We start from the raw sequence: 72,089 nt of genomic DNA on the forward strand, positions 1-72,089 counted from the left end.
GGACCTAGTTCGGCTCCCTTTTGATTTGGTTTGATCCAGGAGAGAGGAGAGATAAAAATATCACAATTGTTTGAGTTAAAAACTCCACCAAGTGTGTGAATTAGGTGCCTCCTTGAAGTCCCCCCCTTTTCCTTACCAAGGTGTCAAAAATGTATCATTATACCAAAATATCTCATTTTTTTTAGTAATATCTCCTAGTTTTTAACTAATAAACCTTGTACTCAGTCAACTCTTCATCTTATGTGGGCATTTACTCATTTTTGGGTATTTTCTTTTATTCATTGGATTTATCTCCTCCCCACACTTGGATTAATCCTATTGGCCCATAGGAACCTTAATTGGACCATAATCCAAAAAATTTTAAAAATCTAGACCCTTAGGCTAAGGTCCTTTATACATATTTTCAATTAATTCTAAATACACATTCGAAAGTTATTTTTGAATTTCTGTTTCAAGAGAAACAATTTTAGACACTAGGAGGATTTTTATATCCAAAAATATCTTAATTTTAGATTATCTCTCTCTAGATATTTTCTCTCTCTAGGCCAAAATAGGGTAAAACAGGATCTTTCTTCTATTTCAAAGAGGGGAATAATTACAAGATCAGAAGGGGAGGTTCTTACACCTTTACACCTCAAACACTAAAGGGAGGAATCTTACACTGGGACTACCTTGTTACACCTGCCAATGCCACCCCTCCCACTCTTGCTTCCGGTGGTGTGACTCAAGCACAAATTGATATTTGGCAGGCAAATGATCATCGTGTTTTCTCTTTTCTGATGAATTGTCAGGATTATGTTCTCTCTCATGTGCGTACAGTAGATGTTGCGCGTGAAGTTTGGAAGGCATTTGCAGATCTTTATGAAATTAAGTCTTCGGGACGGATTTTGGCTTTGGAAAAGTAGCTTATAAACTGGACAGTTTCTGCCTTTCCATCTTTATCTGCTTTCATCTCTAAGATGACAGATCTCCGATGTTTTGGTAAGGATATCTCTACTACAGAGGATATGGCTATTCGGCTTCTCTCCAAGCTTCCAGAGAGGTTTGATGCTTATTTTTAGTCTCTTGTTTCTTCTCCTCGTCCTGTTCCAGTTAATTGGGAGAAAGTTCTCCCCTCCATTATGCAGATTGAGTCTCGCTTTAAGGAGCAGATTGGCACCTCTGGTAATTCTAATGGAAGTCTGACTGCACGAGATAAAAGGAAGAATCAACAGAAGAAAGGGAAAGAGGGTTCTGACAAGAACTCCAAGGATAACGACAAGGATAAAGACAAAGACAAAAGCAGGTCTTCTAAAAACAAGGACATTGAGTGTTATTATTATTGTGGCAAGGGTCATGAATCACCCCAATGTCACAAGAAGAAGCGAGATGAAGAAGCAAAGAACTCTTTATGTACAGCGGTGTCTCAGACCAAGAAGGATGATAGTATTCTTTTATTAGCACGTACTCGTCATGTACTTACTCTTGTGACTTCTCACAGTAGTAGCAGTCGTGGATTGTGGATATCGGTGCTACTGCTCACATGGCGCCCCATCGAGATTGGTTCAAGGAATTCACTTCCAGGACAGGCGAGATCACTTTGGGTGATTCTTATTCCGTGCCAGTGCATGGACATGGCACCATCCCCATCTTTCGCTCCTCCGAGGACAAGAGGTAATTCTCTAATGTTCTGTACATTCCAGATTTGGCATTTAACCTTTTGTTAGTGAGTGCTCTTACAGCTCAAGGTGTGGAGGTGCACTCTTCTTGGATGGTCTGATTCAAATTGCGATGGAGATCTAGATACTCGATGTTCGACCACCGATTGTGTTTTTTCACTTGGGTCTGGAGCCATTTCATGGAGCAGTAAAAGCAGCCTACTTTGGTTCTTTCCTCTACGAAGGCAAAGTATCGTGCGGTTTGTTATGCTGCATGTGAGGCAATTTGGCTGCGGAGATTATTGGAAGAGCTTGGCTGTCCTCCTATCGGATCTGCTCTTCTATGGTGTGACAATCAGAGTTGCATTGCCATCGCCAAGAACCCTGTGTTTCATGCTCGTACAAAACACATTGAGATACAATATCACTATGTTCGTAAACGAGTTCTTGGTGGAGATTTGTGTTTGGAGTATTGTCCTTCAGTGGGGAGAATGCAGCAGATTTGTTCACCAAGCTGGTTTCTCAAGCTTCCTTGTCTCCTCATCTTCGGCTTCTCATAGTATGTTCAGCAACTGTTGTTGCTGAGAGGGGGTGTTAGCACATTCATCCCTCGTTTCTGCTCATATTTGGTGTCCCTTTTGGCCCCTTTTTCATGGCCCTTGATTGTGGGCTAGCCTCTCTATTTTTGCACATTTTTCTGGGATTTTTCCCATGTCGGGTGCCTTTTTTCCCAATTGGCCAGCATAATCATGTCTTGTCGAGCTAGGTTCTCTTGTCCAGTCAGGCCAGCCCCTCTTACCTATAAATAGGTGGGATGGCCTCTCACTTTTCTCATAGTCGAGTCTTTCCTTTTTCTCCCTTGCTTATGAGACTCTTCCTGTCTCTTGCTTGAGACTGTATTATTTTAGTATATTCAGCACAGTTTCTCCATATCTCTCTCTCTCTTTGACCCTCTGCTCAGCACACTCTAGCACTTGTTTGCTTTCGCTCTGTGCACTCATTCAATTCTCTCCTTATACATGCCATGACCAACCCCCCCCTTTCATCACCTTAGACCCGTCTTAGCAAGCTGCGTGGGATAGCAAGGGGATCCCACCCCCATCGCCACCTTAGAGGGGGGAGCTCTCTCATCCCCACCTTCCCCGTCACCCCATCTTCCTCTCGGCAACAAACCTCCTCCCCATCACCTCCCAATGGAGACGTCCTTCACAATACGACAACCACCTTCTCTTGAGGCACCCCCAGTTACCTCCTCCACTTGGCTGTTCTGAGGTGACCATAAGGAACCATCACCATGGTCCATCACCTCTCGAGACTACGCGCCTCAACTCCTTGTCATCTCAACCGTAGTCCTCTTAACCATCTTCATCAGCAGTAGCATATGGTGGGTCTCTCACCTTCCAAGCACCCTCCCCTCATTGGTGGCAGAAAGTGCACTCTTCTCCACTGGCTTACTTATGACCCACTCCCCTTTTCTCTTGCTCCTCACAAAAACCCTTGACCACCACAAATCAGAAGAGGACGTCACCTTGAGACCCCTCCCCTCCCCCACCTTTCACGTACAAGATAAGGGTCTTGTGTGGCAAGTTATGCATCTTGGGGCCACTCTTATCACCCTTTCCTCTCTCTCCCTTGGCTGCCATGAAGCACACACTCATACATACATATATGCATGTGCAGTTATATAAATGATTTATATGTTCATGAAGAAATCATCATGTTGGTGTTAGGAGTTTTTTTGAGTATGGTTTTCTGGCATATGTACATATAGATGCATACTTATGTGGCACTCGGATGCCCGATACTCCACCCACTGAAGTTGTAATGAAGCCTTTTTAGCATGTGATGATGTGTTTGATGCAGATATGTTGGTTGGAGATAGTGCAAGCATCAATGGTATGATGTTTGGAACACATTGTGGAACACCACCGGAGTTATGATCAAGGGTTGCGATCTCATGAGCATATGTGGAAGAGCAGGAATAGATCAAATCTTTGTAAAGGGCACGTATGCAATCGGAGATGTTCATCACCAATATTAAGCCAAGGGTGTGCATGGGTTGGAGTATTTTTTAAGGGTGGCGAAAATGGAAAAATAAAACCAAAGAAAACGCAGCGGAAGCATGGTGGGCACGTGATTTCCAAATGCAGAGTGCCGATCTGGGACTTGCCCAATTCCACAAAAGAATTCTTGAAGGTTCTAACAAAAAAAGAAAAAAAGGCACTGGCAATGACAGAACAAGGGTGGGCCTTGGTTTGCTTAGTCGCCGGCGGTGGTGGCTGACAGTGCAGGAGATGGTTACCTTCAGTTGAGGTGCAGCTGATTGAGAACGTGTGGGCGGCGACTGCAGGTAGAGAAGTAGAGAAGGAGGCTGGTGTCGACTGCAATGAAGCCAAGGGAGAGCACAGTGACGTTAGAGAAGAAGACGTCGACTGTAAGCAGCGGAGAGAGAAGGCGTCGAATGTGAAGTGGTCAGTTGCTGGTGACAACGTCAGAGAGAGTACTGTGTGGAGGTTGCCGCCTCTGGTATGCAGAGAGTTTTTCAGAGGTGTTGTGTGGGTTTGCTTTGACGCTAGCGGTGGCTGGTGGCTAAGGAGAGAGGGAGAAGTGCTGCAGGGCGCTGCTCTGAGTGGGTGGTGAATGCCAAGTGTGATGCGGCATCAAGGACCTGCTGCTGCTGGTGGTGAGACGAAGAGAGAGATGGGTTGTTTCGTTGGGTTGTTGCCCCTTGGTGTCTGAGATGAGGGATGTGTGTGTCTTGTTGGTTGCTTGCGGCTGGTGACTGAGGGCAGCTGGAGGGCTGAGGTGATGATGTTTTGAGAGGAGGTGAGAAAGCTTCTGTGTGTCAGAAGAAGTTGTATGGAAGCGTTGACTGGCAATTCAAAGATGAAAGATACTGGTGATGTATTTGGCTATGGTTGTGTGTTGGTATCCTGTGTGTGTTGATTTGCAGGAGAAGGCGTGATTGACGTGTTTGGTGGTGTAGTCCACGGGTTTACACTCTCACAGTGCACTTTGTGCCAGCCTTCGATTACCTCCTCATGCACACGGTGGAAGTGTATGTGTTTGCTGGGTGTTTACTTTGACTATGGTGCCCCCGTTTTGTGCTAGTGAGTCCAAGGATTGGGGGAGTGGGAAGCTATAGAGGCGTGTTCCCGTGTTCTTGTTTCCACTCCACATCTTTTTGGTGCCCCCATTGAGGAGAGCTCAGTATTTTTCTTCGCCTAGAAGGGTGTATGTCCCATAGGAAAGGAGTAGGAAAGAGACTCGTACTGCTTCTTTTGGCAGGGATTGTTGCAGATTTTCATGATGTGGTCTTATCCAGAATTTCATGGGCAGGAAGGGTGAAGATGTGTTTGGCTTCTTGGAGCAAATGGAGTTGGCATGCATTAGCAATCATGTTACAAATGAAGAGCAGGTTTTGAGGCTAGTAAAGATTTTCTTGAAGGAAGATGCCCAAAAAGCTGGCGTAAAGATTTTGAAGCACAGGATGCGGCATATGAGCTACATGGTATTTTGACCTTAGACAGGTTGAAAGAAGGCCTTTTGGAGCATTTTCAACAAGCAGAGGAGCCTAGTGTGCTTTGGCAGGAGTTGAGCATCTTGAAGCAGGTCCATGGGCAATCACTGGATGATTTTGTGAAGGTATTTACATGTTTATAGGGTAAGTGGTGTATGATATTGAAGCAGGAAGTTCCTCCTATGTTTTTGAAAAAGAGCTTGTTTATTGATGGTTTGCTACCCCATTTGAAGGTCAGGGTTGAGTTGAAGAATCCCAAGTCATTTGATGATGCAGTTAGGGTTGCTAGGGAAAAGGAAGGCAAGATTTTGAAGCAGATGGAGATGGATATTTATCCTTATGAAGGTGTTGTGTCTGCAAGGGATATGCATGTAAATTTGGTTGAAGTGGATAAGAGTCCTATGCAAAGTTTGATTAGACAGGAGCCTCAAAGGCCTATGCAGGTGCAAAAGGGGATGTTCTATATGGCTTCTGATTTTTTTCCAAAGTCTTTAAAGCATGTGAAGGTGGATGAAAAGCAGGTGAAGGAGCAAAGTGAAGATATGTGTTTAATGCATGATGTGGATGTAGCTAAGGCTTTCCCTATTGATGTGGATGTAGCTAAGGCTTTCCCTATTGATGTTATGATTAAAACTAAGGATGTGCATGTTGAAAAGCAGGATGAGGAATCTAGGTCAAGGTTTGAGACTTTTGCAAATGAAGAGTTGCCAGTGGATTCTTCTTTGGATTGGGACGTCATGGCTGTGCATGACAGTGATTTGGAATGCTCTATTGAAGATCATTTGCATTCGGATCTGGATGATATGCATGCACATGGAAGCAAAGAGGATGATGCCTTGGGATTGGTTGATGATAAGAAGGAAGAGGAGTTGGATACAGAATGCTTTGAGGATGATTCTTTGCCAGATTCTACAAGGGAGGAGGATGGGGTAGAGACTTGTGATGAAGTGAAGACGGTTTGCAATGCGGATGTGGAGAGCATGGAGAAAGATCCTATTGTGATGGATTTTCTTGGACAGCTTGATGGTGGTACGGTACCTGCGATGAATGATGTGGATGTTTTTCCATTTGATGCATTATGTGCTGGGGAGTCTTTGGACGATGATACTAGGGGGGTTGGCAACACTCAAGAAGATATGCATGTAGATTGGGCTAATGAAGAGCGTTGTGATGTGAGTATTGTGCTTGAGGATGATATGTGGGCAGTTGCTAGCCTTGATGAACAGGAGCCAGAGATAGACATGGATGCAAATATGGTTGAGAATGTAACTAAGGCTTCTTTACATATTGCTGAAATGTTAAAGACAAAGTCCATGGATGACAAGGATTCTGAACCAGTGGAGTTGTATGGTTGTGAAGAGATGCCTATTTTACAAGAGTTGGAAGTGCTTATGGACACTGGTGTTGGAAAGGATCTGGATTTTTGTGTGTATAAAGGTCAAAATGTTGGAACTAGGCCTTCACTGGTATTGATGAATTGGATGCTAAATGTTGCAATGCCACAAGTTTTGAAGACAAGGAGGTTTGTTATGGGTGAAGTGTTCTCTCATGGTTTATTTGAAAAGCGAATGCTTGAGGGTGATGCTGCATGGTTAGAGTCTGTGAATGCTTATCAAATAATGGATGAAAATGATTTTTTGGAACATATGGTTGACGTTTGGTATGTAGTGATGCAGCCATTGTTTTTCACAGATGTTGGGAAATGGGATGGTGAGTTACAGCAGTTTCTTTTTGATCCTCGTGGATAGCGGCGTTGGCGATGAGACAGAACAAGGGGGGGCCTTGGTTTGCTTAGTCGCCGGCGGTGGCTGGCAGCGCAGGCGATGGTTACCTTCAGTTGAGGTGTAGCTGATTGAGAACGTGTGGGTGGCGACTGCAGGCACAGAAGTAGAGAAGGAGGCTGGTGTCGACTGCAATGAAGCCAAGGGAGAGCACAGCGACGTCAGAGAAGAAGACGTCGACTGTAAGCACTGGAGAGAGAAGGCGTCGAATGTGAAGTGAAGGTCGGCTGCTGCTGGTGACGACGTCAGAGAGAGTACTGTGTGGAGGTTGCCGCCTCTGGTATGCAGAGAGTTTTTCAGAGGTGTTGTTTAGGTTTGCTTTGACGCTGGCGGTGGCTGGTGGCTAAGGAGAGAGGGAGAAGTGCTGCAGGGCGCTGCTCTGAGAGCGGGTGGTGGATGCCAAGTGTGATGCGGCATCAAGGACCTGCTGCTGCTGCTGGTGGACAGAGAGAGAGATGGGTTGTTTCATTGGGTTATTGCCCCTTGGTGTCTGAGACGAGGGATGTGTGTGTCTTGTTGGTTGCTTGCGGGTGACTGGTGACTAAGGGCAGCTGGAGGGCTGAGGTGATGATGTTTTGAGAGGAGGTGAGAAAGGGATCAGTTGTAATGTTGGGGTACAGCTCGTAGTAGCGAGCAGAGATGTGTTTTTTGGAAGGTGTCGTGTATGTAAGATCGTGTATGTGTTTTTTGGAAGGTGTCGTGTATGTAAGATGGTGTGAAGCAAAAGCTTTTGTGTGTCGGAAGAAGTTGTATGGAAGCGTTGACTGGGAATTCAAAGATGAAAGATACTGGTGATGTATCTGGCTATGGTTGTGTGTTGGTATCTTGTGTGTGTTGATTTGCAGGAGAAGGCGTGATTGACGTGTTTGGTGGTGTAGTCCACGGGTTTACACTCTCACAGTGCACTTTGTGCCAGCCTTTGATTACCTCGTCATGCACACGGTGGAAGTGTATGTGTTTGCTGGGTGTTTACTTTGACTATGGTGCCCCCGTTTTGTGCTAGTGAGTCCAAGGATTGGGGGAGTGGGAAGCTATAGAGGCCTGTTCCCGTGTTCTTTTTTCCACTCCACAGTTGGCAAATAAGATCTTTGTATGCATAGGCTTGAAATCACCATCATATGAAGGTATGAAGGCTTACCAAGAATTGGAGAAGTGAATACAGGACTTTGGAACCTCCAAAACCCCATGGAAAGCAACAAAAACACGACAGTTGGCTGGCATCCTCAACGAGCAAAAAATGCCATGAATAGAGTGTTAAAAGGCTTACTATTTAACCCATACATCATATTAAACAAGATACAAGGCATTTCTAAGCTTGTATTTTAGACATTAAGCTCCAAACCATGAGGATGAAATGTGCGCAACATTGGCTAGAAAACACACAAAAAATCACCAAAATTAGGGTGTTGAAAGGCTCATACCCCATACTTCAAACTAAGCATTTCCAAGCTTGTAGCTTAGATATTAAGCTTAAAATGCCATGAAAATGCACAAAAATCAACAGTTTGGAAGTAGAAAAAATGCATAAAATCACCATAAAAATCAAGCATATATTGAAGCTAATGTCCTCCTCGTACTAATCCCTAAGTGTTGGCAAGCTCCCAGCCCATAATTTGCTCACCATGGCTCACAGAAATCAAGTAAAGAAGAAGAGGGAAGGAAAAATATTTTTGATTAGCAGCTAATCTTAATTAGTGAAATCTTCCCCAATTTTGCTCGAGTTTTCAAATTTTGGTGCGGCTCCCCCAAAATTTGGTCCATAGTAAACCCATGGACCCAAAAGATTAGGAGTTAAACAAGGAAAAGGAAATTTACCCACTCCAAGTCACCATAACCATCTTCTTGATTTAAAAAAATAAGAAAATCAAGAACACTCAAAAGATTTTCAAGAAAATTCAAGAGAGTGGATCAAAAGCAAGGCTCTGATACCAATTGAAATGAACAACCACCGTAAGCTAAGATTTGGGATGAATCATCATGTGGATTAGCAGGAAATTAGCAAGAAAAACACATAATGCCTAAGTGGTTTAGCCTTTCACCAAAGGATGGAAATAACCTTCCATAGGCCAATATATGGTAGCTTAAGGCTCCAATGTATGTTTAAAAGTCATATGACCAAAAGATACAAATGAGGGTCCATGAGTCCCTTTTATACTTAAGCCCTATGACCATAAACCTAAGCTATATAACCATAAACCTAAGCTAACTATTAAAGTTGCTATCTTTGAGTTTCTCACATCTGGAACGTTCGATTCGTAACTGTTCTCCAAGCTCATGTAGCTTCCGCTAGCATGCAATTAGCAAGAATCACACATAATGCCTAAGTGATTTACCTTTCACCAAAGGATATAAATAACCTTCCATAGGCCAATGTATGGTAGCTCAAGGCTCCAATATATGTTCAAAAGTTATATGATCAAAAGATACAAATGCGAGTCTATGAACCCCTTTTATACTTGAGCCCTATGACCATAAACCTATGCTAATTATTAGAGTTTCTACTCCATTACATACATGCACTCAAAGGAGATGCTACCACTATAGAGAGATTTAACCAATATTAAATCCATCTAGGTGGTAGATGAGACACTACAACAAACCAAAGCTACAACTAAAAGATTAAGCAAGCAACCCCGGCCAAAGCCATCCGTCCTTAGGCAACGGAGAATGTGAGTACCCTAGCTCTTCAAGGTCATTGTCTCAATTTTTTAACCTCTCAATTTCAACATTAACCCTCTCTTTTCTACAACATAACACTAAGTGCACTAGGCCACTACCACCACACATCACTTTATATATATTGTAGCGCACACAATACAATACACGTATCCCTTGGTGGCCATGGCCTTTTCAATGACACCATCAATTTAGAGGCCCCATAAAACATCTTCATGTTACCACTCCATCTAATAGTACCTAACTTTAGTTGTTGCCACCATTTTTCCAGATAAAACCCTTGAGCTTTCAAGCTTGGTAAAGTATTCGAATTGATCTTTTATCAAAACATTATTTCAATTTTCACCCTTATTAAAAAAAGGTGTTCTTACTTAGGCATGAAAGAATGCAAAACTATGACTTCCCTACATAGAGACTTTCTAAAAAGGTATGCTTGGGCTATGGTCACAAATTTAACAAATGATTGTGCAACCATGGAGCAAAGGTAAATAATGTTGGTCATACATAATAATTTGAAACTATATATATCCACTTTTCACATTAAAAGGGGAGGTGTTATCAAATAATTTTATCCTCTTTGGTAATATGTGATAGACCCACCTAACCCTACACATTTATGTTTGGGTATATGAATGCCAAATTGATTTATGTTTTCTCTCAAGACCTGCTCATTGGTGAAAAGGTCCCTAGAGGCCACCAACTTATAGATGAAGCAAGGTGTTGGAAGACACTTGGTGTTTTCAACAACAAGATGGAGATTTTCTTCATTGGTTTGTGTTTCTTGCAACTAAGAGAATCAACTAAGAGAATAGTAGAATTATGTATTTACAAATAAACATCCATTTTTTTATTCCATTAGCTCTAATCAATTTCATCATGACAAGGCCTATGTAAGCGACGTACTTTAAGTTAGAATTTGTAGAGAGGATGTAGTGGAAGAGGAGGTAAGAGCATAAGAAGGCCATTCAGTTCATCATTTCTAAAGAGATCAAGGGACCCTTCTGCTCGCAATTAAAGGGTCCCAATGCCTCTTACTACAAGACATTATCTCACATGTAATGGTGCTTGGAACTATGCTTGGTGGAGATCATGGAGTTGTGTTAGATCACGTGCCTTTTTATTAATGTGAGAATTGCTTTTATGGCTATATTGATATTCAGGCTTAAAGCTACCAACACCCTTTCATTGGTGAAAGGGTGCTCACTTATTCTTTTCTATAGTGGTATGAAATAATGATTTTCTAAGTGTTGAAAATACAACTGAATAGGGTGTGTGCGGGAACAAGCCCTTGGTTAGAGGCTGTAAAAGAGAATGAGTAAATGTGAAAGAACCTGTGAAAAGGTGAGAAGAATCTACTGGGAGAGAATAAAGGGTAGCATGAGAAGATTTAGGAAGTGTGGAGATATTCTGGGAAAAGTGAAGAGGTGGAGAGAATCAGGGAAAAGAGGTGGAGTGAATCATGGAGAAATCAGTGGGATTTGATGCTTGATGTAAACTCTATAAATTGAGGCATTGCCCTAATGAGAATTTGCTGGTTTTTGAGTATCCATGCCTACATTAATCTATTTGCTAATTACCCACTAATTACGTCTTAATTATGCTAATCACTTTGTTAATGATGTTGATTCTAGTGTTTGATCCACCATAGCTCATCACAATGCTCAAATTTCAACATGGTATCAGAGCCATGCCTAGAATCCATTAGGTTTATGAGTCCATTATTTAATTAATCAAGATTAGTAGATAATTAGGAATTAATCAAAATTTTAGTTATTTTTCACTTCACCCCCAGCCAGTGGAGGATCTCATTCACCTTGCACACTCACATTTAGCTTAAACCCTTCTAGCATATTGTAGCCAACTCACTTGCCTTCAAGCCCATCAAAACGGCGTAGCAAACCACCAAGCAACGAAGGAGAAATCGACGGTTTTGCTGGCGCTTTTTTTTCTGAGTGAAATTGACATTACTACTTGCACAGATCAAAGGTCTCTAATTCCTCCGAGCCCAAGGTGTTTTCAAGCATGCTCTACAAGTTGGTGAAGACAGAATTCAATTTCATCAAGTCTATAGTGAGATCCAAGCTCTTCATCAAATCTACAGGTGACTTTGGTAAAACAGAGATTAAGCTTTCAATATTTGGTCAAATCTTGTGTTTATTGGCTTAATCCTCTACTAGACTCATTGCTATTGATGCCTTTGAAAGCATTTGAGCTCATTTGAAGTCTAAGGCACCAGATCTGGACTCCCCGCATACTCTGTTTTCTGCACACAAAATAGTGGATTAATTTGCTAATCAGTGATTAATCAATGCTAATCACTATATTTTGGTACAATTGAGGGTTCAAATTAACCATTAGGTATCTGATACAGATCCCTATAACTTCAGATTGCAATTCGGAGTTGGTTTGATACTCCAACCATCCCGTACAAAAATTGGTTACCCTTGATTTAATGTAATTTCTGGTAAAATTATGTTGATAAAATTGTGATAATCATCATTTTGCATTCAACCCTTGGTTAATGCCTGTAAATCTCAATCAAAATCAAGATTATTCACAGCCAGAGTTGCATTTGGGAATGTGCATGAGAATGAATGCTATACGCATTATGTATTAGGCACATTGCATCAGTGTAAATATGGGATCAGACATTGCCCTTGTCCAGAATAAGGCAAGAGGTAAGACCTCCCGCATAAATTTGGGTTTGCATTGCATAATGACACAAGATGAACATCAAAAGCCCAAAGGAACTGTCAGCAAAACATTGAAACATGTTGCTCACATGGAGCAAGAAGACCTGACGGACAAGCTCATGGCCCCAGCCATGAAAGAAGAAGAACATCTCCTTCCAAGAAGAAGATCCACACCAAGAAGATCTAAAGGAAGACATGGACATGAGAAGAGAAGCTGCCCCAAGAAGACTGAAAGAAGAGACGGACGCGTGGGGAGAAGCTGCCACGACAAGAAGACTGAAGACAAGAGAAGAGGTGAGGCTCCAAAGAGTGAGGAGCCATGTGAAAATCTCTGAGAGAGAGAGAGAGAGACCCCACAACCCAATGTAACCTGCCCCAACAAAGTAAAACCACCTCTGAGCCACCGATGATGTAGGCCACGTGGTAGAGAGATGTATGTGTGAGCACTTTAGTCAAGGTCGCGGGCAACTATAGTAAGCCTTGGACACATAGAGAGAGAGTGTGTCAAGGACTATGAGTTTAGGGACTCGAGGCACTGGTCGCAGGCTATCAAGTAAGAGAGAAACTTGATATAGGGTCCAGGTGTGCTGAGATAACTTGAGGGGAGGTGTAGGCACTAGTCGCGGGCTATCAAGTAAGGGGAGGCAAACTTGGTATAGGGTCTAGGTGTACTAGAGAGTATTCACTTGAGGGGAGGTGTTGAAAATACAAGTGAATAGGGTGTGTGCGAGAACAAGCCCTTGGTTAGAGGCTGTAAAAGAGAATGAGTAAATGTGAAAGAACCTGTGAAAAGGTGAGAAGAATCTACTAGGAGAGAATAAAGGGTAACATGAGAAGATTTAGGAAGTGTGGAGATATTCTGGGAGATATTTTGGGAAAAGTGAAGAGGTGGAGAGAATCAGAGAAAAGAGGTGGAGTGAATCATGGAGAAATCAGTGGGATTTGATGCTTGATGTAAACTCTATAAATTGAGGCATTGCCCTAATGAGAATTTGCTGGTTTTTGAGTATCCTTGCCTACATTAATCTATTTGCTAATTACTCACTAATTACATCTTAATTATTTGCTAATCACTTTGTTAATGATGTTGATTCTAGTGTTTGATCCACATAGCTCATCACAATGCTCAAATTTCAACACTAAGTTGAATTTTTTAATAGCTCTCAACTCTCTCATTGGCAAAAAGGTGTGAGGGTGCTCATTAGGGGAAATTTGGACCCCAATTGGGTCCTTTAAGGATTTGCACACATTCTCTCTCTACAAAAATAGGCTCATGGTGAAATTTTGGCAAATCAACTCAGAAGTGAGCGGAGTTTGGACATTTGGAATATACTCTTTGAGGCCTTTTCAATGATATATAGCATGATGGGCAATTTCGCATATTCAAAAAGTTCCCAAATTTGGTGATGTGGCACGTAATTTGGGACTTTTTGAATATGAAAAATTGCCCATCATGCTATATATTATTGGAAAGGTCTCAAAGAGTAGATTCCAAACGTCTAAACTCCTCTAACTTCTGAGTTGATTTGCCAATCACTATGAGCCCATTTTTATAGAGAGAGACTGTGTACAAATCCTTAAAGGGTTCAATTTAAGTCCAAATTTCCCCTAATGCTTTTGGATGTATAGAATATTCTTGCATATATCTGGCCAAGAGCAAGAGCATGCTTAGATTGCCCACATTTAATCTAAATGTTGATTAGAGAATCATAAGCATTTATTTCTATTTTGTTCTTCTATCATACAATTGATATAAGCATTTATTTTTATTTTGTGCCTCTACATTCCATGCTCTTTTGAATAAAGAAATGCATCATACTATGGAGAAAGCTATAGAGCATGCATAACTATCATGATTGAGTAATAGACGATGGATCTAAAAATGTAGTTTTTTTTAAATGGTATTTTTTTGTTTCATGTTATACAATATGAAAAGAGCTTATCATGATTGTCACACAAATCAACACTAACAAGCTATGTAATTTGTCATCTTTGGAGCAACACTCAAAATTGAAGCATCAAAAGAAAGTCCAAATCAAGTTGTATGTTTTTTTCTCTATAACTGTGTTCATAAAAAATAATATATTTCTACTTTGCAATTATAGCATCAAACACTCACTCCTTTGACAACAACTCGTGATGGTGGCTTGATGCTTTAAAAAATTATTCAACATATTCAAATGGGTTCTCATCTTGTCAGCATCTTCATTGTGAGCATACCTTCTGTTTCCTTCATGTCCTCTTCCTTCTCAAGGCCACGTCTTCTTTAGCTTTATGTATCTCTTTCTTTACTCGTCAGCCTCTTATTAAGTCTTCATCTACTATAGTAAACTAATTTTCTAACTCTCTTGATATGCTATATATATGTTGTTCTCTGAGATTTTCTTCATATATGACTTTGCTTGTTTTTTATTATCGACAGCCACCACTACCTTCTCAAGATCCTTTTGCATTGCTTCTTTGGTAATTATCTTGTGTCTTATTGGCATGACATCTATAGCATCCAACATTTCTTTTTTATAGGAGGAGTAAATCCATATCTATAGAGCCTGATACTTACTTTTCAAATGCTTCTTGAGGCATGTATGTTTCATTCATTTTTCTAACATATGCATAAGCAATCTTCATGAGTTCAAAGGTTATGGTCCTTATAGTCCTATATTCTTCCTATTCTTGTGCACCAAGTTGGGTAGATTAAATGTATTAGAAGTTAGTTGTTGTGGTGGGTGAAGAGGTTGCTGTTGTGAGTGAAGAGGTTGCTGTTGTGAGTGAAGTTGGTTGTTGTTGTGAGTGAAGAGGTTATTATTATAATAGTTATTGCTTATGTTATTTCAAGGGATGAACTTTTAAGATATCTAAAGTTGATTATTTGTGAGTGAAGGGGTTGTTGTAATGATTGCTCTTGTTGTTATTGGGGATGACCTTTTAAGATATCTAAAGTTGATTATTTGTAAGTGAAGAGGTTGTTTGTGAGTGAAGAGGTTGTTGTAGTGATTTCTCTTGTTGTTATTGGGGATGAACTTTTAAGACATCTAGAGTATCATGAATCTCCTCATAAGTTGTGTTAACTACTTGAGTCTCTAATTGTGTTTCTATTGTTGCTTACACTTTTTTTTTTGTTTTTTGATCCTAGGTCATGGGTGACCAGAGTCGTCCCTAAACTCGAACAAAGAAACACTTTTGTCATTAATAATAAAGTAATATGCCTTGATGGACTTGTGTAAGGTGGCTCGATACTTTCAAAAACAATTAAGCATCTTTAAATAGGTTCTCATATCCACCATCATCCGAATAAGCAAGATGTGAGGAATTAAAAGAATAAGTATTTCTTGTAAAATCAGCCTGGAGTTGCTCAGATATTGTATGATAGAGTAAGATTATCCCCCTTGGATTATAGACTACATTGTTATAGTTGACTAGATATTGTCGTGTGTCTTGTCTCCAACCTTCATTTTAGAAGCATTCTAGACTTTCTTAGAGGAGGAGGAGATATTTGGATGTGTGAGATCATTCATTGCCATCAAGCTTTAACATTTACACTTCTTCATCATCTAACACTATGGCAACTTGGCACCACAAACTTAAGTGAATACGTAAATTCTCTAGGCTAAAATTGATGAGCTTGTTTTTTAAAGCATCCTTAGTTAATTATTACGCTTTCCAAGAACAAACAACCCAATACACGCATTAATTTCTTATAGCATTATACTAGATTTTGGTGAAAGGGATTGATAGATAGTTCTTGTTCAAAATTATATCATCATATTTAAAGGATACCTTAAAGGACACAATGAAAGGGATTGATAGATAGTTCTTGTTCAAATTATATCATCATATTTAAAGGATACCTTAGAGGACACTATGAAAGGGATTGATAGATAGTTCTTGTTCAAATTATATCCTCATATTTAAAGCATACCTTACCTACCTCTTAAAGGATACCTTAGAGGATGCCCTCACTTCTCTAGAAGAAGAGATGCTACACCAGCCTTCCACATTGATATACTTTTCACACATTGCAAGTGTGAAAAAGTGAGAAATCTAACATTCCTACACTCTTAGCTGGTATGCCCACATGCATAACAAAAATGGGCTAGAAGCTCATACATCACCTTAGTCTTCATCTTGGTGGAAGCTAGAAGGATTTATAATGCTCCAAACTTTTTTGTCGACTCCTTGGCCCTCTAAGGTCATGTGGCTAGCTTGCTCCTTTCTTTGTCATCATTTCTTATTGATTAGGGTGACTGTGGCTATGAATCAACAGTTTTTTTCTAGTCCATCATTGTTGCAACCATTTCCATGGATTGTTTTGTCGTATTGTTTATGTTTTTCTCATAGGCTTTCTCCTTGGGACATGTCTCTTTGTCCTTGGTTTTTTTGGGGGGGGTGGGGGGGCTTCTCTCCCTGCCTCCCCCCCCTCCCCCCTTCTCCCCTCTCTCTCTCTCTCTTTGAAAAAACATTTAACTTTGCATAACAAATGAAAATACCATATCGCACCTATCTCAACAACACCAAAAAAGTGACTATGTTATAAACTAAAGTTAATCCTTGAATGGTTGAAATTTTATCATGGCTTATGATTTTATCATCTAAATGATGTGTTTGATCTTTCTTCTCTTATTTGTTGCATCCTTACATAGTCAAAATTTCATGTTTGGATTGCCCCCTAAGGCCTTAAGATGGATTCGCAACTACCTATGGACAAAAAGAATCTTCACTCAAGATGTTTTAGAGAACTACTATTACAATTGTAGGTGGCAATTATTTTGTTCACATGGAGTAGGCAAACATACAAGTTAATAAAATATACCTTTCCACCTATAGTCAAGTCCACCTTGCGGTTGGAATTGATGAAAGTTCGAAACCTTCTTTACATTAGGCAACATAGGGAGCCACGGGCTTAATTCATCATACGAGAACTAATACACATGTCGTTTGAAGAAATTTCTTATCGTGATTTGGGAAAAAAATACATTTTCAATAATGAAATACCTAAGGGTGTTTGCATTACATGGCACTTGATTTGGAAAATTCGTGTCATGGTTGTTGTTTCTTTTTTTTGGGTCTCAAGCCCAAGGGTCATCGATGTAGGGTAGCCTGGCTCTCCCAATTATATGCTCTTCCAAAGTGACGATGCTTCAGTACCTTTAGCTAGCTCTCGATTATGCTCTTCGAAAATGACAATGCTTCAAAGATGCATTTGTCAAAAAAAGAAAAAGCTCATATTCTATCTTACATATCAATTTGCGTGCTTGCAAAGGTTCACACCATTACACGAGGTTCACTTTTTTGAGTGTGAAATCAGTTTTTGCAAGTGTGAATGCTACGAAATGCGTTTGTGATCTGGTGAGTCCCGAGTCGTCAACAATCGCTTATAACTAACTCGACATAATCGGAAGCAGCAGTTCTAGAGCCACGTTTCTGTAGAGGTGAAGAGTGCTGCTGCTGCGGTGAGCGTTTTCTGTTCTTCTTCCATCGAAAGGCTATAGTTTCAGAATATGAGGTTCACATAATCATCGGCTGTGTAGGACCTTAATTGATCCCACGATTCGACAGGTCTTTACTAGGGTTAGGGTTTGGCCTAACGTTTCCTATTGTGTTCTGACCCGAGGTGAAACTCTTTCTGCGTGCAGGGTCGAGACGATGATGAAGAGCTCGTCTCGCCAGGTTATCTTTGCCGTTTTTTAGAAAGAGGTATGTCAGCAGTTGTCTCATTCATTCCCGTCCCGGTGTTTATGTGCAACACCACCATTAACTGAACTGAGAGCATAATGATTTGTCCTGCAAACCATAAGTGTCATTGCATTGCCAGCATTTGCCTATTCTTACTCAGACTTCCTTATTGATGCCATTACTCTTTTATGTATCACCATGTATCCCCAAGCCTCTCATGCATCATGACCTATGTCTCTTTCATTCTTTCCACTTCATACATACATGCCTCAAAATTTTCCTATGCAGTTTTGCTAGCATCTTGGCTCAATTCAAGCACTCATAGGGTTAGTTATCCCCTTCTTTAGCCTTTCATCATCTTGGCTTTGCTTTGTGTGTCATTGATGCTAGATGTCTGCACGATTCTTCTCTCTTAATGCCCTACTTTCAAGTGTGTATCTCAAGACATGTGAACCATTGATCCACTAATGCATTCATCGATCTATTTCAATATATGTTGCCATATTAATAGATTATGCAACCTTGATCTACTCGATGAAATTAATGTTTTCGCCTTCTACATATTCATAGTCCGATCGGAAACATTCTTTTTGCATTCATTCTTATTGGCATGATTTGCTTCTTGTTATTTTTGGTATGTGATGACATCATTAAAAGGGTTTCTAATTTTAGAAAGGGGTTTTTATTTTTGAGAATGAAGAATTTTGTAAGTTTAGTCCAAGAAGGGGCGGTTCCTATCCCCTGATATATATGTAATATTAGGAAACTAAAATGGGCCACCAATTTGGGTTGTTCAAAGCAGGAATAGCTATCTCACCAGTTTCAATCCTTATAGTTCGGAATTCTTGGTTGATTTCCATGCCAAACAGCATCATGAAGAAAATTGTAGATCTTGCTCCCCCAAGAAGAGAAAAAATAGACTCACCAACCTGTCGCCAGCTGGATCTAAACCCAAGCACCTATGCAAAACTTACGCATAATGGAGTTGATAGTTATATAGTCTTGTGGGTTGACTACCATGAGTATATAACAAGCACGTTCCTAAAAGGTGAATTTGGACATGTTCCTGGATTCATCTAGGTATATAATTCAGCCGTATTAGCGGACATGCAGATTCCACATGGTGAAGTTTTCGTCCGAGTTGCGGCCAGTTGATATTGTGCTTATTCTTTCTATCTTTAGCGGTGCATTTGCCCTATCAACTACTTATTTGCTGTACTAATTCTTTCTATTTGCTACTTCCCTTAGTGCTAGGCTTCATTATGGCGCTGAGTCTACCCTGCATCTCCGGAGGTTTGACAAAAACTCAGTACGAAGGGCTTTGTATCAATATATGCTCTTATGTGTGTGTGTGTGTGTGTGTGTGTGTGGAGTGCGTGTGTGAGAGCATATCTTGATATAGTGATCTACACCCACTATTGGGCATTGATGATGTTAGTGGGGATGTCGTAGTATCTAGTCCATACTTGCATAATGAAGTTGATAGTTATATAGTCTTGTGGGTTGACTACCATGAGTATATAACAAGCACGTTCCTAAAAGGTGAATTTGGGCATGTTCTTGGATTCATCTAGGTATATACATAGTTGCAAACATTCGCGAATGCAAGGCTTTGCAAACGTTTGCAAACCTTTGCAGTTTGCATCCCTTTGCAAACTTTGCCTGCAATTTTTTTAACACTTACATTTTTTTAAAACTTTGATGATGAGAGACTTGTTTCTTCACAAGAGGCTCGTGAGTCTATGGAGGATGAGGAAGAAGAGGACATGCATGCAGTTGGTACTGAGCAGGCTGAAGCTGATATTGTTGAGACAGATGAGGATGCTACTTCATCTTCTTCCTCTGAAGAGGAAGATGATGAATGATCACGATTCACCATGTACATGACCTCTCACACACGGGCACTTTTTACCTTGGCTGGACAAGGGTTTTTTCCCCGTGTGAGCACACTTCACTTTTAGTGTGTTGGGCTCTTTGCCTTGGGACTACAGTCTAGTACTCTGACTTATGTACTTCACTCTTTATGTGATAATATGAGTATTGAGTACATTTCCAACACTCTTGAGTCTTGAGTCTTAAGTTCTAAATTCTAACATCTTTTAAGTTTCAAGCTTTCAAGTTTTTCATTGTGTTTTCAAGCATTGACTTTGAACATTCTATTTATGCCCAAAAAAATAATTTTTTTACCCGCCACGAATGCGAATGCATCCACCCTCGATGCATTCTTTTGCAAACTCGGCATTCTCGAATGCGAATGCACGAATGCAAAGAATGCTTGCAACTATGGGTATATATATATGCAACTTGCTGCACAAAGCCCTTAGCGACCTGCAAGATGGAAAAATGCAAATCCTACACAACTCCCTAGGCAAACCTAGCATGTAACATCCATTGCAGAAGCATGCTTGACTATGCTAATTCAAAGGCTGATTAACTCTAAGCATTGAAAGTTGCAAATACACAAGAGATGAGAAAAGATGACCCGATTGACTAATGATATCAAGCTAGATGCTCTGGATGGACTCTCCTGGCGGGGTGAGGGTGCCTTAAATTGCTTTGCTGCATCAAGCTCTCTAGATATGCCACACAGCAACACTACTGCAAATCTCCCATCTCTGGCTAGAACCTAGAGTCCAGTGACTTGTAGGTATGTTAGAAGTTGTTTCATTCATTCCCATTCTAGTCTTTAGTTATCCCCATCTTTAGCCTTTCATCATCTTGGCTTTGCTTTGTGTGTCCTCTCTCTCTTAATGCCCTACTTTGAACCATTGATCCACTAATGCATGTATGAGACATGTGAACCATTGATCCACTCATGCATTCATTGATCTATTTCAATATATATTGCAATATGTATATTGCTGTATTGCAATATACATAGTACGATCAAAAATATTCTTTTTGCATTCATTCTTATTGGCGTGATTTTGGTAAGTGATGGCATCATTAAAAGGGTTTCTAAGAATGAAGAATTTTTATTTTTGAGAATGAAGAATTTTGTAAGTTTAGTCCAAAATTACAAAAGGGATGCTTTCAAAAAGCCAAAATTCATAGGTAAGGGCTCTCTCCCCTCCCCCAAGGGAGACTGCATCCAATTATTAGGAAGAGCTACCTCACTAGTCTCAATCGTTATGGCTCAGAGTTCCATGTACTTGTTACTAATAGTTTCTTCCAATTGTACATTCGATTCCCATTCAATTGCCGAAGAGTCGTCAAAACAATTAGAAGCTAAAGTTTCCAGTCCTCTCTATGCTCTTGAAGTAGAAAACATCCTAATTCTTCAAACTCATTTCTCATAACCTTATTATAGAATCTAATTATGAGACTTTTGTGCTCTGCTTCCAAGCTACCTATTAAGGTCCAAAATTCCATGCTAGACAGAGCAGAATTCACCCCAGCCAATAGCAATACTAGGAGAGAAATGCCAATGAGGTGATAGCTCAAGTGGTGAAGGTGTTTGCCTAGGACCAAGAGGTCCTGGGTTGAAAACCCCTTGGTGCTTCCTCGGCGGCATTGCCTACGGGTGGATAAATAAGCGCCTACGGGTGGCTGTCTACAATCGGTGAAATTTGGTAACTATGGGAGGATCTTGGGCCAAAGGCCAGTTCAAAAAAAAAAAAAAACTAGGAGAGAAACGGTGCTTGGTACTCTATAAACAAGTAGGAGACAGAGCATTGTGTGCTAAACAAGTAGGAGCCGGATATCAAGGACTTTAAAGTCGGCTTTTGCATGATTGCTATATAGGCCCTAGGGAGAGAGGAGATGATGCTTATTGGACATTGAAGAGAAGGGACATGAGTTTGTGTGATGGGCCTGCTTCTGCATTCTGTTTGCTTACCTATTGGTGTTAAGAATTGGGGAGGTGGCACTACACCATGGTTGAGGGAAACCATGCTCAGAACTTTAATTGACCAAGCGTCAGTATGGTAGGCAATCAAGCACTAACCCCAAAGTGTGATAGCACACACAGATCCTTTATACTGGAGAGTTAGGTGCTTGGACTGAGTCAGTGGTTAGTTCGGTGTTGCAGCTAAGAGAGAGAGAGAGAGAGAGAGAGAGAGAGAGAGAGAGAGAGAGAGAACCATTACGAAAAAAAAAGGGAAAAAAAAAGAGAAGGATTTTGGTTGTGTGCAATAGATTGTGTGCTTGTAGAGCTCAGGAGCTACAGATGGTCTTGGTGAGACAACTGTTGATGGGAAACTATAATCGTATGAAATGGTGGTGATTAGCTTGGTAGGAATTTTGAATGCTACCATGAATGGAGGGAAGTTGTCGTGCTTTTCATGAGCTGGGAAGGGAGGTTGACTCCTCGGTCCCATCTACACTCCATTCTTTGGGAAACTACCCTCTGAGCCACTTCCAGTCCTGGAAGCTCTGTGGCATCCTCTAAAAGCTCCCTTCTTCTCAGTTTCAACCTCTGGTGAACTCTCCTCTTTCACTCCTTTGTCCACGGGCTCTGCAGTTGTCAATATGCACCTCGTGATCGGATCTCTCTCTGAATCTCCACCAAATGGATCTGTGATATGCAGCGGAAGTCTTTGTATTGGAAGATCCTGTCACACAAATGCTCACACCGTCTTCTGTATCCTGAGTTTCGTGAGTTTAGCAATCCACTTTAATACTTTAAACTTTTAAAGAGATGAGAGAGAGAGAGATGAGAACTGTACACCAGATTGGGTCCCGAATTACCCACTGAAGGGCCCCCTATCCCGATAACGAGATAGTATTTGCTTTATTTCTTTAGAGAGAATGACTGTGGACTGTAGATAAGCCAAACGCAAGATCTCAGAGGACCAGAGAGTGGCTGATCTGTACACTGCTGTAGAAACACCTCGATGACTTGATCTCGAGCCTATGCACTCTTCCCAAGGGCATGAGGAAGGGCTGCACACCTGAGGCTGAGAGAAGAAGAAGGTGGACTGTTCTACACTATGTTAGAATGCTGAAAACACTTATGAATGTTGTGTTACCTTCACCAGATGACTGCTGCATGTATGGATGATGCACAGAAGGCTGGAAACTGTTGTAGACTGTTGATTCAGGGCTGGAAACTGCTGTGGACAGAAACGCAGACCTGTAGGGAAGCTCCTGAACTGAAAACGCAGGTGTTCTGAGGCTGCTGGACAGAAACGCAGAGGATCTGATGCTGCTGGACAGAAACGCAGGTGATCTGATGCTGGACAGATGCAGAAAACACTGGCTGAAACCTGGCGTTGAACTGGGGCTGATCTATATGCTGAATCAAGGCCTGAAGTGATGCTGAATGCAGGCTGATTGGATGCTGATAGCAGGCGCCTAGGGCTGACTGAAGCAAGGGGTTCTCAAGGGCTGGAGAAGCAAGCTTATGAGCTCCAAGGGCTGGATTAGTCTAGGGCTGAAGGCAAGGATACTCCTAGGGCTGAGGAGAAGAGTTCTTAGCACAATGAAGACTGAATGAAAAACTAAGCTCTATGCAAGCCTATTTATACTAACTGGAGGTTGGTCATTTAATAAAGTTTATATTTATAAATGCCCAATAATGCAAATAATGCTAAATAAATACTATTAAATATGGAAAAAATACCAGATAAATCCCAGTAAATTCCCTAAGGCTTCGGGGATGTTCTAAATGATGCACAGGCATATGAATGCATATTATGCAGGATGCAGAGTGCTTTCTGATGCAAACCCTAAGGCTTCTACTGACTCTACATGCATGAATGATTCTCTCCAAGTGGGTTAAGGGACTTGACTGACTGACTGACCCGCTAAGGCTGAGGAATGACCTACGTAGCTCGTGCCTGACTTATCGTGGACTGAGGATGTACAATGGGGTCACGGCGTACGACAATTATCATCCTATTGGGTTCTAAAACTGTACAATTGTTGCACTTCTGATGATGAGCCATCTTGTCACCATGCACTGAGTGCAGAGTGCATGTGACATTCCCTCTTGATTAGCTTGGCGGCAGGTTCATGGCTTCCAAGTAGTCCGCCAATAACTGGGGGTACTCCTGGAAGAACTCCTCGTCGAGCCATACGGCTTCGTGGGTGCCTCGATCTCGGAATTTCGTATAGAACTGACAAATACGTCGACCGGAACCATGCTTCCATCGATGAAGAAGGATCTGCTCAGGCTCAATAACTTTTGCCTCGTCTACCACGTCTGGCTGCTGTTCATCTGAAACATCAAACACTTCTGGACCAACATATGGTTTTAGCCAAGAAACATGGAAAACATTATGCATTGTCCAACTGGCAGGCAACTTTAATTTCATGGAGACATCACTTAACTTCTTAACTATTGGAAAAGGGCCAAAACTACGGAATGAAAGCTTGGGACGATGTTTGCCCACTTGTTTCAATCTTTGTTTCATGATGCACTGAGAGACCCAATCCCCTTCCTTGAAGTGGATATCTCGTCTAAACTTACATGCCTGTCTCTGAACTGAATGATGGCCAGGCGCAAAATGGAGGGCCAAACTGGGTTGAGTACCAAACTCTGCGGAATCGACATACTGATCTTCTAAGTCTTTTCCAGAGATGTTGAGAATGGTAGACTCCTGACTGGTCGGGATGCTGGTCTTTCTACTAAGAACATCTGCTACTGGGTTATGCTGACCAGGGATGTACTTGATCATTCCTCCAACCTGGTGGAAGAGCTGACCCTGTCTAGTGTGCTGAGCACTCCACTGGGCACTTGGCATCGTCGGGAGCCACTTAAGTGCTTGGTGGTCTGTGGTGACTGTGAAAATGTGTCCATAAGGAACATGTTTCAAATGTTTGAGAACTGACTACTGTTCTAGCTTGCCCTTGAAAGTCTTGGAAAGACAAGAGGGAAACTTGCTAGGAGGTTCTGCTAATAACTGTGGGATACTGGGTAGGAGATCATCCTTAAAAATGTCTGAATGAGAAAGGAGATCTGCCAACTGAAGGACTTTAGAAGATGAGACAGCGGTTATCGATGAGATAGAAGCTGTCTGAGCATAAATCAATGCTCCTTCTACTACTCCCTTGCACATAGCTCGTAGGGCCTGGAGATGAGAAATCATAGGAACGCCAAGAATGCTCCTATCCCCCCGAATCATGACAGGCTCAGGAAAACCTTTAGAGATAATAAAGAAGTCCTGCCCCCAATTGGGAATAGGTTCATACTGACGAAACCACTGGATTCCTAAGATCATGTCACATCCCAAAAGAGGAGAGACAATGAAATCTCGCTGGAATGAGGCCTTTTGAACTTGAAAAGAAAACTGTTGTGCCTTCTGAGAGATGTGGGTGCGGAGACCAGGTGTAAACCCGTCTACCTCCAAATGATAGGGCACTAAGGTACAGCTCATGTTGGTAGCTAACTGGGGAGAGATGGCGTCCTCAGAACTGCCCATGTCAAAAAGGATTATGAACTGTCGGCCCTTGGCAGAGCCATAAGCTCGGATCAGGCTTTTCTGTGTGGTTGTTGCCTCACCCTCCTGCTTAGCATCAAGTACCGCGGATGGCATGGAATTCATAGAAGGTAAGATCTGAACCGCATTGGTGGTAGCAGGCAGGTCTGGAGGAGCGGGGGATACTACGGCAACTGTGGCAGAAGGCTCTTTGGAGGCTTGCTCCGCTTGTGTTTTTGGATAATCCTTCTTACCATGCCCAATGGTATGATAGAAAAAACATCTATTTTCTGACTGATACTGTCTTTGCTCCTCTGGAGGAAGATAGCCTCCAGTGATGCCTGCTTGAGCCTTTTCCTCAGGGGTCTTCTTAGGCTTGGATTCCTTATCCCCTGAACTAGAGCTCGGACTGTTGTCTCTCTTAGTGTCTTTAGAAGACGAATTACCCTTCCCCTGTTGGGGTTTGGTACTGGATTGAGATGACTGCTTGGGCTTGCCTCCGTTCATCTTCATTTCTTCATTCTGAGCGAGAGTCAGAGCCCGGTCATATGTACTTGGTTCAAAGTTACGAACTGTGAACCGAATGTTGGAGTCCAATCCACGAATGAATTGCTCCATCTTGGCCTGCTCAGATAACCCTAACTGATGTGCTAAAGTAATAACCTTACCGGAAAACTGAAGCACTGGGGATCCGTTCTGTCTGAGTCCATAGAACTCGTCTTTCAGACCGGTCATGTACTGGGGCGGGAGAAATCTGGTCTTCAAGTCATGGACAAAGATGTCCCAGTCAAAGGCTGTGACACCTGTGGCCTGGTCTGTATGAATACTAGACCAATGTTGCCACCAAGTGACTGCCTGACCAGTGAGATGGGGAGCCGCTAAGTGGACTTTGTCTTGTGGGTCTGTGATCCTAGCGAAAGGAAAATGAGCATTAAACTGATGAATAAATTGATTAACTGATGAATGATCACACTTACCATCATACTTACTGAAATTTGGTTGACTGCGAATGATGGTGGTTGATGCTGCTGCGGGCTGCTGGCTGGTGACACCTATGACTGGGGAGACTGAGGAGAGCTGCTGATACCTCAAGTGTATGGCCTCCTTTTCCCGTTGGTGTTCGAGTAACATACGTTCTCGATCAAGCTCACGTTGGTGTTCCCGAGCGGCGAGGTCAGCCTGACGCCGGTCTTCGTCGATCCTGCGTTGGGCTTCCTCATAGTCCCGTCTTTCTTCTTTTTCTCTTCTCCTTCGGGCCTCGTCCTCTCTCCTTTGTTGTTCCATCTGAAAGAAGAGGGAGATGTAGTCGGGTGCTGCTGGAGGTGTAGAAGGACGTGCTGTTGTTGCTGCCTCCAAGAGTTGGAGATGCTCCATGAGCAGCTGGTTCTGAGCTCTAAGAAGAGCTATGGTGTCTGCTGTAGGCGGAAGAACAAGGTCTCCTTCGGGGGAGACGTCTTCCGGCTGATGAGTACTCTCTCCTGTAGACATGATGCTGAAGTCGGTGGTCGTGCCGGAACGCAATCTAACCATCCAAGGATGCCCCCACGCTAGGATACGGTGTGTGTGGACAATCTGAATCTGATACCAATGTGATATGCAGCGGAAGTCTTTGTATTGGAAGATCCTGTCACACAAATGCTCACACCGTCTTCTGTATCCTGAGTTTCGTGAGTTTAGCAATCCACTTTAATACTTCAAACTTTTAAAGAGATGAGAGAGAGATAGATGAGAACTGTACACCAGATTGGGTCCCGAATTACCCACTGAAGGGCCCCCTATCCCGATAACGAGATAGTATTTGCTTTATTTCTTTAGAGAGAATGACTGTGGACTGTAGATAAGCCAAACGCAAGATCTCGAAGGACCGGAGAGTGGCTGATCTGTACATTGCTGTAGAAACACCTCGATGATTTGATCTCGAGCCTATGCACTCTTCCCAAGGGCATGAGGAAGGGCTGCACACCTAAGGCTGAGAGAAGAAGAAGGTGGACTGTTCTACACTATGTTAGAATGCTGAAAACACTTATGAATGTTGTGTTACCTTCACCAGATGACTGCTGCATGTATGGATGATGCACAGAAGGCTGGAAACTGCTGTAGACTGTTGATTCAGGGCTGGAAACTGCTGTGGACAGAAACGCAGACCTGTAGGGAAGCTCCTGAACTGAAAACGCAGGTGTTCTGAGGCTGCTGGACAGAAACGCAGAGGATCTGATGCTGCTGGACAGAAACGCAGGTGATCTGATGCTGGACAGATGCAGAAAACACTGGCTGAAACCTGGCGTTGAACTGGGGCTGATCTATATGCTGAATCAAGGCCTGAAGTGATGCTGAATGCAGGCTGATTGGATGCTGATAGCAGGCGCCTAGGGCTGACTGAAGCAAGGGGTTCTCAAGGGCTGGAGAAGCAAGCTTATGAGCTCCAAGGGCTGGATTAGTCTAGGGCTGAAGGCAAGGATACTCCTAGGGCTGAGGAGAAGAGCTCTTAGCACAATGAAGACTGAATGAAAAACTAAGCTCTATGCAAGCCTATTTATACTAACTGGAGGTTGGTCATTTAATAAAGTTTATATTTATAAATGCCCAATAATGCAAATAATGCTAAATAAATACTATTAAATATGGGAAAAATACCAGATAAATCCCAGTAAATTCCCTAAGGCTTTGGGGATGTTCTAAATGATGCACAGGCATATGAATGCATATTATGCAGGATGCAGAGTGCTTTCTGATGCAAACCCTAAGGCTTCTACTGACTCTACATGCATGAATGATTCTCTCCAAGTGGGTTAAGGGACTTGACTGACTGACTGACCCGCTAAGGCTGAGGAATGACCTACGTAGCTCGTGCCTGACTTATCGTGGACTGAGGATGTACAATGGGGTCACGGCGTACGACAATTATCATCCTATTGGGTTCTAAAACTGTACAATTGTTGCACTTCTGATGATGAGCCATTTTGTCACCATGCACTGAGTGCAGAGTGCATGTGACAGGATCCCTACTGCATTTAGGATGCTGATCTGATTCATGAAGATCTGTTTCCAAAGTCCAAGAAACTCGAGGCTGTCCTTGAAAGAAAAAACACAGCCTTTCTTTTCCTGCATGGCTGAAGCAAAAATAGCTGCTCTGTGGAGCACAAAACGGCTGAGATAGAGGACCTGGGTGCATTTGGCTGTAGAAGCCAACTGAGTCTTCTCTCCCTTCTGCTAATGCCCTTCTACTGCTCAATTCTTGGCTGATTTCTATGCCAAACAGCACCATGAAGAAATTTGTAGATCTTGCTCCCCCGAGAAGAGAAAAGATAGACTCACCAACCTGCTGCCAACTAGACCTAGATGCAAACCCTAGAACCTATGCAAAACTTATGCACAACTTGCTGCGCAAAGCCCTTAGTGACCTGCAAGATGGAAAAATGCAAATCCTACGCAACTCCCTAGGCAAACCTAGTGCTCTGGTACGAATATAATATCCACTGCAGAAGCGTGCTTGATTACACTGATTCAAAGGCTCGTTAACACTAATCACTGAAAGCTGCAAATACACAAGAGACAAGAAAAGATGACCTGATTGACTCTATATATTGCAAAAGATGAATATGCACATTGCGCTAATGCAACAACTTGCTTGGACAACAGACCTTGGATACTTCATCTGGGGATGGTCTTGTTTGACCACTCAGCCTCCTATTTATTGTTTCCTTTAGGGATGGTCACGGCTGTTGCAGGGTTGGTTGGCTGACTGCTGAATGTGCTAACTATGCCAAATGGCCAACTGGCGCCACACTTGGGTGCCTGGTTTAGAGATGTCGTGATAGCTCCTAGGCCTTATGAAGGGTGCCTATCTGGCCTCTAATCTTGCCTCTAAGTCGGGACTCTGTTGACCATGTCCATGTGACACGTTATCCCCCCCCATGTGTGAGCATTTGTCATAAAAGCGAAACGTTTGCCTACAAAACTAGGAGCCCCAGGGGGAAGCCTGCTCGGTACATCCCTTCAAAGAAGAGAGGGTGCTCCCTGTTTGGCTGCCGCTTTCACAGGGAGACTACATTAGGGGAGGGGGAGGAGAAAGCCACACTTGCGGCTGTAATACCAAGACAGTCCATCGCCCTCTCTAGTGAGGAAGGTGCCCCAACTCCATGGGAGGCCCAACATTGTTGCATCTGCACTAAGTCGCATGTGAGGCGCTCGCAGCATCCTCGTAGAGTGTGCACTGTGGATGATGCCAAATGGAGCAGATCACCTCCACTGTGCCATCAATGTCCTTTCCACATCTTTTTTGCCAGATATGCCAAGTGTTGATACTGCTGATGATCTCCTATCACGAAAACTTGAGTCCTCGGTGTGGGACTAAATTGTTTGAGGCTTGGATGGTCAAAATCCGTAAGTGGGAGAGCGGAAGGGCTAAGCCAGAGCCGTCCTCCTCATAAAGAAGGGTTGTGATCAATATCAGGGGGTGCTCGGCTTGGATGTGAGTAGCCTAAAAGTCCACCACCAAACTTGTGGAGCCTTTTGGCAGTCCCAAAGGCAATGTCGCGCTCTCTCCTGAGAGGAGCACTCCATCAGCTGTACAAGGCTGGTCGTGTTGGAATTTATGTGACCTTGGATCCTAGAATTATTTGATGGGTTGAGCATAAACCTTAGAAGTGTGTGTATTTGTCGAGGGAGGTCCATTTGGTTGGTTGTATCTTCCAAGGTTATGTGCACAATGTTAAAGTGCATGGTAAAGTCAAAAGGGCTGATGGCCACATGGAAAGTGCTAGGGGCACATGTCTAGTGTGGGAGTCACATGGTTTGTGCCAGGCGCATGCTTTATTCCTGGTGACACATTTACGGCACACATGCCTTGCACTATGGTGCATGTATCTTGTGGGACGAGGGCACCTTGAGAGCTATAAAATCATGTAATTGGGTTCTCTCATTAGAGAAAAATTTGCAATGAGAGTGTTGATTTTGTGATTAGTTTCTTCATTTGGCGTTAAGTCTTGCTTATCTCTTAATCCTTGATTAATAATCTTAATTATGACATTAATTATTTACTATAGTTTAGTAAATTTTTTCCCAGCAGCAAGTCTCAGAGGAAAATAAGGCGGCAATTTTAGGAGCAGAGAGAGGCGACTTGCAGCAGCAAAAGGTGTCTTCATCTCCAGAGAAATCTGCGGGCCATGGAGGGCCTCTCCTCTGCTCGTGAAGCTTTCAAAAACGTTTGGAGGGGGAGTAGTGGTTATTCTCGTGTGGTCGCAAGCACTCCAGGTGGATGTGGATACATCCTGCCAAAATGTCTCACTCTGCTAAGGCCCTGTCCCCAGCTTGCTGGGGTGGAGATCCTCATTGTGGAGGTACATGTGTGGAGGTACATGAAACTCCCCTTACTCTGTCGCAAAGCTGGTGTGGAGATGAAGATGTGGACCTCCTTGGATCTCCTGGGGTCCTCCTTGGAAGAAGATGAAGATGTGGACCTCCTCGGATCTCCTGGGGTCCCAGCTCAAAGGTGCCGTGGACCAGAGCTGGTTGATGGTATCTGTGATTTTGAGGTCATGCATAAGGTGCGAGAAGCCTATCATCTGGTCTCGTGAAGTGTGCTCCACTGTGGAGCCATCCACTCCATCTCAGGGGCTACACGTAGAGGAAAAGAAAAAACTGCCACTCCGACATCTATGGGGTTGGTGGGACAGGAGGGGTGAAGAACCACACAGACCGGAAGCGGGGCCACCACCTCCTTGAGTAAACTGACGTCAAAGGAGAGGCGCATAATCCACCGGGTGACGTATAATACGTGCATGGGTGCCCTCGGAGTCAGAGGGAAGAGACGGGCCAGGGCGCAAATGAGGGTCTCCATTGGGTACGAGAACTGTTGCTAGGCGTGGTACCAGGTGTGTGGAAGATCTGAGCTGTAGGATGGTGCACTGCACTCTCCTGGGAGGGGCAAAGAAAGCAGGAGGGGGCAGATGAAGGTGGTGAGGTTGAGGAGAAGTTGGGTTAATTTGAAAAAGATTAACGGGGGGGGGGGAGGGGGACAACGAAGTTACCAAGGGCTCGCCTGGAGAGGGACCCGAAGAATCCTCTGTCGAACCTGGCTCAGGATTTGGGGTTAAATGCTCATAAAGGTTCACTGACTGGGTGGAAGTCTCATGGGTAGGGGCCTTGTGTGTAGGGCGCACACCTCCAACCTGCTTCGGCAAAGGAGGGAATCACCAATGCTCACTAGGCTCTTGCTGTTGCTCGCCGCGGAGGGGGGGGGGGAGGGGGGGGACCCTTCCAAAGCTGTGTCTAGTGGAGCGGTAGTTGGGGGAGGGAGAGGGAGAGGGAAAAGGGGCTGGTGACTCTGGTCTTGAAACCGATCCCGACAAGTGGGAAGACTCCGTTGGACACCCACACGCTTAATAGCACAACTTTAAAACCACAAATTTGAAATGGACAACTTAATACAACTTTGAAATTGAAATGAAATGAAATGGAAAGATGGACACCAGCACTGGGGCCGAGCAAGCCTGTATGACACTTCATTGATCTTGTGAATCACCTTGAAGGGTCCATAATAGCGAGGAGAAAGCTTAGGATATGATCCTTCTCGTCCTGGCCTCTTCCGAAGCCTAGCCTTCTCAAATTTCAGCAAAACCCAATCACCTTCTTTTTTCTGCATGTACATTAGCCTTGGTTTGGTTGTCCTCGTGCTTTGGTTTGCGATCTGGGCATTGTCGAAACATGTGGTCTTTGCTACCGCAAGAAAAGCATTTTCCATCCTTGGCATATTGCTCTCTTTGCTCCGGGGTTAAGCCGAATTTGTTCTTCCTTGGGCCCTGATCTTTAGATGTGTTATTTTCAGCTTTCCCACCCTTGTAGGGCTCCCGGAAGTTCTTTTTAGGTGGCTGTCCACCCTTTTGCAGATTTGGGACAGCCTTGTCTTTCCCCTTTGAACCTCCTTGATCCTGCTTAATCTTGAGCACCAATTGCTCCGTAGCAAGAGCAGAAGCTGTGAGTTGTTGCAAAGTATGTTTCGGGTGCAATTCTATGCCCGAACGATATGCTGGTTGCAGTCCAGAACGAAACTTCCTCTTTCTTTCATCCTCAGTGATTTGCATAAAGGGAGTCACTTCCAGCAACACTTTCTAGAACTTGTTAACATACTGTTGCACGCTTTCATTGTCTCCTTGTTCCAGCCTATCCCACTTTTGAGTGAGAGTTTTCTCCGCATTTGGTGGCAAAAACTGAGCATAGAATCTGTCTTTAAATTCCTTCCAAGTGGAAATGGGATCCTTGGTGATCTTTTCAGTGATCCACCGATGAGCAGCAGTCCCTTTGAAAAACATGCTAGCATGGCGTACCTTTGACTTTTCAGTAAAGTCCTCATCGCTAAAAGCAATGTCGAACTGTGCCACAAATGCTAACACTTTAGAAGCATCATGTTCACCATGAAAGACATCAAACTTGACAGATTTTTCACCTGCTTTGAATTCATTGAGCTTTCTAGCACGAGGCTCATGGTCTTCTCTTTTTCTTTTCCCCTTATCCAACGGGGCAACCCTATCTGCATGGGTTCCATGGGCCGTCATAGAAATTTCATGAGGCACGGTGGCATGTGCTCCACGAACTTGAAACTCAGATGCATGTGACTTACCTGCATAAGGCAATGTCTCTCCATGAGACAACTCAGAAGGCAAAATTTTTGTAGCAGCAGACCTGTCACCCTTACCAAGAGATACATGTCTTGAGTGCATTGGACTTTCATGCCCTCCATGAGCACTGGCATACATATATCTGTCAGGCTTAGTGCCTTGTGGAGAAGACGCATGTCGAGAGGTGACTGTCACCTCTTCCTTTTGTATTAAAGATTTCAGCCTTTGAGATGCGGGATCTCCATGCTTCAAACGAGGTGGATTTCTGAATTTCAGCTCTCCGTCATCCCCCTCTTTAATATCACCTTTGCGGAGAAGGTAGGCAAGTGCCAACTCCCTTGGTTTCTTGCCCACTTCCCGTGCCATTGATTCAAAAGTTACATCTACCATTGCATCAGCCTTTCTAGCTTATGCACACATGTTTTGCATGTTTGAAACTGTTTTCGCATGACATGTATTTTTGTGTTTGCTTGCTTGACGTGTTACTTACTGAGCGGGGACGCCTGCCAGTGAGTCGTGAAGTCTGCTCTGTATTCTGACAAGTTTTGGTGCATGTGAACAGGTGGTGAGTATATAGCACATGTTGTTTTAATGTTTCATATTCTAACCCTTTGTTTTATAAGGTTTAATGTTCACACACTTAAAAGTGGGCACCCCCTTTGGGCACCCACTTAGGGGCCAAGGTGGGGAGCCCCACTTAAGTGTGTGTGGGGGTGGGTGCATGGGCACCTACCCAACCCACATTAGAACTGGCCACCCACATGGGCCAGCCAAATCAAAGTGTTAAACTCCCTCTCCAAACCTTAATAAAAGAAAACAACGACCACCTTGGAGATACAGGAGTTTTTGTGCGCCTCCATCACCCTGCGCTCCATCGCTTGCTAACGGCGAAGCAAAAATCCAAAGGCGGCTGTGCTCTGCCGGCGCATGCTCTTGATTGGCGCTTCCTTCTCCTTCGTTGCTGGGAACCCCACAGGTTATAGGTGGCTGCGCAGGCTGCTGTGTACCCTCTTTCAACGGGCTGTGATCTCTGCTCCTACAGGCGGCAGCAAACTTGCAAAACCTCAACGTACTGCCTCTGGCGGCTGCTCCTACAGGCGGCAGCAAACCTGCAAGAACCTCAGCGTGCTGCTCCTACAGGCGGCAGCTCCTATAGGCGGCAGCATTCCTACAGGCGGCTGCCCTTTCCTCTGCAGGCGTCCATTACAAGTGGGTTCTGCACGCTTCCTCCTCCTCCTCCTCTGCACAGCAGCCACCATCAACAGAAGGATACCGCCGGCTGCTCCTCCACGCCATCTTCTCTCCATGCTGCAGCCAGGCCTCTCCTCCCTTGCAAGTGGGTACTCCTTCTATCACAGCAGGCGGCTGTGGTCTTTGCGGTGGTACTTGTCCTGGTGGCTACACTAAGTTTATCTACAAGGCGGCTGTGCCATCTCAACAAGGTTGCACATCTTCTCCACTACAAGAGGACTTCACATCTCCTGGGTGGCTGCTTCTTCTACACAATTACCACGGGTACTGGTCTTCTATCTGCCAACCACAAGTAAGTGAATTTTCAGATTTAAATAAAGTACTTTGTGTTAAATCTGATAAGGGATTCATCCTGCTCGGTAACACCCGTTCGGTGCCGGGTAGTCCAAGCTCTATTGGCGAACCTCGGTCCAAAGGTGCTGAGATTGGGAGAGCCAGGCGTTAGTACGAGAGCGCTTGCTTGTGCGTGGTCTCGGAACACCAGTGAGGCGCTCTCCGCGGAGTCCAGTGAAAGCACAGGACCGTAGAGACTGGACCACACTAGTGGTCGTTCTGCTTCGAGTGTCTACTCCGAACGTCGACTTCGAGCATATTTGTTTGGTACTGTTTTCATATGTACATGGACATCATCTGGTTCTTGGAACCCATGGAGCATTGTATTTGTTAAATACTCCCAATAAATATATCATATATTGAGGGGGGGTCGGCCCGTTCCGGCCCCAGTGCTGGTGTCCATCTTTCCATTTCATTTTCATTTCAATTTCAAGTTGTATTGAGTTGTCCAATTCAAATTGTGGTTTTAAAGTTGTGCTATTAAGCGTGTGGGTGTCCAACGGAGTCTTCCCACTTGACGGGATCGGTTTCATTGGTATCAGAGCACGGTTGTTTCCCTCTTCCTAGTGGGGAAACGAACCTGTGTACTGGACATCCCGCTTTTAGCACACTTTAAACACAATGGACAGCCAAGGCAACCCTTTGGAAGTGCCTAATTCGAGGGGTCCATCTAGTGCCTCTCGTGGGTCTGATGCCCTGCAAGGAAGACACAAGCCCCTTGAAAGGGTTAATGATAGTGAATCAAAGGGTCAACTGTCTCCAGGAAAGACAGTTATGCTTGAACAAGAGCCTGATGCTATGAGGGCTGAAATGGAACATATGAGAAAACTTTTGCAGGCTCAAGAGCAAGAGTTACAGTTTTTGCATGAAGATCTCCATGTGCAAAGTGCTATTGAAGCCAGGAAGGTTGATGCAATGGTAGATGTAACTTTCGAGTCCATGGCACGGGAAGTGGGCAAGAAACCAAGGGAGTTGGCACTTGCCTACCTTCTCCGCAAAGGTGACAACAAAGAGGGGGATGACGGAGAGCTGAAATTCAGAAATCCACCTCGTTTGAAGCATGCAGATCCCGCATCTCAAAGGCTGAAATCTTTTATGCAAAAGGAAGAGGTGACAGTCACCTCTCGTCATGCATCTTCTCCACAAGGCACTAAGCCTGACAGATATATGTATGCCAGTGCTCATGGAGGGCGTGAAAGTCACATGCATGCAAGACATGTATCTCATGGTAAGGGTGACAGGTCTGCTTCCAGAAGAATTTTGCCTTCTGAGTTGTCTCATGGAGAGACATTGCCATATGCAGGTAAGTCACATGCATCTGAGTTTCAAGTTCGTGGAGCACATGCCATCGTGCCTCATGAAATTTCTATGACGGCCCATGGAGCCCATGCAGATAGGGCTGCCCCATTGGATAAGGGGAAAAGAAAAAGAGAAGACCATGAGCCTCATGCCAGAAAGCTCAAGGAATTCAAAGCAGGTGACAAATCTGTTAAATTTGATGTCTTTCATGGTGAACATGATGCTTCTAAAGTGTTAGCATTTGTGGCACAGTTCGACATGCTTTTAGTGATGAGGACTTTACTGAAAAGTCAAAAGTACGCCATGCTAGCATGTTTTTAAAAGGGACTGCTGCCCATTGGTGGATCACTGAAAAGATCACCAAGGATCCCATCTCCACTTGGAAGGAATTTAAAGAAAGATTCTATGCTCAGTTTTTGCCACCGAATGCGGAGCAAACTCTCACTCAAAAGTGGGACAGGCTGGAACAAAGAGATAATGAAAGCGTGCAACAGTATGTTAACAAGTTCTAGAAAGTGTTGCCGGAAGTGACTCCCTTTATGCAAATCACTGAGGATGAAAGAAAGAGGAAGTTTCGTTCTGGACTGCAACCAGCATATCGATCGGGCATTGAATTGCACCCGAAACATACATTGCAACAGCTCACAGCTTCTGCTCTTGCTACGGAGCAATTGGTGCTCAAGATTAAGCAGGATCAAGGAGGTTCAAAGGGGAAAGACAAGGCTGTCCCAAATCTGCAAAAGGGTGGACAGCCACCTAAAAAGAACTTCCGGGAGTCCTACAAGGGTGCTAAAGCTGAAAATAACACATCTAAAGATCAGGGCCCAAGGAAGAACAAATTCGGCTTAACCCCGGAGCAAAGAGAGCAATATGCCAAGGATGGAAAATGCTTTTCTTGTGGTAGCAAAGACCACATGTTTCGACAATGCCCATATCGCAAACCAAAGCACGAGGACAAGCAGACCAAGGCTAATGTACATGCAGTTCCTGATGTCCAAGGAAATACAGGTCATGATGCAAAAGAGCGAATGGTTTGCAAGGCTTGGGGGCAAATCAAGGATCAGCCCGCCTTATTCATGTTTGATGATTGTGCAACTGACAACTTCATCTCTATGCAAATGGCAGCTGCATTGGGTATTGAGGTTGAGAACATGGGACCTCATATTGAAGCCGAAGCTGCATTTATTGGTAAAGAGGTGCAGGTTACCCCTTTGATAGGGAAGTTGCGCATCCATATCCAGGGCTACCTTGATAATGAGCACTTCCTAGTTGCTCCACTGAATGGATGTGATGTATTGTTGGGCAAGCCGTGGCACCATAGGCTTGAGCCCCGCAAAGACTACAAGTCTAATATGATTTCTTTTATGCATAAAGGCCGCATGCATTTTATTGATGCTGGCAAAGAAGGGGATTCCATCCCACTTGTATCACACATCCAAATTAATAAAGCAATGAAAAAGAGTCTTTCAGCGTACTTGGTTTTTGTTCGTGATAGTCTTGTACCAAATCATCAAAATGTGGATGCTATGTCTAATGATAGGCTGAATTTTCTTCATGCATTCAACGACTGTTTTGCTGATTCATTGCCAGGTGAATTACCTCCTCAAAGGCCCGAAGATCATCGCATAGATCTTGTGCCAGGTAGTTCTCCACCTAACAAACCCGCATACCGAGTGAGTGCTGCACAACAAGAAGAAATCATGAAGCATGTAAACGAGCTTTTAGAGAAAGGTTTGGTTCAACCCAGTTCCTCACCTTATTGCTCTCCTGTGCTTCTTGTTCAAAAGAAGGACGGATCATTCCGTATGTGTGTGGACTATAGAGCATTAAACAAGCTTACCATCAAGAACAGATTTCCAATTCCGCGTATTGATGATATCTTGGATAAGCTTGATGGTTCGGCTTGCTTTAGCAGACTTGATTTGAAGAGTGGTTATCACCAGATACGCGTGGTGCCACAAGATGTCCATAAGACTGCATTCAGGACAGCCTTCCGACTATATGAATTTTTGGTAATGCCTTTTGGTCTTACCAATGCTCCTGCTACTTTTAATCGTATGATGGATAGGATATTCCGACCCCATCGCAAGTTCACAGGAGTCTTCTTTGATGATATCTTGGTTTTCTCCAAGAATGAGCAGGAACACAGAACTCATTTGGTCACAGTGTTCGAAGAGTTGCAGAAGCATAAACTTTTCGTTAATGCCAAGAAAAGTGAGTTCTTCCTTTCAGAAATTCATTATTTGGGTCATATTGTATCCAAAGGAGGACTTACAATGGATCCTGCAGAGATAGAGACCATTCGAAATTGGCCCGAATTGCAAAACGTACATCAAGTACGTAGTTTTTTGGGATTATGTTCGTATTACAGGCGTTTCATAATGCATTTCGCCATGATTGCCACTCCTCTACATGATCTCACAAATAAGAAAACTGCTTTCAAATGGACTTCAAAGGAACAGGATGCTTTCTTGCAGCTCAAGCATGCTATTATATGTGGTCCAGTATTGATTGTTCCTGACTTGCACAAGTCATTCGTGGTTGAATGTGATGCTTGTGGTGATTGCATAGGAGCTGTCCTAAATCAAGAAGGGCATGCAGTTGCATACGAGAGCCGTCGTTTGCATGATGTTGAGCTTCATATGGATATCTATGAGAAAGAGCTCTTGGCTGTAATTCACGCCTTAAAGATATGGAAACATTATCTTCTTGGGGTTGAATTTGTAGTCAAGACAGATCATCAAAGCTTGAGATACTTTCTATCTCAAACAAAGCTTTCAGAGAAGCAGATGAGAATGGCAAACTTTCTTTCCATGTTTCATTTTCAGATTGTGCATACTCCAGGAAAGAAAAATGTGGTGGCCGATGCATTATCCAAGAGGCCTTATGTAGCTGCAGTCTCAGTGGCCTCTCATGGAGACTTATCTGCTATGCGAGATTTGTATCATTTGGATGCTGATTTTTGCCATATATGGACTGATTTGATGGCTGGTCATTCACATGTCTCTTATGTTATCAACGAGGGTTATCTTATGAAGGATAATTGCCTATGTGTGGTGAAGGATTTGCGTCCAAAGGTTATGGACGAATGTCACGCTCCACCATATGCTGGTCATAGAGGTATTATGCCTACTACTCGCATGATTCAGAGGTATTTCTTTTGGCCGAGCATGCGTAAAGACATTGAGGCTTATGTGCGTACATGTATTACTTGCCAAAAGGTGAAATTTGACGGGCAAAAACCCCAGGTCTGCTTCAGCCATTGCCTATGCCCTCGCAACCTTGGAAAAGCATTACTATGGATTTTATTATGGACTTGCCTAGATCCCAGCATGGGAATGATGCTATTTGGACCATTGTGGACAGGTTTAGCAAGCAAGCTCATTTCTTGCCCGTGAAGAAAACCATCAAAGCTGATCATATGGTAAAGCTTTTTCTTGCTAATATTTTCAAGCATCATGGTATGCCTAAATCCATTGTTGGGGATAGAGATCCCAGGACTACAAGCCTCTTTTGGAGGGCTTTATTTGATAATATGGGTACTAAGCTTGAGTATTCATCAGCTTATCATCCCCAAACGGATGGCCAAAGTGAAGCTGCAAATTCAGCCGTGTTGGATTTGTTGAAATGCTATGTGGCAGATCAAAAGACTGCATGGGAGAAGTATCTTCCACTTGTTGAGTTTGCCTACAACAATACGCTCCATGCTTCCACGGGCAAGGCTCTGTTTGCGATTATCTATGGCAGAGTGGTATTGCCACCCATCCTTCGAACAAAGGATGAGATTTTTGCAGCTGATGAATATGTTCGTGACTTGGATGTTGCCTTTGGTCAGGTGCGGACAGCCATAGCAAGATCTCAGGATAAGCATAAAATGGCTGCTGACAAGCATAGAAGGGACATGGAAGTCAAAGAAGGTGATTGGATATTGCTGAAATTTGAGAAGGCTAGGCTTCGGAAGAGGCCAGGACGAGAAGGATCATATCCTAAGCTTTCTCCTCGCTATTATGGACCCTTCAAGGTGATTCACAAGATCAATGAAGTGTCCTACAGGCTTGCTTTACCTAATCGTTGGAAGATTCACAATGCTTTTCATGTGAGTCTATTTCGGAAATATGTGGGGCCAGATCCTGATGAGCCTGTCACAGAAGATCCACCAGAGATTGAAGAGCTTGAGGAGATCCTCCAGCCTGAACAGATTGTTTTTCAGAAGGAGCGAAAGCTACCTGCCGGAAAGCTTTCCAGGAGATACCTTGTGAAGTTTAAGAATTATCTGTCTATTGATGCCAAGTGGGTAAATGAGGATTATTTTGTTGATTACCCGCAGTTGTTGCAGGCATATCTTGAGGCTTTTCAATTGAGGTCAACTCTTTAGAAGCCCGGGGGGATGTCACCAATTGGCCGACCATTTGGTCCATCTCCAGTTTTTGCGTCTCGTTCACTTGAGGCCAGGCCGGTGTCTCATGTGAAGAGGCCAGTATTTTGTTGACATGGACGAGAGCCAGACTGGTGCCACCCGTGTGTTAGCAAGATGATGTCGTATGGACGGGAGCCAGACTGGTGCCACCCGTGTATGACCTGGACTGTGTTCGACCCATGGGATTGTCACGCCATGGAAGAGCCAGTATTCGTGCCGTGTTTTGCCTATGGGACTGTCACACCCTAGGGAGACTCGTGCCTGGAACTGTCTTACCTATGGGACTGTCACTCCATAGGAAGACCAGGTTTTTATGTTTTACATCGTGCCAGTTTTGTGCCGACAGATATTTTGTACTTGTTCCATGAACGGGAGATATGTCCATGTTACTATTTGCACATGCACACATGTTTTGCATGTTTGAAACTGTTTTGGCATGACATGTATTTTTGTGTTTGCCTGCTTGACGTGTTACTTATTGAGCGGGGACGCCTGCCAGTGAGTCGTGAAGTCTGCTCTGTATTCTGACAAGTTTTGGTGCATGTGAACAGGTGGTGAGTATATAGCACATGTTGTTTTAATGTTTCATATTCTAACCCTTTGTTTTATAAGGTTTAATGTTTTCACACTTAAAAGTGGGCACCCCCTTTGGGCACCCACTTAGGGGCCAAGGTGGGGAGCCCCACTTAAGTGTGTGTGGGGGTGGGTGCATGGGCACCTACCCAACCCACTTTAGAACTGGCCACCCACATGCAAATCGTGGGGGCCAGCCAAATCAAAGTGTTAAACTCCCTCTCCAAACCTTAATAAAAGAAAATGGCGACCACCTTGGAGATACAGGAGTTTTTGTGCGCCTCCATCACCCTGCGCTCCATCGCTTGCTAATGGCGAAGCAAAAATCCAAAGGCGGCTGTGCTCTGCCGGCGCATGCTCTTGATTGGCGCTTCCATCTCCTTCGTTGCTGGCAACCCCACAGGTTATAGGTGGCTGCGCAGGCTGCTGTGTACCCTCTTTCAACGGGCTGTGATCTCTGCTCCTACAGGCGGCAGCAAACTTGCAAAACCTCAACGTACTGCCTCTGGCGGCTGCTCCTACAGGCTGCAGCAAACCTGCAAGAACCTCAGCGTGCTGCTCGTACAGGCGGCAGCTCCTATAGGCGGCAGCATTCCTACAGGCGGCTGCCCTTTCCTCTGCAGGCGTCCATTACAAGTGGGTTCTGCACGCTTCCTCCTTCTCCTCCTCTGCACAGCAGCCACCATCAACAGAAGGATACCGCCGGCTGCTCCTCCACGTCATCTTCTCTCCACGCTGCAGCCAGGCCTCTCCTCCCTTGCAAGTGGGTACTCCTTCTATCACAGCAGGCGGCTGTGGTCTTTGCGGTGGTACTTGTCCTGGTGGCTACACTAAGTTTATCTACAAGGCGGCTGTGCCATCTCAACAAGGTTGCACATCTTCTCCACTACAAGAGGATTTCACATCTCCTGGGTGGCTGCTTCTTCTACACAAATACCACGGGTACTGGTCTTCTATCTGCCAACCACAAGTAAGTGAATTTTCAGATTTAAATAAAGTACTTTGTGTTAAATCTGATAAGGGATTCATCCCGCTAGGTAACACCCGTTCGGTGCCGGGTAGTCCAAGCTTTATTGGCGAACCTCGGTCCAAAGGTGCTGAGATCGGGAGAGCCAGGCGTTAGTACGAGAGCGCCTATTTGTGCGTGGTCTCGGAACACCAGTGAGGCGCTCTCCGCGGAGTCCAGTGAAAGCACAGGACCGTAGAGACTGGACCACGCTAGTGGTCGTTCTGCTTCGAGTGTCTACTCCGAACGTCGACTTCGAGCATATTTGTTTGGTATTGTTTTCATATGTACATGGACATCATCTGGTTCTTGGAACCCATGGAGCATTGTATTTGTTAAATATTCCCAATAAATATATCATATATTGAGGGGGGGGTCGGCCCGTTCCGGCCCCAGTGCTGGTGTCCATCTTTCCATTTCATTTTCATTTCAATTTCAAGTTGTATTGAGTTGTCCAATTCAAATTGTGGTTTTAAAGTTGTGCTATTAAGCGTGTGGGTGTCCAACGGAGTCTTCCCACTTGACGGGATCGGTTTCACCTACTGGAAGAGCATGCGCAACCAGCTTCAGCCGCCTGGGAGCAGAAGCGTAAGAGATGGTCGCCGGTTCTTGATCTTCACGAAGATGGTGGAAGAAGCGGGTGATGGAGGCGCACAAAAATAATCGTATCTCCAAGGTGGTCGTGGGGTTCCTTTTTATTAAGGTGGGAGAGGGAGTCATACAACTAGTGATTTGGCTGCCCCCCCCCACGCTTGCATGTGGGTGGCCAGTTCCAAAGGGGTGTGGTAGGTGACCATGCCCACTCCCACACTCACTTAAGTGGGGCTCGCCACCTTGGCCCCTAAGTGGGTGCCCACTTTTAAGTGGGTGTGAACCTGTAACCTTATAAATCAAAAGGTTAGAAATAAAAGTATTAAACTAACATGTTAATTATACTTACCACCTGTTCACATGCACCAAAACTTGTCAGAAGACAGAGCAGACTTCACGACTCACTGGCAGGCGTCCCCGCTCAGTAAGTAACACGTCAAGCAAGCAAACACAAAAATACAAGTCATGCGAAAACAGTTTCAAACATGCAAAACATGTGTGCATATGCAAATAGTATCATGGACATATCTCCCGTTCATGGAACAAGTACAACATATCTGTCGGCACAAAAATGGCACGACGCAAAATATAAAACCTGGTCTTGTTATGGAGTGACAATCCCATAGGTAAGACACAGTTCCAGGCACGAGTCTCCCTATGGTGTGACAGTCCCATAGGCAAAACACGGCACGAATACTGGCTCTTCCATGGCGTGACAATCCCATGGGTCGAACACAGTCCAGGTCATACATGGGTGGCACCAGTCTGGCTCCCGTCCATACGACACCATCCTGCTAACACACGGGTGGCACCAGTTTGGCTCCCGTCCATGTCAGCAAAAATACTGGCCTCTTCACATGAGACACCGGCCTGGCCTCAAGTGAACGAGACGCAAAAACTGGAGATGGACCAAATGGTCGGCCGATTGGTGACAGGTCTTCCTGAGCAGGAGGTGGGGCTCCTAAGGTGTCACCTCCCTGGGCACGTAGAGCAACCTCTCACCTATGCGGCAGCAATGGCAAGGCTCTCACGAGGTGGCCCATCTGCTGGGAAATGAATCACTGGCCTGCTGAAAATGAAGCACTGGCCTGATTAAGACCAAAAATTCAAGCCTTTTAAGGCATATGGTTTTTTCCAACCTAGTAATCAATGCAAGTAACATCTGAGGGAATCCCCACTACCTTGTTTTCCCGGCGAAAGCCATAGGGGGAGAATCCAGAACCTTGCCCAAAGAGTGTCCCAACGCACGGAAAAGCAATTGGTACTCTTTGGGGCGGTCGGGGAAGCATACCATCACTCAGAAATCCATTGTTGCCTCTAGTGGTTCCAAATTTGGGGGAAAAAAACATTACGCCTCACCATCTGATCAAATGCAACCCGCGTTGATAAGGATTCATGTGTCTTGCAGGATGGAAAACGGTAGCAGAGTGGTCTACTATCGAGAACTCCTAGCAGAGATTCATGTGACCAGTATTATTTTTTTTGTTCAATTGAATGCCATCGCCAAGCGTGAGTCCAACGCCATCACCTGCTAGGAAGAAGGAAGAGAAATCGCTTGTGTGGAGATTAAAATGGGATTCGAGGATTTGTAACCTGTTGGAGTCGTCCAACTCCATCGCCATCGCATACTAGGGTGAACCTGCTCAAGAAGAAGAATTGCTTGTGTGGAGATTAAAACAAGATTCGAGTCGACAGGGTAGATCACCTGGAAGGAGAGGACATTACGGTTCACAGCCATCGCCTACAGTCCAACGCCATCACCATCGCAAACCAAGAAGGGTTGTTTTTCGAAACCTGCTCAAGAAGAAGAATTGCTTGTGTGGAGATTAAAACGGGATTCGAGTCAGCCGCCCAGTGTCGATTGGCTATATGGCTTCTGCCACAACCCACCCCCACAGGCTGGGAGAATCGTTACTTTTTCGCTTGACTAGCTCACCTCTCTTAAGCACGACATTGACATTGAGGTCCAGACCACCCTTGTTGTGAGGGTTTATGGCTCCCACCCCTCTCGTTCACAGGCCCATGAATGGCTTCTATCACCTCTCCCTTTGGAGATGATTGTGCACTTCGAGGATACTTGTTTGCTTGGTCGAGGCTTCTTCTAGGTGGACTTTTATTCTCCAGAAGCTACTTCTCAGGTTTTGGCTGGCAACCCCTTCCCTCTTGGCCCTAGGAAGATTTTCTTTTTTCAGTACCAGGTGGGCTTTGATCCAGTGGCGGAGGATCAGTGCCTTACCCCGGTCTCACTGCGGTTCCCTGCTCTTCCTCGGTCTTATTGGAAGCTCTTAGCTTCCATAGGGGCATCCTTTGGCCAAGTTCTAGAGGTACCGGCTCTTCCGGGCTCTCCCTCCTCAGCTGTCGCGGCTGTTACCGCCACTTCTAATGGTGTACCCCAGGTCCTTGTGCTTGTTCCTGATCCATCGATTACTGACGACCATATTATGCTTCAGATACCTAATAGCTCTCATTTCCGCCAGAGGATGGAGACTGCAAGCAGACCTGACTAATGTCAGATTTCTCATCAACAGGGCCACATTGCTAGAGATTGTCCCAGATCGAGGGGCCATGCTAGGAGGCGGCGTGGTCCTGTTAGCAGTCATCTCCTGTCTGTATATTTACACTAGGGCCTTTGTTGTGGATGTGCCCACCCGATTTAGGTGTTTTCCCATTTTTCTCCACCTTCCATATTTTTCCCTATTTTTTCCTGATGTGTGGAGGCTTTTCGGCTGCCCGCCTGCCTTTGTGTGCTATCCGACTTGTCTATAGGAGGTGGCCGATAGGTTTTTCTGCAGCCGACTACTGTGCTGTTGGTCGGGTACACTCAGGGGGCTGTCGGCTGCTTTTATGCAAGCCGATTGGCTGCCCTGGGGCCATATAAAATGGCCCCTTGACCCCACATCCATTGTACATTGTATCTGGGATTTCTTGTGTATATAGTTGGGTTACACGCTTCTCTCTCTCTCTTTCTCTCTCTCCCAGTTCTGCGTTATTCTGCTTGCTGTGCACTTGCTCTTGGAGTTTTCAGTTCTTGTCATCAATTCCGCTTCATATTCTGACATGGTATTAGAGCTCTAGGCTCTCGGAAGATTTTAGGACTGTGTGAGCAAGAGGGGGGCTGTTTGTAGTGCTGATTGGAGGACTGCTTTGGGCCGTACGGGAAGAGAAGCAAGCGAAAAGGTGGGCCGTGTTGTTGGACAGCCACTTGCAGGTTTAGTTCTTCATTTTTCCCACCCACCCTCCCTTTTCAGTTAAACCCCCGCAATGGCAGATTTGCTTGAGATGGCAGAGAAGCACATGAAGATCCCGACACTCCCCACGTTCCCGGTGGACCGTCAGCTGGACGGGAACAACTACGGCATACGGAAGGTAATGATGGAATCTGTTTTGGAGTCTTATGACTTGGTTGATTTCATTGTTGTTGGGGTTCCACGGTCGGAGTTAGAGGAAGGGGAGTTACCCTCTATTCGGAAGGAGCGGGAGGCACAGGCACAGTTATGGGATCGTGTCCATGCCAGAGTCTGGTCCTTCATCTTCCTCAATTGCACACCACAGGTGATCAATCATATAAAACATATGACGTTGGCTAGAGGTATTTGGCAGCATTTGGCTTCTCTCTACAACAGGGTATCACCCATGAAGAGAATCTCCTTGGAAGTTCAGATTCGGGTGATGAATCCTGGAAAGTCGTCGACGATGTGGGAGCACATCAACAAGCTGCAGGCTCTTTAGCAAGAAGTTCTCAAGGTAGGGAAAGAGATATCGTAAGAGGATATGGCCATAACGTTGCTGTCACATTTGCCATCTCAGTACTTAGCCTTTTACTCTTCGTTGATTACCAGTGGCAGGCTCAGCACCATCACAAGGGAGGAACTTGTGCCCATGGTCTTGGACCAGGAAGAGCGATTCACGAACCCTCCACAGGGCGGAGGTTCCGAGGCCTTAACTGGCCAACGGTCGAGAGGCCGTAATAACAACAACAAGGGCAAAGGGAAGGCTTCATCGGAGAACTCTTCTGAGAAGAAGCCCGACTCAGACCGAGAGAAACTGAAGGCCGAGAGGACCTGTAATGATTGTGGCGAGAAAGGCCACTATTGGAGGAAGTGTCCCAAGTGGATTGGGAAGAGTGTTGATTCTTCAGCTTCAGCTGCAAAGATTCCAGCCTTTGTGCACTTAGGGATGATGGACATGGATGCTTCATCTTCTTTGAGCGAGGAGGTAGTTGGCTTCACCGCAAAGGATACTTGGGAATGGATTCTTGATAGTGGTGCTTCCAGGCACATGACTCCTTCTCGTGACTTCTTTCAGGATCTGAAACGGTAGTCAGGTCGCATTTTCATTGGCGACAATTCCACCATACCGATACACAGTGAGGGCCGGATGGAGATCATTCTTGATGGCAGAGGGGGGAAGCATTCCTCTCATGTTCTTTATGTCCCCGCACTTCGTTTTCATCTGTTGTCAGTGCATGAGGTGTGCAAGACTGGCTTTCAGGTGGAGTTTGAGGAGCATTCTGTTGCTCTACGGGACCGTGAGATTGGCCAGGTTGTTTGGGAAGGCGGCGTGGAGAATGGTATATACAAACTCTCCGCACTCTCCTCTTTGACAGGTTCTTAGATTGGTGACTTGTGGCACTTTCCGTTTGGCCACTTGAATGTGGATGCGCTGCGGCGAGCTTTTCGGGACCAGATGGTGGTTGGCTTGCCAGATGTTGGCAGCAAGCAAGGACGTAGTTCTTGCATTCGTGGTAAGCAACACATGGAATCTTTTTCGAAGCAGGCTTCTAGGCGGGCTTCGAAACCTTTGGAGTTGGTACACACTGACTTGTGTGGACCTATGCAGACAACATCCTTGGGAGGTTCTTTGTACTTCATGCTGCTTGTTGATGATTGTTCCAGATTCACATGGGTTTATTTCCTTTCATAGAAGGACCAAGCTTTTGCTCGGTTCAAGGAATGGCATGTAACGGTGGAGAAAGAGTCTAGCTTGCACGTAAAGACTCTTCGGGCTGATAAAGGCGGTGAATTTTCTTCCAATGCTTTCGTGAGATTTTGTGTGGAACATGGCATCAAGAGGGAGCTAGTCAATACAGGTTCGCCGTCAGAGAATGGAGTAGTTGAATGAAAGAACATGACTGTGGTGGAGATGGCGAGGACGATGCTAGAGGATCATGATCTTCCTCGTCCACTTTGGGGAGAGGTTGTGGCTACGGCTGTCCACGACGACTTCAGTACCGAGCATGACTCCCTTTGAGTCATATTTTGGCAGGAAACCTAATGTCTCCCATTTTTGTGTGTTTGGGAGTGATGCATATGTTCACATTCCAAAGAAGCAGAGGGGGAAGCTTGACTCAAAGTCCCAAAAGCTTGTCATAACAATTAAGAAATCTTACCACTTATGAGTTGAATGCTTGAATGCTTGAGTGAAAATCTCCATATCAAAAACTTCCAAGTCTAGCCACATCTTTGCAAATTCCATAGCATGTACATATGTGCTTTGCATGTGGCAATTATCAAAGTGTCATTCACACATAGCTGTGCTAAGAGCAACCTTATTATCATACAATACATAGATATGTATATATACGAGCTATGATGCATACTTCTTCTATGCATAAACCTTCTAAGAATCCATCCATCCATACACTTGTGCATGAAGGATGATGTACTCGAGTGATGGTAAGGGTCATGAGATGAATGAACAACATCCAACAACAAAAAGCAAGAGAAGCAGCACCACAATGACAAAACTCAAGTCTCTTCCATGTGGGAGATCTTGGTAGTAAAGATGTCATGATATCCTCACATCGACTTTTCCCCTCTTTTAAGCCTTATAAATCCACCCATGTAAATTGCATGTTGAGCCAAAAAACATGCCAATGGCATCACCCAAAGAACATTTCACTCCTTCTCTTTGACTTTGTCTTCATCGCTACCCTTGGCCCATTATGAGGACTTAGGGAGGGAATCTTGTAATCATACTAAAGTCTACCTCTATGGCCCCCCTTCATAACTCCCCAACCATGGTTAGGGGGTCAACCCAAGCCTTAACTCATGGCTCCATGGAACTATAAATACCCCCCCCTCTTTCCCCTTCTACGCACCTAAAGAGCTCAAGTTTATTTTCTAGGAGAGAGCATGCATAAGCCATAACCTCAAGTTCAAGCATAATCACACCTCAAGTATGCACCTTAAGCACACCTTAATGCTCAATCATATCCCTTCATCCCTTAGGCACCCCTAGTGACAAAACCAAGCATCCAAAACTCTTGTGTACCTTCTCATGGGGAGAATCCACCAAAAACTCACTCCCACATGATGTAAGCACTCTAATTCAATCCCACTCTCATCTGTACTCATGGAATCATAAGATGATTTAGTAGGATAAGAATAAATACCATGGCAATCCTGCACTTAGCACCATTTTTTAAATCATTCCATGCACTTTCACCCTCTCTTTTCCTATCCTCTCCCCATGATAACCTTTTTACATAAGTTTCTCTTCTAATAGATAACTCCTTTCCTCTTCATGGCTCTCGTATGTTCCTAGCAATTTTTTCGAGATGGTTTTGGTTTGTGTATTTGAGTTGATGTTCATTTGGATCATGATCCACTCTATTTTCCAATACTTGTCCTCATTATGAATGATCACATCTTTGTGAGGGTGTTCTAGCCCACCCTCCTTTGGCTAGTTGGTGCCCCCCCCCCCCCCCCCCCTTCTCCTTGGTTGCTAGGGAGGCCCTTCCCCTAGTAACCCTTAGTAAGTCAGGAAGGTGGTTGGGGTGTAGAGGCCATTCCGCCCATTTTTTTCCCCTCACTAGAAGCTCATTGTATCTAGTTATGTGGGTTTTCCGGGGGACCAAGTTAAGCTAGGCAATCATGCTAAGTAGCTCGAATGTCTCACCATTGATTTTTGATTTGGGATTATTTTGAAAGCCCATATCAATCCTAATCATTCCAAGCATCTTGCCAACTATTACGTTTTCCTTCGCTATAGTTGCTCTACCTTCACAGAATTTTAAAATTGGTCCCTTCCTATTTATATCTAGACGTCTCTCATGAGATTTCATGCAACAATCATAATTGTGTGGGCGTCATAATGCAATATAGCTTTTGATTCTATTCATGCCTTAATAGATATGAAAGGGAGGTATGGATCATAGATAATTTCCAAATCTTGTCTCTAGTGAGTTCTTATGTATGAGCTTGAAATAGAATGCTATGCAAGTTGATACCTTTTGAAGTGCAAATCTGTGGCACACACAAGCAAGGAAAAAGTGGCATTTCTCATAATGCTACAAATATTAAAGTGCAATCTTGACTCACAAAGCTTCAAAACATCAACTTCATCATAAATGGCATCAATTACATGCTGCTATGACATCTCTATTCACATCATCAACAAGCAAGAGAAGTTGAGGCGTATGCATTTCCACCTTGATGAAAAAGTATTCATAAATTAGTCAACGTATTAATTTTCTTAGCCAGGTTGAAGGATAGTGATGAGTGCGTGTGTTATACACATTATCTGTGATACAAATCGTACTTGATCTCTTACCCTGTAGTAGCTACTATTATTTCAAGCATACAATGACTTGTGGGCTTAAGGACTTAGCTTATGAACTTGCTATACTTACAAGGGTGCATTATCTTACTAATAATAAATAATCTCTACTATTATGTTTTTTAAATGGGTTTGCTTAGCAAAATACAAGTGCAATGGAATCCTCCTACACTAGAACACACCTATGAGATGGCTTCAAAAAACATCAAACTCAAATATTCTTGCTAGGATACATTTTCTCTTAAACCTCAAAACCTTTTTGAAGAAAACCTTTACACACGGCAGCATCACAAGTTGAAAAAATGCTTGCCGCGATATGGATGACAATTAAGTAGTGTTTATACAATCTACATACCCATACAATTATCTAGTTATAACTAAGAGTTTTCTATTGGATGGAAGTAGGATTGATCTTGGGAAATATGGTAAGCCCATCGGTTTTATGTGAAACACATTATTGGGTGTGAAATGATCATATTGACCTAGTTTACACCTAGATTACGGAGGGCAAGTTAGACCAAACATGATTCCACAGGCTATCCATGTAGTCACACTCCAACCCATCCTTACTATTGTTTTGACTTACCGTGTATTACACACTAGATTCTACTAGCATGAAATCTCCCATCTCAACTGTTCTAGACCAGCCACCCACCATTAAAGCTCCCCTCACATGAGCACATGGTCTTAGGCTTTATCCATCCATTATATCAAATCAATATTACAATATTGTTCTCCATATTATTGTGAAATTTGAGTTTAAGTTTGGCTATGTTGTGAACAATCCTACTTTTTGTGAGGATTGCACACATTGTATCCATTTACAATCACCTCATTTTTGTCTAAAATAATCCGAGATCAAGGGAAACAAGATTGGACATATTAATTCTTTAGTCAATATCTCCTCTAACCACTACTTGAATTCTATAACCTTAAGCTTTCTAACTAATAGGGAGCTCCAAACAATGTCACAACACATGGAAAAAGGTCAATATGATGGTCCTTGAGTTTCGAAATATGAAGCACTAAAGGGAGCTTGTCTCTTAAGGGGTGTCCATAAAGAGCCATGAGTTTCTATTATGCCTTTTAGAGCCCATACAATGCCTTGGATGCATAAATTTCCACATTAAAATTGTAACATTATGTGCCTTTTCTTGTGTCATCTACTTCCTTTTTTGAATGGACATAAAGAGAGGGGGTGTGAGAAAAATGGCTTTCTAGAAACCTCCATCCCTTAACCTAAAGCAACCCAAAGAATGAGCTTCCCCCACTCCTGGGGTAAACCACCTCTTGACGATCAAAATGATGAACACTATATCCAACTATGCCACCTTGTGTATGCACAACTCATGGAATGTGTTCTTGAAATCCAAAGGGCTTACATCTCTTCTTCTTACCAAGCATATACATGACCCCACTAAGTCCACCCCTTTCCACTAGTGTTCGCACCTTTAACCACTCCACCAAGAGATTACACAAGATATCTTGTAAGGAACCACCATGGATACCCATAAATATCTCTCTTGTATTGTGCAAGCACAACTAAAATACAATTTGATGTAGTCACTAATGGGCAATTGCAATACCCGATGGAGATGGGCGTGTGGGGAAATTGTGCTACTAAAGTTGTAATCTCAAGACTTGCCTTAGACAATCTAGCGCATGATATGTTTTCTCCTCACCCTTTCCAATATGATTCTATGATTCTTTGGTCCAAACCTCTTGGCATGAGCCTCCTTGAGAGAAAGATGATGAAGTAAGGATCTCCTAGGAGTCTTTCCCTTAATATCTTAAGCCTTGGATTTCCCTTACTTGTCCTAACTGATTTCTCTTTTGAAGCTACTACTATGCACTATTGTCCTTGAGAGAAAGATGATGAAGTAAGGATCTCCTAGGAGTCTTTCCTTTAATATCTTAAGCCTTGGATTTCCCTTACTTGTCCTGATTTCTTTCTCTTTTGAAGCTACTACTATGAACTACTGTCCTTAAGACATTTTCATGTCTTAAGCCTTGGATTTCCCTTACTTGTCCTGACTTCTTTCTCTTTTGAAGCTACTACTATGCACTATTGTCCTTGAGAGAAAGATGACGAAGTAAGGATCTCCTAGGAGTCTTTCCTTTAATATCTTAAGCCTTGGATTTCCCTTACTTGTCCTGACTTCTTTCTCTTTTGAAGCTACTACTATGAACTACTGTCCTTAAGACATTTTCATGTCTCAAGTGGTATTGCCAAGAAATCCTATAAATCTTGTGAAGCATAAACAACAACTTTATCAAAGGAGTTAGTTATGTTGTTACCTACTTGCTCTATTGTTGATCTCAAAAACCTTGTATTGTCTCTTTAAACTATGTTGATGGTTCAATAGTGTGAACTACTCGACGATGGTTTGATGTCATCCATCAAAATTACAAAATAAATAAATCTTCAAGGAGACTCCACAAAAAGAGAGCTTGAGATGATGTCTAAAAATATAAAGCTCAAATGCCAATTGCTAGTAGAGAAAGGAAACCTCTCGAGACCAATAGTGAGTGTCTCTATAAAATTACAAATATGTAGGATGTAGAAGATGGATAAATACCAAGAAAGTTATCATATGCCTCCCATGCTATTTTGAACATATGCTTCTATAGGCAACTCTTGTGGGGAGTTTCGTGGCTCTTCAAGAGTTAGTGACTTCCATGAAAATAAGAACATGTTTAGGAGTGCCCATACATAGTGCTTGTTCTAGTATTCATATCCTTGTAATTTAGCCATTACTCTCCCCCTTCTTGGCTATTGTAACTTTAAACTCTTGTAGCATTTCTATGTTGGTTTAGTCCTTTCTGCATATTGATGAATTTCTACTATTGTGCTACTTGCAAGTTGTATGTCATGACTACTCTATAGAAGGGGGTTTGCCAAAAGAGGAGACATGCACTTGACAATCAATGGTTGAAGTAGGAAAATTGCTTTAGTGAAACACATAATGATATAAGAGAGACTAAGCTAAAGCTAGGGTGCATAAGAATGGTTCTCTTCACAAATATATAATGTTAATTAAGAATTACAATAATGTAGCAACCAAATATTAAGAATGGCTAGAAAACAAAGTTGTTGAGAAATCCTAAGCTTAAAGTTCAAGTGGTGACATGGACGTAGAGAAGAGTAAGGAAAGACTAAAAAAAAATCACATGCACAAGCAAATACTTAATCTGCTAACAAAATTGTTTCTTGGAGAGGCAAGGTCTGTGTGGAACGTATGTACTCTAAAGAATAAACTATTATGTCTAGAAAGTATGTACTCTAAAGAATAAACTATTATGTATACAATGAAAGTCACGTATAACCCCATGTTTGAGGATAAACACTAGCTACAATATACTAGACACGACCTTGACATTGCTTCCTTGCATGTAGACATTAATTATAAATGTGTGATGTCACTTAAGTGCACGAGAGAGGGTTTTGTTATTAAGTCTACTTATAATATTTTCTATTTATAAGTGTAGTTTTTTTGCTTTAACTATTTTGATTTGGAATATGCTGCTAAGTAATCATCTTTAATGTATGTAGCTTTAAAAAGGAGAGAAATCAAAGAGCCGAGTTTCTATCAGCTATATACGGGACCTCAAATGCATTTTTGCAAGACAATCACTAGCTTGCAAAAAGGGACTTTTACTAAAGCATCTTACTTGAAAGGTGCCCACGAGCATAATGTTCAATGTGCTCACTATTTGAAGAAAAATGGGTGCACACTTTGGCACCATGTAATCTCTCAGTATTAAATTTGATTGAATGTTGAGTTGTGGTATAGGACCCATGCTATGCGATGGAATCCGTTCAACTCTAGGACTAGACGCCAGAAAAGGTCCTCAATATCACCTTTTGAGGGAGGTGTCACAAAATGTGTGTGTTGTGTGTGTGTGTGTGTGAGAGAGAGAGAGAGAGAGAGAGAGAGAGAGAACTCATGCTCTAGCTTGACATGAAGTTGAGCATTATAAAAGCAAGTGAGGCATTGCTCGCTCAAAATATATGCTTTTTGTATGCTTAACATGTGAACTCAATGATGTCCATTCTTCGAAACTTGGATTGTAATTTTGGCCTATGTAGCCGTAAGACTATCCACTAAAGCATGTGACTACCTACCTAGGTCATGCATAATTCTCTAATATTCAAACCTACCTACCTAGGTCATGCATACCATTCCCAATCCTACCTACCTAGGTCATGTATAATTCTCTAATACTCAAGTTTATAGAAACCTAATACCAACATACACTATACTTAAAATCATCATGCCACTTGATTTATTCATGATGCCCATTGGCCTATATGTCGCTAACAGTGGGAGAATGTAGCAGGCAGAAACAAGTATTCATTAGTCTGACCACACAAATCTTCATGAAAGATTAGAAACTCTAGATGAGTATGCTTACATTGATATATGTTTTGGCTATGTTTCTACATCTTAAAATCACTTGCTATTGCTAGGTACTCCTACTGGCTCTTTATGAGATAGGCATAGATTCAAGCAGTGAGCTATAGCACAGTTTGTTCAAGCAGTGACCTATGGGATCTATGGCACAATTTGTCTACTTTACGTGCCATAGCTTAGCTCTTAAGAAAAGAAACACTTTGCACATCGTTCAATGCACATTGAAATTCACCATGAGATCATACTCCATGTCCAAATTTGAGTAGTAAAGATTTAACAACTTTATACCTTTATACTTCACTCATCCATATACTTACAATGCATCATGACTAGAACCAAAGCCTAAAATGAGATTATTACAACAAAAATGGAAGGGATTTCTTAAAAACCTCCAAGGAAAATGGCAAGGACACTTCAAGAAGTCCTGAAGATAGAAAAATTGTAATGACTATAGATCTATCAATCAACAAAAAAGACGTTAACCATATCATGCCGGTACAGAAGAGGCTTAGAACGAACAGAAGTTCAAAATCATCTCAGATTAGAATTCATTCCAGTGGTAATAAGAGTTGCCTAAAATTATTGCATGGCTTAACTAGAGCCATGAAAACCCACATATCTAGATAGAATTTACTTCTAGGACCACGGGGAGTAAAAACTTCAAAATAAAATGAACGAAGGCACAATGCATGGAGGCTCAAACACCATGAAAACACAAAGATCATGGAATGAGAGGAACACAAGACACAAACTCAATGGTTTATGGTTCCCTAGAAGTCTCTAAGACAGCACCATCCATCCATTACACTTTATGCAAGCACCTGAGCAACACTTTTTCCCACAAGAGTGCTTTTGTGGAAGCTTTGTTACTTCAACTTATTAGACATCTGTGCTCTAGTCTTTTTATCACATATCTTGATTGTAAAAGAGAGCAAATCACTCCCCTCCAACATAAGCCAACCCTGAAAATCCGATGCTTTCAAGTTCCTGCAACTTTCTAATATGGTTAGCATGCCTTTCTCCAAGTGTGATCATGTATCTTCTCTCAATTAAGAAATACTCCATTTGTTGCATGTGCTGGGCAATGGCTAGGCACTCTTCATTATTGCTCAAATGTACACTCAGATGAGTATGAAACTTTCAATGCCGCCCAAACACTTGGATGGCTAAATATAAGAAGAAATATTGCTAGTTAGATGTCCAAAGAAGTGATGGAGGGTACCTTGTGAGTGACTTCGCATACGCACTCTTCAGACATAAAATTGCCACCAATGCAAAGCCACCGAAGTCAGTGGTGTCCTCTGCATTCACAAAAAGGAGAGCGTTAACAGACTACACCGTAACTCATCAGAATTTTAGTAGACATCACAAATTTCATGCATACAATGGAAAGATACAATAAGCATATACCTAAGCAGCAAGCTCCTTAAAAGCTGCAGCTCAGTATAATTTAACTCTGACATGAGCACTTTTTCACTCATTTAGCTGGAATAGCAGGAGTCATAGCTATTGGGATGCTTATAATCTCCCAAGTGCAGAGCTTATGGAGGATAGTTGGGTGGAAAAAAATGCAATGGGACTAGAGGAAAATAAAATGCCATGGTGCCACTCCCGCATAAATATAACGTGCTTTGCCTGTGCGGAACGAGGGTACCCCTGAATACGAGCCCAAGTAGGCATGAGAGTATGGATGATATCACCCCATATATTACTAATGCACTAAGACCCAAAGATCTCAACACCCTCACTAGCCTCCATGCATGTAGCTCTCTAGATCTGCCATGTTGTAATATTGGCAACAATCTCCCAACTGGTGTCAATCCTCTATCTGGGGGATGTATAATTAGAGTGAGGGACATCCTGCAACAAACCATGCTGGGCAATACCTCTATGAATGAAAATAGCAGAGTCTATACCATTGCCCTCGTAAAAAAGCTACGGACCGGATTGAAGGAGCCAAGCAACTGCCCCCCAAGTCACATGCATGGCACGGCCACTCAATTTGCCCATAAGTTGGGCTATAGAACCCCAAATCTACTGTGTAGTGTTGCATCCCCATAAACAATGTTGTACAGTCTCAGAATCTACTGCACATCTCGAGCAGGTAGGTGCTACACGAAAGACTGATCTCCACTAATTGGTGGGAAGACCACCATGTAAAAATAACCAAAAGAAATGAGAGATTTGACTCCTCCTTTATGAATGCCAAGGCCTATGCCAATATCTGCGTTGTATCGTTGGAGAGATATCATAACTCTCCCAATGCGCCTTGAGAGTAGGGATCCTATGAATTTGTCGAGTGAGGAGAAGCCTAGCATTTCGGACCGTAAAACTAAAAAAGGGAGGGCTTTTCAATGGATTGAAGGCATCAATCCACTCCTACTCTCTTGGATCCCATTGAGGATATCTGATAGAACTGCCACCATATAGCCACAAACACCAAGAGCCATGAGTAACTATCTAAGGAGAAGGGTCAATGAACCAATGCTTCCCCGAACGACCAACAATCCTCACTGGACTATGCCTAGTATCTAGGATGATCTCCTCCCTGCTACATCTCCTCAATCTCCCTCCAGGCATGATAGAATAAATGATGCAATCTGTAGCCTCCTGGCCCGGGAGAGCAATGACCTGCAGAGGTATGCCTATCCTCGAAAAGACTCCCAGCCAACTCGGATGGTAGTCTCCATGAAAGGTCCCAAAGAGCCATTCATGCGGAATAGCTGCATCAATCTCAAGTGAATGGGATTGTGGGCAATGCTATTTATACTACCCAACATGAGCAGTCGGCCAGCATTAAATGCTCCCACAACCAGAAAATACAGCAATAAATGCTATAAAATGTCACTTTGATACTTGGCTGGGCACTTGCGCACATGGGAAATAGGGCCGCCTGCTGCCTAGGAGGCTGGGTACTGAATGCCCCCTGTTTGGAGGCTGGGCAGCCTGTATGGGCTGCCCCAAACTTGCCTTAAACCTCTCCCAAGGCTGGATAACCAGTCGGCTACCCCTGGCCTACCCCTGGCCTACCCCTGGGGCTGTCTTACAGCCCCCCACCCATGGCTGGTGGGTACAGCCAGGGCCTTCCTGGCCCTCATGGGGGTGGTTCCACACCATTCCCATGGCCACACTAAGATCCGGGGTAGCCCTATGGGCTGGCCCCTTGTCCTAAACACTATCTACTCAGTGATCTGGCATCCGGTACCATACCAAATACACAAAACCACTGACATCATTCTAGAGGGAGACTCATAGCACGGACTGGCACTGTTTCATGTGCACGACAGTGCACACCTGACCTTGGACTCATGTGCAGGACAATGCACACCTGACCTCGGACGACTGAGATGGATCCCTGGCTGACTCGTCCCGGACAAGGCTCACATGGGACCAGTTCACCATCCCAGGTCCTGCACCTTTTGTACAGAAATGTCTACGTGGCATCCAAGTGCGGGATGCACGTGACATCCCCTTCTGCTTAACTTGACGGAAGCTGCATAGCCTCCAAATAATCCGTCAATAACGTCAGATAATCTTCGAAAAACTCTTTGTCGAGCCATACCGCTTCATGAGTTCCTCGGTCCTAAAACTTTGCGAGGAACTGTCGTAGTCTTCGGTCTGAGCCATGCTTGAAACGGTGCAGAAGGATTTGTTCTGGAACCATGACTTCTGCTTCATCAACAATGTCTAGTTCCGCTTCGTCTTTGACCTCTGAAGGGGGTGGACTTGCATATGGCTTAAACCAACTGACATGAAATACATCGTGCATAGTCCAACTCGGAGGTAGCTTTAACTGCATAGACACCTCATTAATCTTTTTCCTGATGGGAAAAGGTCCGAAGCTCCTGAAAGAAAACTTTGGGCATCGCTTGCCCACCTGCTTCAATCTTTGCTTCCGAAGATAAACCCAATCCCCTTCCGAAAACTTCATATCCCTTTGGTCTTTATTGGCCTGTCGAGTGTAGGCCTCTTGCGCTTTAGCCAATCTGTCCTTTACTACTGACTCTAAAATCTCCTAGTAAGACTCCGTCACTCTGTTCACCTCCGGTACTGAAGACGAAGTCAACAACGACTGGAAAGGTCTTTCAAACGCTGCCTCATATGGAAGCCTGCCAATAGCTGAAGAAAAAGAATCATTCAAAACAGCTTGAACTAAAGGCAAATACGATTCCCACTTACCTTGCTGATCATGGACATAACACTTCAGCACATCAAAGGCCAACTGGTTGTATATCTCTGTCTGGCCGTCCGTCTGTGGGTGGAATGCACTGGAAAAATTCAACTTAGTACCAAAATTATCAAACAATGCCCTCCAAAATGACTGGTAAACTTGGCATCTCGGTCTGACACTATGGTCCTAGGAATCCCGCCAATTAGGTACCAATGCCGAATGAATAACTGGCCAACATCCTCGGCGGTCACATTGGCCCTGCAAGGAATAAGCATAACAAATTTGCTAACCCTATCAACAATAATTAAGCACTGCATATTACGCTTACTCGGACTAGGAGGCAAATTTGTGACAAAGTCCATCGAAATGTCTTGGAAAGGACCCTCAGGAATTGGCAAGGGTTGTAACAACCCTATCTTCTTTCCACGAGGAACTTTCACCTTTTGACAAATGTCACAGCGTTGTACATATGTAAACACATCACGCCTCATCTTTGGCCAATAGTATTGCCGTTCCAATTTCTCCAGAGTCGAATTCATGCCCCTATGACCACCTGTAATGGCGTCATGGGCATCATGGAGAAGAGCTGCCCTGAACGACTTCATGACACATAGTCAGCCTTTGTAGAAAAGCCAACCATCGCGTATCAGAAAATGGCATGGTCCTGTGGCATCCAATGCCTGTTCCCACTGAGTACCGAATTCCTCGGAATCCGCGTATGTGTGCTTCATGTCCTCTAGTCCTGTACCAACAAGGTCAAGTCTAGTGGTCTGAATCGTAGACACTTATCCCTTCCTGCTCAAAGCGTCGGCCACTGGATTGGCCTTTCCTGGAAGGTACTCAATCATACCACCGAGCTATTGGAATATTTGACTCCAGTGGTGTTGTCAATCACTCCACTGTGCACTTGGCATCGTCTGAATCCAACGTACTGCCTGATAGTCAGTGCAAACCTCGAAGTCGCGGCCATACAAGAAATGGCCACTTAAGTGTGGATACGCTGCAGGTGCAGGCCTTCCGGGAGGACCAGATGGTGGATAGTTTGCCAGTAGATGGCAACAGTTGGCACGAACTCTCCAGTACTGATGTTGGTAGTTCTTGTGTTCGTCAGTCAGAGGAAATGGCCACTTAAGTGTGGATACGCTGCAGGTGCAGGCCTTCCGGGACCAGATGGTGGATAGTTTGCCAGTAGATGGCAACAGTTGGCAGGAACTCTCCAGTACTAATGTTGGTAGTTCTTGTGTTCGTCAGTCAGAGGAAACTGAACAGGCAACTTATGCTCTGATGTCTCGTAGTATTCGAGACAAAGAACCTCCAGTAGCTGAGGATGTTCTTTCCACCGGGACCTTTCGGAAAGCCGAGCAGGTGGCAGTTGATTACTTGCAGAAGGAGGTGGTTTCTCCAGGCTTTGTGGTTCCGGATTCAGAGAGGGTGGTTGACAGGTTTCAGAAGGCCTTGCGTGGTCTTCAGCAGGTTTCCAAGACTTGTTTTTGCATCGTAACAGGTGTAGATCCTTGTGAGCAGTGTGATGCCTCTTTGACTCAGAAGCAGAATGGTTCATTGATCTGGTTGATGGACACCAGATTGGACGGGAGCTTCCTGATGAGGCAGTTGAGCTCATGGTTGCGGATTACTCTTTGGGAGGCAGGATTGTGTTTCCTGTGGTTTCTGCGGCATGCGAAGGATCATGGACTCTTGTACACATGAGGGGGATTGTTGGATGGAGTCCGACTCCACGGTTGGAGTGACTCAGTTTGGGGAGGAGATCAGGACACGAGGAGATCTACTTCAGGCCCAGGAGCAGTTTTACAAAGCAGTAAGAGGCAGTCATCTTTTGTCTTGTCGAGGACAGAGACAGAGTACCGGGCTGTTTGTGATACTGCTTGTGAGGTGGTGAGGATGCAGAGGTTGCATTGCAGGATTGGGCTTCCACTGTGCAGGAACCCATGGTCATCTAGAGGCACTTTGTTCGTGAACAGATCGTTGCTGATGACATCTTGCTAGAGTTCTGTTTGACGGAGGACAGTACAGTGGACCTCTTCACGAAGTTGCTATCTCAGGTGGCACCCCTGCTCCCTGTGGTTGGTTTCACAGCCAGGAGCTGAGAGGGGGTGTTAGAAGTCATCTCCTGTCTACTTTTATACACCAGGGTCTTTGTTGTGGGTGTGCCCGCCCTTATGAGGTGTTTTATCATTTTTCCCCACTCTCCGTATTTTTTCCCATTTTTCTGTGGCTTGGGAGGCAGCCCTGAGTTGGCAGGAGGATCCAGTTGCTGGCCGACTGCATCAGCATGTGTGTGTTCCCATTCAGTGCTGGCCGACTGCTGTTGTTGCAGGTCGTGGATGTCCAGTCGACTGCCTCACAACTGGCCGACTGGACATCCACGACCTGCATCAGCATGTGTGTGTTCCCATTCAGTGCTGGCCGACTGCTGTTGCAGGTCGTGGATGTTTAGTCGGCTGCCTCACAACTGGCCGACTGGCTACATATGCTGGTCGTGGAGATTCAAGACCAGTCGGCTGCTTGTAGCATAGGCCGACTGGTATATGGGGCCATATAAATAGGCCCCCAGTCCCCATTCCATTTTGTACTATTTTTCGGGATCTTCTTGTGTATATAGAGCAATGTTACATGCCTCTATCTCTCACACTCTTGTGCTGTGATTTTTTGCACTGCGTTTTGCTCGTGTTCCCAGATCTGGTCATCATCTCCGCTGCGTATTCTGACAGGAGTATGCCTGGCATATACCCACAAAGGATCTAATGTCGTAGGCTGTCTGAGGTACTTCCCAATTGACAATCTCGGCTACCTTAGCCGGATCAAGTCGAATGCCTTCAGCACTAATTATATATCCCAAGTAATGCACCTGGAACAAATAAAATTCTGACTTCTTTTCATTGACATAGAGCTCGTTGCTTTCCAGTAACTTCACGACTTTTTCCACATCAATGTCATGCTGCTCAACCGTAGCTGAAAATACGAGTATGTCGTCCAGAAATATGAACACACACTTTCCAATCAAATCCCAGAAAACACGCATCATCATGCGGTTAAATGTAGCTAGGGCGTTCGTCAAGCCAAATGGCATGATCACAAATTCATAGTGGGCCCGTTCCGTACAAAAGGCTGTCTTGGGGATGTCCCCCTCCTGGTGGTACCCACTCTTTAAATCCAGTTTTGAGAACACCTTTGCTCCATTCAGCCTCTCGAGAATATAATCAATTCGAGGCATCGAAAATTTGCTCTTGATAGTTAGCTTGTTGAGTGCACGATAATCGACACACAAACGGGAAGACCCGTCTTTCTTCTTGACAAATAAGATCGGTGCTGCAAATGGCGACACGTTGGGGCGGATGAAGCCAGAGTGCAACAATTCTTGGAGTTGCTCCGAATCCATTGCCTTGGAAAGGCGATACGGAAACTTTCTCGGGGGTTCCGAGCCTGGGAGGAGGTCAATCTTGTGGTCCTCCGCCGGTCTGGACGGGGGGAGCTGGGGAGGGAGGCTGTCCCGAAGAAAAATCTTATGAAACTTTTCATGGAGAACCGAATACTTCTCCGAAGCACTAGCCACCATCTCGGCTGTCTGGATGTAAATCATCACACTATGCGCCTTTCCTGACTGCTCGCTTAGCCTGCAAGTGGCTTATGAGCGGAAAGTTCGGAATTCATGGCTCACACTTAATGGTCATGGGGCGTTTGACACATTCCGATTGATCTGGAACGTGTGCTTGTCCCACTTGACATCAGGAAGAAACTTGTGAAACCACTGAATACCCAAAATTATGTCTGCTCCTGCAAGAGGGGCAAGCATAAAGTCACGCACAAACTATATGCCCTGAATCACTAACTTAGCACCTAGAGCTTCACACTTGACGCTCGTTGTCATGCCTATGCTAAAACCCTCAACCTGTTTGTCCACCGAAGTCAGCTCGAAATGGGCACGCCTAGCGACCTGTTCCGTGACCACATCCTCCGTGCTGCCGCTGTCAAACAAGACAACGACTCTCTGGCCACCTATGTAGCCAAAGGACTTGAGCAATTCGTTGCGCTCATACTCCTGGTCATGGGCGCCCTTCTGCTTATCTTCGAGCTCCCGACTAATAATTGCTCCAACTGAAGCACCGGGGTTTGAAGAACTATGGGTAGCTGTTGGGTCTGTGCGGGAGCTAAGCTCACCACAGAAGCTGTGGAGGCGGTGGTGGCGGGCTTTGGAGGCTTCTTCGGACAATCCCGAGAAGTATGTCCTTTTGTATGACAAAAGAAACATCTACCCTCCTCCTTGTACTGAGAAAGCTCCTCAGCACTCAACTTGCCACCTGTCTTGCTTGCCTCCGCTTTTTGGTCTGGAGTAAGCTTTGACGCATTGTTCGAGTTCTTGGAGCCAAAGGCTCCTGGGCTCTGTCCTAGGGAAGACCCCGTCTGGTTCTGGCTTTTACCCCCGAGGCGTTAGCCCTGGGAGAAGCCGGCTGGGAAGTCTTGGGCTTGCCACCATTATGTTTCATTTGTGCACTCTGCGCAAGCGAGAGTGCGTCCTCAAAGGTGGCTGGGCTAAACATACGCACCTCCCATTGGATTTGCCTGTCCAGGCCATACAAAAACTGCCCTTTCTTGTCCGTATCAGATAAGTCTAATTGCAGACATAAAGTCAAAATTTTATTGACAAACTGAAGGAGTGGTTGCGCGTTCTGACGCGCTCCCCTGAGCTCATCTTCGAGTCGCTCAAGGTAGTGGGACGGTAGAAACCGCTGCTTAAGGTCGTGGACGAACTCGTCCCACACATAAGCTGCCATACCTGCTCTGGTGTGGGCATGAGCCCACTGAGTCCACCAAGGAATGGCCTCACCTTCCAAGTACCAACTGGCTAAGATCACTCTGTCAGTATCTGTTTTCCTAACTGCGGCAAAGTAAGCTTCAAATTGATGTAACCATGAATAAAGAGTTGTGGGATTGAGTTTACCATTATACTTACTAAAGTTCGTTTTCTCAGGAAAATGATTCGAGGGCGCTGCCGGTGGCAATCTAGCGTCCAAGGCTCTCAGGTAACGCTCGTGTTCCACGCGTCGCATGGCTTCGTCTTCTCGTTGTCGGATCTCCAATGCACGCATCTGCAACTCGAGCAAAGAGCTTGATTGCGGCTGTGACTCCGCGAGAGGGTCCCTGTGTCGAGGATCTGGTATCTAGGATACGGAAGGAGAGGGAGGAGGAGATGGAAAACGTGACGCTGGAGAGCGGATACGCTCCTCGAGAGCCAATATCTGCGCCTTCTGCTCATCCAACTTGGCTGTCTGTTCTGCGATTGCTCGCATCATCTGCTGGAACATGTCTGTGACACTCAAGCCTGGTGCCCTAGCTAGGCTGCCTGGTGCACTCTGGTCCCATGGTTCTTGGTCTCTCTCGTCATCGAAGCTCGCCATAGCAGGAAAATGCAATTCCTTTCGGAAACGCAAGCTGACCATCCACTATCTGTGTGGGAGATGTACGGAGGCTTCCGGAGGCTAAAAACCAACCGTCCTTCGAGGGACAGGAGTCACTCCGAAAGGGGTAGTCCACCGGTGTCTAAAAACCAACCACACGAGCGAGAAAAAAAATTCTGGTTTCTTTGCTGAATCTTTGTACATGAAGTAGGCTCTGATACCACTGTAATATGCGAAAGCTTCGGAGAAGAATCGGTAACTTCAATACTCAGAATTCAGCACTCTTTTTGCGATGGAAATTAACGCACAAACTGAAAGGAGAAGTGCAGAAAAGAGAGAGAGAGAGAGAGAGAGAGAGAGAGAGAGAGAGAGAGAGAGGTGGAGAGGACACAGTATTGGGTCCCAATTACCCTCTGTAGGGCCCCCACCACGGATGGTGTATTTGCTTTATTAGAATGATGAGAAATCTGAAAGAAAATACAGCAATCTTTGACCTTTTCTTGGCTGGGAATACCCTGCCCTTGACCTGAATCCTTCACCCCTTTGCTTAGCACCCTCTTGGCTTTGTCTAGCCTCTTCTGCTTGAGCTCTTGGTGGAGAATGAGATGAGTGAATGGGATTGTGGGCAATGCTATTTATACCACCCAACATGAGCAGTCGGCCAGTACTTCAACAGTCGGCCAGAATTAAATGCTCCCACGACCAGAAAAGACAGCAATAAATACTATAAAATGTTGCGCATCACTTTGATACTTGGCTGGGCACTTGCACATGGAAAATAGGGCTGGGCACTTAGGCGCCTGTTGCCTAGGAGGTTGGGCACTGAATGCCCCCTGTTTGGAGGCTGGGCAGCCTGTATGGGCTGCCCCAAACTTGCCTTAAACCTCTCCCAGGGCTGGATAACCAGTCGGCTACCCCTTGCCTACCCCTGGGGCTGTCCTACAGCCCCCCCATGGCCTACCCATGGCTGGTGGGTACAACTAGGGCCTTCCTGGCCCTCATGGGGGTGGTTCCACACCATTCCGATGCCCACACTAAGATCCGTGGTAGCCCTATGGGCTGGCCCCTTGTCCTAAACACTATCTACTCACTGATCTTGCATCCGGTACCATACCAGATACACAGAACCACTAACATCATTCTAGAGGGACACTCACAGCATGGACTGGCACTGTTTCATGTGCAGGACAGTGCACACCTGACCTTGGACTCATGTGTAGGACAATGCACACCTGACCTCAGACGACTGAGATGGATCCCTGGCTGACTCGTCCCAGATTGGGCTCACATGGGACCAGTTCACCATCCCAGGTCCTGCACCTTCTGTACAGAAATGTCTACGTGGCATCCAAGTGCGGGATGCACGTGACACTCTGACCACAAGTTTACACAGCAACGCCCTGCACTGAACATCCGGATCAATAATATTCAGCTTCCCCTCTCATCTAGGCTGAATATCCATGAGCCAAGCTACCTTGTGTTTGTGGTGCCATCCAAACCGGACCAAAGAAAATTGCGGATCAATCTCCGCAATTGACTAATGTACGCACGAGAGAAGCACCAACAAGAGGCAATAAACCAAGGCGAGCCAAGCAATACCTAATTGGCCACCAAAGCTCTGGAGGCTAAATCTAATCTCCTCGAGCTCCAATGAAGAAGCTTCTTGCAAATACTCATAAGTACCGGAGCAAACTGCTGTGCTCGAGAAATATCAACCCCAACCTGGCATCCCAAATATCTAGGAATGCATCCTCTATTGATCCAAGGAAAACCAAGCTCTGCACTCCAAGCAACTCTTGGTGAGTCACTAATCCAAAAACCAACAGATTTGTGCCAATTAATGAGTGCCCCTACTGCCAAACAAAACTCTTCCAAGGCTACCCAGAAGGAACATAAGCATATGTGTGAGGCCTCCAAGAACATGGCTATGTCATCAGCTAACTCAGAGTCAACCAGCTCCTCTTGACTAGGAAGAGATAGCCTCAATCCAAAAATACCAACAGTGGAGCGGCGGAGGAAGATGCTCATGGCCTCTACAACTATGATACATAATAATGGGGCTAAAGAGCAACCCTGTCGTACTCAGCGCGAAATCTGAAACCACTCTCCTCTATCACCGCAAGCAAGCACACTACTTGTTACATGTTTTGAGATGCTTCTTTTAGCTCCAAACACCATCTAGAACATGTTGATGCAAAACGCAGACAGAAGGGAGAGTAGAGAGAGAGAGAGAGAGAGAGAGAGAGAGAGAGAGAACTGAAAATTTAATATTTCATATGGTACAAAAAGGTACATAAATCGCTACCTTCCATGAAAAGGTGTAAACCCTATTCTAGGCCTATTTCTATGACTCAGCCCATTGCTGGCTTGAATGAGAAAAACGATGAGCATCCAACACTGTTTATAGGCTGGATATGACATAATAAACTCGCCGACTGCTGGTCCGCCAGCTTCCTAGACAAATAATATGAATATTGCTACAACCGACTAGACATGCTCCTGGAAATGCTGGCCGACAGCCCTCTTTGTCCTCCATTAGTCAAACCCCTGCCAAAACTAGCAACAATGCTCCAAATCTGTGTTTTCTAGTGAGTCTTTATCATGTTGCCTCTAGGATTAGCCCTGAGATAAGCATGTACATGTGTGTGCACATGACATCCCCCTATGCTAAACTTGATGACGGGATTCCAATCTGCTTCTTGGATGACTGTCATCATCCCATTCTATTCCCGGAGTCCCTCTGTCATCCTTCCTACTCTGGCAACCTTTTCACTGAATGCCCGGCTCGGTCCCAAATCCACTCTAGCTCTAAATAAGATCTATGCATCTATTACATCCAGTCCCCATTCCGTTCCTGCCCTGTCTCTGAACAATGTCTTGGTCTTCATTCCTAAGAAATGAGTCTGGCACTCTCACTCCACCCCTTGGAGGATTATCCTCCCTTGGAACCATTGCCCGAAAGCCTTTCCTGGCTCACAAGATTGCCATCCCCTTTGGGCTTTGTGGAGCACCACCAACAAACCTCCTAGGAGCTCTTCCCGGTCTTGTGTTCCTTGCCTTGGGCTTCGTACCTGTGCACTTTCCTATACCTTGGCCTATACACCTTCATATGGGACTAAAGCAGTGTTTAGCCTTGCTGAGCCTGATGCCCTGATACCAATGTTACATGCGGAAGCTCTGAGATGCTTCTTTTAGCCCTAAACACCATCTAGAGCATGTTGATGCAAAACGCAGACAGAAGGGAGAGAGAGAGAGAGAGAGAGAGCTGGAAATTCAGTATTTCATATGGTACAAAAAGGTACATAAATCCTTGCAGCCCTTGGCTGCTTCCATGAAAAGGTGTAAACCCTATTCTAGGCCTATTTCTATGACTCAGCCCATTGCTGGCCTGAATGAGAAAAACGATGAGCATCCAACACTATTTATAGGATGGATATGACATCATAAATTGGCCAACTCCTGGTCGGCCAGCTTCTTGGACAAATAATATGAATATTTTTGCAACCGACAGGACATGCTCCTAGAAATGCAAGCCGACAGCCCTCTTTGTCCTCCATTAGTCAAACCCCTGCCAAAACTAGAAACAATGCTACAAATCTGTGTTTTCTAGTAAGTCTTTATCATGTTGCCTCTAGGATTAGCCCTGAGATAAGCATGCACATGACACTACTGTGGGCATCACGATACATGCATGAAACTCCCTTGATCCATCTCTGAGAGAAACCCATATGGCTAAGAGTACCCTCAAGGAAATCCCAATCCACTCTATCATAGGCGGCCTCAAAATCCAAGAGCAGAATGGCTAAGGGCTGATTGCTCGTTTTGGCCCATTCCACGGCCTCCCAAAATGAGAAAATGTTATCAAAGATGCTCGTTCCGTGTAAGAATCCATTCTGAGTATCATGAAAGACATCCTGCAAAATTGGCTGCAATCTGATTCTCACTGCCTTAGCAAGAATCTTATATGCAGTCCCAAGTAAGGTGATAGGTCTCCACTGGCCAATCAATGTCTTATCCCCACTCTTAGGGATAAGATAGATAAGCCCCTTAGTGAGAGAAGAAGGCATAGAACCTGTGTCCCACATCTCCTAGAGAGCCGATGTGATCTCAACCCCAATCTCATCCCAAAAAGTAATGAAAAAAACAGAGGAGAGGCTAATTGTGCCCAATCTCATCCTCAATGGTGCTTGGGAATGATTTTTACACTTGCAATTGGGGTTTTTGGCTGCAAAAAAAAGATCCATTAAATTAGGATTTCTTAAACCTAATTATTTGTTTATTGGATCCATTAGCATCATTGGCTTGCCTATTAGCCAAAGTCGCATGCTATTTTTGTTGAATGGTGGACCATGCCACTCTTATGTTTCCATTTGAACACAAGGATTGCCATCATTAGCTATCACATTCTATATGCATTGACACATTGAGCTTCACATATTCCCATTGAGTACTAAGATTTCTCCTTGGAAGCTTGCTCTAGCAAGGATTGGATGGTTTCAATGGATTGGCTTGATTGAATGCATTGTTGGTGAAAGGGGATTTCATTGAGGATTGGATGGTTTCAATGGATTGGCTTGATTGAATGCATTGTTGGTGAAAGGGGATTTCATTGAGTATTGGATGCATTATGATGGATATGGCACATGATTATGCTTAATGTGGATGCCTTCCATGTATTTCTTGAGCCCATGGTGAGGGGCTTTGTACCGAAACCATTTGGGAAAGCAAAAGACTATTGGATCTATGTGTTATAAGAATTTGACATGTTTCTATAAATGCCATTGGGATGTGTCTCATGCTCTCATCCATTTCTATGCTTTCCATTGATTCTTGCACTATTAGAAAGCTAGTTATGTGGTGAGGGTACCTTGGCACTTTGGAGAAGTGGCCAAGGGGAGAGTTTACTTGAACCTTCCTTGCCATAAGTGCCATGGAAAAGTGGTAAGGAAGGGGATTAGGTACATGGTGATTAAGACATGGCCTCAACTCTTGCCATTGGATTTCAAACTTTGGTAAGGGGGTGAGAAGGCTTGGCTAGGAGATGGGTAAGAAAAATCTCTCCATCGACTTGGTATATTGAATCAAATGGGCAATGGTTTATGCATACAAGTGAGAATGATTTGAAATGACAGCCAATGAGAGTTTGCAAGGATGCATAGTTGGTATTATTGGACACATTGATGTAGCGATTGAGATTGGCTCATAAATGCACTAAGGTCATGCTGAAATTTTTCCAAAATCTTGTCAAAATGCCTTGGATGGATGCTAATTGGATGTATATTGATACTTTGGATATGCCAGGATACAAACATGCATTGATTTGCAAGTTGGTGGCTTGTAGTTGGCAATTTGACATAATCTGCAGGTTTTGAGCTGAACCTAAATTGAATACGGGTGGTTATTTCACATCATTAGGGCTTCCCATAGAGCCCTTAACCACCCCGTTTGGTTTCTGGGTTAAGGAGTTACACCCGTTTCTCTATTGCATATCCTATTTGGATAGATTCATTTGAACCAAGTCTCAAATCATAAATTTGGCTTCACCATGTGTTTTCCACTTGCCAAATACCTTAACCACTACGTTTCAACTCATTTGGAGCATTGGAGTGCTAGTGGTGGGGACCAAACTATCACTATTTGACTTGTGTGGGAAAAGGTCAAACACAGGCATATAGAGGGTTCACTCTACCCCCAAAAGTGACATCATAGGCTTATCCCTTATCCTAATACCTTCATATAGAGCCCTAGAACACCCAAATCCAACACTCCTACATCATCCTGTTGCAAATTCGCCAAAATAGTTCTACTATGGTGGCCGGTAAGCTGAGAGGTAGACCTAGAAAGCTATCATTGGCAATGGAGGATATGGAAGGGGAGGCGTTGATGGAACAGGGCACTATGGACACACTAGAAGAGTGTGAAGAGAAAATGGTTGGGGGAAGCACTCATAAAAATTTCTCTTAATCCATGGGTCAAACTTTAAATGGAGTTAAAGCGGAAGACCACCTACCCTTAAAGAGGCTATGAGGTTGGTGGAGATTTATGAGCCCAAATACAGAAAATCAGAGCCCTAGAATACCCAAATCCAAGACTCCTACATCATCCTGTTGCAAATTTGCCAAAATAGTTCTACTATGGCCGGTAAGCTGAGAGGTAGACCTAGAAAGCTATCATTGGCAATGGAGGATATGGAAGGGGAGGCGTTGATGGAACAGGGCACTATGGACACACTAGAAGAGTGTGAAGAGAAAATGGTTGGGGGAAGCACTCATAAAAATTTCTCTTAATCCATGGGTCAAACTTTAAATGGAGTTAAAGCGGAAGACCACCTACCCTTAAAGAGGCTATGAGGTTGGTGGAGATTTATGAGCCCAAATACAGAAAATCATAGCCCACTTTACTCATGACTGACTCATTTAAGCCACCCATTATTTCTTTTAATAATGGTACAAACTCTGTTCCTCTACCACCCTCTTCCATTGCTATATTTCCTACCATTTATGGGGGTGGATTGGCCAAGAGTGAAGCTCGTTTGATGCAAAAAAAGGGAATACTTCCACCAAAAAGTCTCCTCAAACCTTCAACAAGACTCAAAGAATGGATGACCTAAAGATTGATGAGTTAAGAAGAAGCAAAAGCTTATGCTTCAAGTGCAAAGAGACATGGTCACGCGGGCATGTATGCAAAGCTAAGAAGGTTGTAGCCACCATGATTCTCATGATGCAAAGAAAGGAATAATTCCACCAAGAAGTCTCCTCAAACCTTCAACAAGGCTCAGAATGGATGACCTAAAGATTGATGAGTTAATAAGGAGAGGCTTATGCTTCAAGTGTAAAGAGACATGGTCACCCAGGCATGTATGCAAAGCTAAGAAGATTGTAGCCACCATGATTCTCATGGATGGAGGAGAGGATACCAAGGAGTCTCATGAAGTTGAAGAGTTTAAGGATTTCCACGAAAGAACACAAGTTGAAGAGTCACATGAAGATCAATCTTTCATAAAACAGGGTGATGCATTTCCATTTGACCGGAGTGGTTGGAATAATGGCCACATTGTGGATGACACGGCATTTCAAAAGGATACATTTACATTTGACCCCGGTGGTGGGATTCATCTATGAGAGAGTTGTGCACACTTTAGCGGATTTACCTATGGATGAGGATACATGGCAACCACTTTCTTATGTGCAACAACAAGGTATATTATATGGAAGGATGTGGTTTGATAATTTAATGCATTATATGGGCTTTTATGACTCCTACAATGGAAGATGTGCATTCTGGAGTTTTCTGGATAGATTTGGTAGAGGCAACTTTGGGAGTCTTTTGGTGATCTCAATAAGCTCTAATGGTTACAATGGTGGTGGTTTATGATATATAGATGCTTTGGCATCATGCACATATCATTTGGGGCTCATTTTGAAGTGTTTTCATGAGAGATTTGCAAGTGGTTTCGAGGTTGTCATAAAAGTCCACTATGTTTCAAGAGCACTTTTTTCATGATTGGAGGGTCTAGTTCTACATTGCTCATGCTATGGATTCAGGGAATCTATTTGGAGTTCACACTACTTCAACATGGCTACATTTGGAGACTCTACCATTTTCTTGTACATATGATGGAACCTTATCTTCCCATTGATGTATATGGGAGATATGGCAATTGTACACATGATAGATTTTGAGGAGAAAATCTTTGGGGAAGGGATAATTTGTAATGGAGTAGCAACTTTAATAGTTAGCTTAGGTTTATGGTCATATAGCTTAGGTTTATGGTCATAGGGATCAAGTATAAAAGGGGCTCATGGATCCTCATTTGTATCTTTTGATCATATGACTTTTGAATATACATTGAAGCCTTGAGCTACCATACATTGGCCTATGGAAGGTTATTTCCATCCTTTGGTGAAAGGCTAAATCACTTGGGCATTATGTGTGTTTCTTGCTAATTACATGCTAATCCACATGATGATTTGTCCCAAATCTTAACTTATGGTTGCTTCATTTCAAGGTAGATTACATTTGTCAAGGGAATGGAAAGAGCATTGATTTATGTTCGTGCTTAGATAGCTTCTACCTCATCGTTAGCGGGGCTGTCTCATCTT

At 44.1% G+C, this 72,089-nt stretch overlaps 2 long non-coding RNA genes across 2 annotated transcripts; one reads left to right on the plus strand and one right to left on the minus strand.

Annotated features, from left to right (window-relative positions):
- Window positions 1-17,580: 17,580 nt before the first annotated feature.
- Window positions 17,581-54,027, plus strand: LOC147626443 (uncharacterized). Its single transcript, XR_015268658.1, has 3 exons — window positions 17,581-17,757; window positions 17,941-18,001; window positions 53,541-54,027. It is a non-coding gene; the product is annotated as an uncharacterized LOC147626443 (long non-coding RNA).
- An 891-nt stretch (window positions 54,028-54,918) lies between these two features.
- On the minus strand, window positions 54,919-55,705 carry LOC147626444 (uncharacterized). Its single transcript, XR_015268659.1, has 2 exons — window positions 55,625-55,705; window positions 54,919-55,389 (listed from the first exon to the last, which is right to left on the minus strand). It is a non-coding gene; the product is annotated as an uncharacterized LOC147626444 (long non-coding RNA).
- Window positions 55,706-72,089: the final 16,384 nt, after the last annotated feature.

Source organism: Cibotium barometz, chromosome 22 (genome assembly GCF_041138505.1).
Source record: "Cibotium barometz isolate CiBa-2024 chromosome 22, ASM4113850v1, whole genome shotgun sequence".
NCBI classification, from domain to species: Eukaryota; Viridiplantae; Streptophyta; class Polypodiopsida; order Cyatheales; family Cibotiaceae; genus Cibotium; species Cibotium barometz.